This window comes from Sycon ciliatum, chromosome 8 (assembly GCF_964019385.1).
Source record: "Sycon ciliatum chromosome 8, ocSycCili1.1, whole genome shotgun sequence".
Lineage (NCBI taxonomy): Eukaryota > Metazoa > Porifera > Calcarea > Leucosolenida > Sycettidae > Sycon > Sycon ciliatum.
Window position 1 is genome coordinate 27,599,077 of NC_088650.1, and position 71,315 is coordinate 27,670,391.

The 71,315-nt window shown below is 48.1% G+C and overlaps 4 protein-coding genes and 1 non-coding gene across 5 annotated transcripts in view; 3 read left to right on the plus strand and 2 right to left on the minus strand.

Annotated features, from left to right (window-relative positions):
- Positions 1-3,810: 3,810 nt before the first annotated feature.
- On the minus strand, positions 3,811-28,314 carry LOC135822561 (uncharacterized). The gene is made up of 12 exons (XM_065335362.1): positions 27,505-28,314; positions 26,586-26,701; positions 24,963-25,056; positions 21,954-22,081; positions 15,259-15,408; positions 11,931-12,101; positions 11,695-11,764; positions 10,373-10,451; positions 9,869-10,025; positions 8,588-8,634; positions 5,965-6,025; positions 3,811-5,442 (listed from the first exon to the last, which is right to left on the minus strand). The coding sequence occupies exons 1-12, from the start codon at positions 27,929-27,931 to the stop codon at positions 5,401-5,403; spliced, it is 1,542 nt and encodes a 513-aa protein (XP_065191434.1). The 5' UTR covers positions 27,932-28,314; the 3' UTR covers positions 3,811-5,400.
- Positions 12,990-13,062, plus strand: Trnak-cuu (transfer RNA lysine (anticodon CUU)). The gene has a single exon. It is a non-coding gene; the product is annotated as a tRNA-Lys (tRNA).
- Positions 28,315-53,766: 25,452 nt separating the features above from the next.
- Positions 53,767-55,428, minus strand: LOC135823671 (uncharacterized). The gene has a single exon (XM_065336520.1). It carries the CDS (start codon positions 55,426-55,428, stop codon positions 53,767-53,769), a length of 1,662 nt encoding a protein of 553 aa, XP_065192592.1.
- A 4,546-nt stretch (positions 55,429-59,974) lies between these two features.
- On the plus strand, positions 59,975-65,324 carry LOC135822565 (uncharacterized). The gene is made up of 4 exons (XM_065335367.1): positions 59,975-60,571; positions 61,440-61,593; positions 62,245-62,625; positions 63,384-65,324. Exons 2-4 carry the CDS (start codon positions 61,527-61,529, stop codon positions 64,547-64,549), a joined length of 1,614 nt encoding a protein of 537 aa, XP_065191439.1. The 5' UTR covers positions 59,975-60,571; positions 61,440-61,526; the 3' UTR covers positions 64,550-65,324.
- A 603-nt stretch (positions 65,325-65,927) lies between these two features.
- The window catches only part of LOC135822566 (RCC1-like G exchanging factor-like protein), an 8,339-nt gene continuing 2,951 nt past the window's right edge, over positions 65,928-71,315 (plus strand). Inside the window, exons 1-6 of the mRNA XM_065335368.1 lie at positions 65,928-66,315; positions 68,368-68,649; positions 68,855-69,012; positions 69,870-70,028; positions 70,323-70,403; positions 70,817-70,879. Of these exons, the coding sequence (XP_065191440.1) occupies positions 66,129-66,315; positions 68,368-68,649; positions 68,855-69,012; positions 69,870-70,028; positions 70,323-70,403; positions 70,817-70,879 (930 nt within the window). The 5' untranslated portion in view covers positions 65,928-66,128. The remainder of the gene's footprint in view (positions 66,316-68,367; positions 68,650-68,854; positions 69,013-69,869; positions 70,029-70,322; positions 70,404-70,816; positions 70,880-71,315) is intronic.

A 71,315-nucleotide genomic window follows, 5' to 3' on the forward strand; every position in this document is an offset into this window, starting at 1 on the left:
GAGGTTCATGCAGTCGTATGGTCCTAGTATGGACCATGCAGTCGTATGGTCACAACGAACTTATCTCACAAAAATGTAATACCGTAATAGCAAGAGTACATAACCAAGGGTTATGTACTCTTGGTAATAGTGAATACACTTGATTTCCTGACAGCTGTTTCGGCCTTCCTGGGTCTTTCTCATCAGCGGAGGACGGAGTGCCAGTGTCCGAATTCATTGCAATGAGGTGTAGTGAACAATAAGAAGGTTTGCATCAGCATCGGCTCATGCGGCAAAGCATCAAAGTCAGCTACAGCTAGCGTTGCACGAAGGCAGGTCACTTTAACGCAAATCAGAAAGAGCGCTCAGCCAAGGCGAGACGGTGAGAGAGTAATAGTCAAGCTTCGGACGGCTACATTACACCACATTACGTGAAGTATAGACTGCAGGACAGCCCCGGGGCAAATGGCGATCTCTATCTTTATCTCTCAGCCTCGGTAAACAAAAGAATAGTGTTATTATTGGAACGGCCAAGATATGGCCAGGTGTGCTGTAGTGAATGAATGAGGATTTCGGAGATGTTATCGGTAAACGCAACGTTCGCGTAGTACAACTCTCCTCCTCGAAGAACACTGAGAGAATAGAGTGACATGTGGCGTCACGTCAGCGAGCATTTGAAACAACGGATGTCCGGTCAAGGTTTCAGTCATCATGCTGGCTACATGCACACCTGGTCACTGGTGAATGACAGCTAAGATCGTTAGCCCTATCATAACGACATTTCATGCTAGTGGTCAGGGCTGAAATGGTACCATTGGCATTGCTACCATTTGACGTTCTCCGCAAACGTCATTCAGCATACAGTAGTACTACTTTGAAGTAGTAGCAGGACATGGGGATTTCTGTGTGTGTGTGAGGGGGGGGGGGCAGGGCAGTTAGAACTGCATGACTGTACATTTACTGTACATGTATGTACTCAGTACAATCATGGTGACTGTATTAAAGCTTGAAGTATACCCTAAAATCAAATTTTCACCAGTTGTAGTCTTCGGGGTGCTAAGTCGAATGGTCTTGGTCCGAGGAAGCTGAGACGCTCCCTTCCTACTTGAATCCCAATCGAACTCGCGCACTTCCACCGAAACTGGGTGACTGCGCCCTACTAGATGGGGATTTGTATGCAAAATGTCACTAAAAGCGCCATTTCGTTCTTAGAAAAGCACGGATGACCGCGATTGGCCCATATGTTGTAGTCTTTTGGACGCTGAGTCGACTGGTTTTGGTCCGAAAAGGCTGCGATGCAGCGTTCCTCCTTTATTCCCAATCGAACACGGTTGAACAAGCGGTCACGTGCTCCTGCGTACACCAGTCACCTGGTCACCGTGCCTGCAGGGTACAACTTACTAGCCTGTTTGACCTTTTTTGGGTGCAGTCCTGTCACTCGAGTTGAACTCGAGTTGAACCTTGGTGTGAAAGTTGTCGCCTGCTGGCGCGGTGACCAGGTGATTTGGGCACCCAGGAGCACGTGACCGCTTGTTCAACCATGTTCGATTGGGAATAAAGGAGGAACGCTGCATCGCAGCCTTTTCGGACCAAAACCAGTCGACTCAGCGTCCAAAAGACTACAACAGACCAGCAGTCTCTTCCCTATGTACGCGGTAGGTCTGCATTGCCGTGACAACGATAACATGCTGCTCGCTCTTTCTAAATCGATAGACTGGATGCAAGTTGGTTACGAGATTGAAGCATTGACCTTTGATTTAGATATACAGGTATACTATTCTTGCCATCAAGAGGGCGTAACCGTCGGAAGTGGAGGATATGACTTTAGCCAAGAGTATGCCATGATCATCTCTTTCCAGACCATCATGCATTGGTTGGGCTTCCTATTCCTTCGAAAGGTAGCCCTCGTTGATTTGTGCAGTACATCGCCAAGTTTTCATCTTCTAATATACAGATTCGTTTGTACAACAATGACTCCGAGACCAGGCCTTGTGTTGATGCCCCCTACCCCCAGGAGTGCTATTGCGGGTAAACCCCACAAAAACCGAATAGCATTGCTGCCAGGATCTTGATCTCCAGACAGCTAGCTAGCAGGTCCGCCGTGTTTAGATAACACGGTTATCCTCAGTCCAGAGCGACCGGTCAATCAATCTAGCCCAAACGGCGAAAGACGGGCTCGCCACCCCTGTATGGCAATTATTTCCCCATTTCTAATCCCCGAGAGGAAGTGAATACTGTAGAAGTCATACTGGCCACTGAAGTAAAAAAGATCTACTTCAGTAGTCAGTGGTGAAGTGGTTTTCCTACTACTACTACTACTACTACTACTACTACACTGCACTACTACTACTACCATACTTTCTGTGTTTTGTTGAAGGCAAGGTTGAGCCTAAACTTTAGGATAAGGGCATCTGGGCGCAAGCAAACCGGGTTTCATAGCGTTCTAACTGCAAGAAAGTATAGACTATGAGTGGGCGTTATAGAAAGTTTATACCGAGATAGGTGATACTTATGAGGCAAACAACGTGAAAGAGTGCTCTGTATCCAGTGCCATAACTTCATCACTATACCATCCGATCAGAACTGATCCAAAATCAATTCCACTGAATGAACGAGGACATTTCATTAGTGGGATACTGCACCATAGTCGAGGGCGTTTGAACGAACACCACCGAAATCACAGAGATGTTCTACCCAAGAGTAGTCTTAACCGCACTCTTGTCTACACCAGGAGTCCGGGACCCATGCACAACTGCAGTACATGTACAGTGTACTCAACTACATGGAACTGTAGAAGATTGCGTAATCTACACCAGCCGAGACGGCATAAGGAAGCACGGAGCAAGAACACTAAGTGCTCCAGTGGCATAGGGTATGGGCAAAGACATTTCTTTGGGAGGAGAGGCCGCGACTCAATGGCACTCGCTGAAGATATCATAATATCTGTAAGAAGTGTTGAAGCGGACAGCAGGAGAAGAGGACAGACAACACAACCTTGGTGGAGCCAGCCACACTACCTATCACTGCAGGGAGAGGAAATGACTAGCGGACCAGAATACCAGCTAGGGAATGCACTCGCAAGACATGTATATGCTGAAAAGAGGAAATGTGGCCCTCAAATCAATGGGCCAAATTGGGCAATAGCTCACGAGAGCCTTGCATCACTCAATGACATTCATTCCCAAACAAACCTAATCAGTAGAACTTTGCGGTCGAGCAGCAAGAGATCAATGGTGTCCCAATGGCAAGGCGTCAGAGAGCCTAATCAGTAGAACTTTGCGGTCGAGCAGCAAGAGATCAATGGTGTCCCAATGGCAAGGCGTCAGAGAGCAGTGCATGGTGCAGTTCAAGCAGGTGGCATTCTTAGCATGCTGGCAGGACGAGCATCCTGCAATGTAGTCTGTGTGTGGTCTTGTGAAGCAGATCAAGCTCTTAACGTCACTTCTTCCAGCAACTATTCGGCAGGAAAAGCCTGCGGCATGCCACCAGAACTTGTTTACTACAAATTGCAGCGCGATGCGGGACTGGCACAGATGGCATAGAGCAGTACCACCAGCAATCAACACTGTGGACAATGCAGCTAATACAAGCCATGTGCACTAGCTGCAGTAGCAAACTACGGTACCACCTGATCGACATGGACTTATCACTAGTATAGTGCCACTGCGCTTGCAAGTGCAAGTGGACTAGCACCGAAAACAACACGACTGGCGACAGGCGCTGACAGGTGCGGACTGCTACAGTGTCAGATGGTCAGCTGACATTGGCAGCACAGCTGATAGTCCACAAGGACATAGCCACACACACATACACACACACAACGTCTCTCTCTTACAGGAGAAGCAAACAAACTGGAATGTTTCCTCATCACTGGCACATGAAGCTCGAAACGCATACGAATATTATTCCGGTGTGAAACTGCCAGATATATCCAGGGGAATGTGCACACAGAAGCATAAAAAAAAACTAGAGAAAACGCAGTAATAGTGTTACTTGTATATGGTAGTACTGAAGCAGTAGGATTGACATTCGGCGCATCAATCTTGTCAAGTAGATTGACAAAATAGCTTACTTGTCAGCAGGAATACTGCAAGCGACTGGTAGTGCTCAGCAGAAACTATTACATGTAGACAAGCTTGCCGTGTGCTGTGTGCTGTGTGTGTGTGTGTGTGTGTGTGTTAGCTTGTGCTGCAGAGTCGGCCTGGCACACTCCGACACCGGCATGCCACAGACTGGGACAACGCGAGCAGCGGTCGTACAAATCAAATCACAACTCGATTTACAGTGCAGTCTGCGAACGCAAATCATCATCACAGCTATCCAGGAATAGAGAGCTACACGCCGCCACACTAATAGAAACTGTGCAACTAAAATAGCATAAAGATACTAGTAATCGGTGGTCAAGGATGAGTTGAGGACTAGGGTGTGGGAAAAGTCACGTTCTATATCTGAATTTGACATAGCATGGCATGCCAGCATGAGTACCTGCTCACAATGGCAGGGCAACAATACACGATAAAGTAAACATGTCCCAGCACTCTCCACCTACCAGAACACAAGCATGCATCGTCGAGGGCATGCTGCTGGTTGGGTACTGTACTGGGCGAGATGGTACGGGGGGTGGCTGAGCAATGGCCAGGAATGCGGTCAGTGTGTAAGCAATTGCAGACCTCACTCGGTGAGCAGGCCTTGCTTAACTCAGTGACGGCAAGAACAAGATGAGCACTACCTTACTAGAATACCTATTGGTGTGGCTCAAGCATGGCTCATTCTCTGAGATGACCACCGCAGCTAGGATGGGAGTCCTCTACTACTTCAGAGATAAACTAGACCCGAAGCTGATAGTCATGCACAGAGCAGCATCACTGGCAGGTCAAGCTCACCAAATGAATGGGATGTCCTCCTCACAGCTTGGCCATCGTATCTACTAATGCTGCTGTTGCTGCTCGTCAGCCAGCATTGGACTGGAGATTGGCACTGTCTAGTCTCGGCCAAGTCACAGATGGTATTGCCACTAGCGTCAGGCACAGCTCAAGCAGTGAACGAGCTATGGCTAGCCAGTCCATGCTGCCACTGCAACTTGTGTAAGTGCAGGAAATGAGCAGGACATTGTGCATGGCCAGTCTGGGTTCACGTGGACATGCCTTGAAGCCGTCTCTGTGCGTACATGTATACACCAAGTCATAGACTCCTGATAAGCACCACAGCCATGTATTACTGTGTGCAGACCTGCTTACAGCCAGTAGGGAACTGCAGCATACTAGTAAGCAGTAGACACACACAGGCATGGTCTGCAGTGCAATGCAATCCAACCATGGTGTACACACCTGATGTCACAGGTAATGTAGTGGATTGGTACCGGTCCTGACCGGAGTCCACTCATGGGCTCGATAGTAAGAAGTTGTCGTGCCAAGTGTCCGATTACTTCTTGATAGCCTTTGGCTTCACAAGCGGCAGGTACCACTGCAGAGAGAGAGAGAGAGAGAGAGAGAGAGAGAGAGAGAGAGAGAGAGAGAGAGAGAGAGAGAGAGAGAGAGAGAGAGAGAGAGAGAGAGAGAGAGAGAGAGAGAGAGAGAGAGGAGGGAGGGAGGGAGAGAGAGGGAGGGAGTGAGAGACCGACAGAGAGAGAGAGTTAAGCAAACACATGTGCGCACACACCACCATCACCACGCACACACACACCACTTGTCACACTATGCTAACCTCACCACAGTTTACAGCAACAGCAGGTGCAGATACATGCACAATCATGTATTACTAAAGAAAAGCTTTGGTCCGATTTAAAAAAAGCTCTATGATTCACTAAACTTCATTGTGATCGGTCCGGTCAGCCACTCAGAGCTCTGTTGATGAGACCAAACAATGCAAAAACTGCTAGCTGTCCCAGAGATTGAGATGCAGTATTGACGGTTATATTATAGCTTAAAGTGTCATAAAACTTGTACCTGTACTGCAATTAAAAACAACATGATCCGTCAACCATACCTCCTCTGTGAAGCCTGCTAATTCACGTGCTTCCTTGTTGAATGGTGGCTTTAAGTAGCCACTGCAGGATTAGGAGAGACAAGAAGACATCTAGAGTCAGCACAATGGTCACTTTCCAACACCAGGCATTTGCACATCCACTGAGGGCCAGCGAAGTATATGGAAGTACTGTGAAGTATATGGAAGTACTGTGAAGTATATGGAAGTACTGTGTCTACCTGTACAATGAGCATAATTCCCATAGCTATGCAGAAGACGTTACTTCAGTAACGTCTGGCGCTAGCCAGGGTCTACACAGCTTTAATTCCCGTAGCTATGCAGAAGACGTTACTTCAGTAACGTCTGGCGCTAGCCAGGGTCCACACAGCTTTAATTTGGTATTTGTTTGTTTGTGTGTTTGTTTGTTTGTTTGTTTGTGTCACGCCTGGCGCTATCCCTTATCTGTCCCGTATCTGTCCCGTATCTGTGACTACAAAGGCTCTACAGGATTGTACATAACAGCTGTCCACAATATTTGCGGGCTCCTGTATCTGTCCCGTACCGTACCAATATTCGTCGTATTATGTATACGACTCCCTGATGTAGAGGGAGATTTGGAAAGAAATAGGGAGACGAGGAGGAAATTAAATTAGAATAGACGCCGAATAGGTGATAGGATGCGTCAGCATAAACAGCGTCAGCATAAACATACATGTACTTTGGAAGAGAGATCCCGTCGTCTCCAAAATAAGCGTGAACGAGCGATTCAGCGCCGGTCACAGGAAACGTCGGAAGAGAGATCCCGTCGACTCCAGAACCCCCGTGATCGGCAGAGTCCGCCGGTCCCAGGCAACGTCAGGACAGACATCCCGTTGAGTCCAGAACGCCCGTGATCGGCAGAGTCTAAGCCGGTCCCAGGAAACGTCAGGACAGACATCCCGTCGAGTCCAGAACGCCCGTGATCGGCAGAGTCAGCGCCGGTCCCAGTGAACGTCAGGACAGACATCCCGTCGACGCGCAGAAAAACTAAATTTGCAGCCTCTTTTGCCGTCGGACAGGATACGTATTATAGGAGACTGTAAAGTTATGTAATGTCCAAATTTCCACGTGAGCAGCAGGTCACTCGCGTTGATTTTTCGACGTGCGAGCCAAATAACGCGAGCTGAACTTTCGCGTCGCAGACATCCTGTCGACGTGCAGAAAAACTAAATCTGCAGACTCTTTTGCCATCGGACAGGATACGTATTTTAGGAGACTGCTAAGTTATGTAATGTGCTCCACAGGCAACCATGCATTCGGCGTCGTCATTGGCTCAACAGGTCAATGTACATGTATTACTACAAAAAGGCCAGAAAATCCGATTACTGTATTAAAATCAACTAATTTTCGCTGGCGATTTAATTTCGCTGATTTCGCCGCTTGGTACCAACCGGCCAAAGTAAATCACAGGCCAAAGTTTGTCATATAGGCAAATGATGCATGATTGAGCAATGGATGCATGTGAGAGCAAAAATACCTATCGATTTCAAATTTGACGTGAAATTGCGCGTCACGTCGGAAATAACGTGCATCTTAACCTCTCTGATAGAGAGGTTTCTATTTCTAATCGGCCAAAATTTGTTGATTTACAGTATATTAAGAAAGAAGGAGCAAACCAAAAGTAGATGATTATTAGAGAAATAACAATCCGCAATAAATTCTGCAAATACTTTTGCCTCAGTTCTTATAACATGTACGATGAGCTAGGCAAAAAAGCATAAAAGCATAGCGTAGGGCCCTGAGCTTCCAAGCTCTCTCGTTTGGTGTTTGTTTGTTTGTGTCACGCCTGGCGCTATCCCGTATCTGTCCCGTACCGTACCGTACCATCAAACACAGCTGGCCACATACAGCTGGCCGCAATATTCAGATAGGGCTTTCAAACGCAAGATCATAACGTGAAGCAACTTGGAAGAATGAGTATGAATGCGAAGTGTATGGGGGAATGCATGTAGGGCGATAGTGCGGGTTCGAATCCCAGGTAATGCGTGAAAAAAAATAGGAGAATTGAAAAATTTATAACATCCCTATTCTTTTTTTTGCCGTCATCAAGGCGGTAGATGGTGTCGTATTACCCTCGACCGTACCTGTCCCGTACCGTGCCGTACAATCAAAGACGGCTGGCCACAATGCATATTCAAATAGGGCTTTCAAATATAAGATTATAACGCGAAGCAACTTGGAAGAATTAGTATGTATGCGAAGTGTATCGGGGGATGAATGCAGGGCGATAGTGCCGGTTCGAATCCCAGGTTATGTCTAAAATCAAAAAGTAGAAATTTAGAAGAATTTATAACATCCCTATGCTTTTTTTTGTCTAGGTCATCAAGGCAAAAAAGCATAGCGTAGGGCCCTGAGCTTCGAAGCTCTCTCGTTAATTATAGAGCCTAGCTATTCACAGCATTGACTTTGTTCCTGGGTTGTAGGTGGCAATTCGAGAATGGGTTTTTGTACCGGTGGGAAAGGAAACGGAGCATACACACAATGCATGTCTACACCATGCCAGTAATAGCAAGTCTGTAATATGCCATGGAACTGGCTCCTGCATGCATATGGTGTGCGTATGGGGGGGGGGGGGGGGGGGGGGAGCATGCCTGAGATTACTTACGGGAAGAAGTATTTTCGAACCAGCGCCTGGAATGTACTGACACCGTCCTGTCATAACCAACATGCAAACATAAACACAAGCAAATGCAGTCAATACACCCAGTATCAAGACATTCGGAGGGCATTATTATCGGATGGCCGGCATAGAGATGCCGTGATCACTTCTCGACAAAACACCATGATTTCCCCGTCCATACACGCCATATACAAATTATACAAATGTCCAGTTGCTGGAATAGAAGTTCACAGACACTTTACAGGGTACACCCACCAAATACGGGATATGTTTACAAAAGAGAGAGGAGTTGGGGGTAGGTAGAACTCTCACCACCAGGTTCAACATAAACATACTTGGTCCGCGTCAGCAATATTGTCGCTTATCTTTTGACAATTTGAACTTAGACTTTGGACATCAACGCGTGCACTTGAAGTGATAAAACTTGGTACGATGGAAGGTAAGGCATAGAATGACAACTAGCTAGAGGAATGTATTGTCCGAGGAAGGGTTCATACTTTTTTCGGTCCTCCTCGTCGCTGCTCTCGGCGCTGGTGACAAATATTTTTTCTTGGGATTGACTCTCTTGCTTTTGCAAGCTCATCTCTCTTCACCTCCGCTGCCTGCCTATTTTCTAAAGAGAAGTCGATCATGACAGCCGCCTTCTCTCTAGGACTTCGCGAGGGCAGCACGACAGCCTGTATGGTTCAAATCAGACGCCGTTCTTTGCCAGATTTTATTTTGAACGACGACGACGACGCGTACAGTACTTGCAAATCTCCACGACGCACTAGATAGTCGGAGCGTTGAGCTGGAGGTAAGGGAGCTGTGATTTCAGCTTGACGAGCGATTCATGAGGTGAGCGATCTCGGCCGTTCAGCAAAATGGAGCTGATTCCGAGTAGCAGATTACTTTCTTGTGCGTCGCGCTACTCTTGCCTGCACAGCGTAACAAGATAATCTATTTTGATGTGGCCCTGTATCAATCAGAATTACCCACCCGTCGCTCTCGAAATCCATTTGAAATCTAGCTAGACCTCTCAGGTACTAGTAAACTAACTTAATAACCAAAATTGGGATGAAATGGGCTGCCAAGTGAGCATTGGCGAAATATAGACAAAGCTGAAAGATAAGCGACAATATCGCTAACGCGGACCAAGTAGAAAATTTACCAGCGAGCCTCGCACAAGGCCAGGACTACATCACAGAGTGGCATATAACGCTCAGGTTAGCCCACGCACAGAACACCGTATTGACGACTGTGCGACTCTCGCATGCATGTGCTCACCAGTGGCGGCGTGGAGTGCTCACAGATCCAGCGGAACCACTTGATACCGGCACCGACGTGAGTGATCTCCTCCTCGATGATCGTGACCATCATGGGCAAGCTGTCCGGGTCCATTTCTGCCAGCCAATCGCGTGTCACTGGCTGAACATCCAGACCACTGGAGAAGCAAGTAAATGATGACAACAACAACACCAGTGTATGCATGATCAAACCCGTGTTTCTCAATACAATTTTAAGCTGGTGGTAACTCGGATGTGCGAACCGTTTACTTTTACTATAATCGATGGTAGTCCAAGCCAAGCAACAGTTGATAGGTTGAGCGAGTGCTGACTACCTCCCCAAGTCTCACAATGCCAGATTTCGTTGAGCAAAACTGTGCTTGGTTATTTTATTGAATCTTATTTTACTAGGGGACTCTCCCAACAGGCAGGGATGCCTTCTCACAGGGAACCCTAAGGTTGAGCTTCACCAAGCAGCCTCAAGGAGCTGCAGTGTTGTACTCACCGTCCTTCATGTACCATGTGCACGACGGCCAGCCGTCCCAGCAGATCCTCGGCCGTGTCGTGTGCATGATCCCAAAGACCTGGCCGAAAGCAACACGCAAAGAAAATCCCAGCGGTTTAGAGTACAGCGTAGGCCCTACAGTGCAAGCCAAACCAGGGATTCTCTTGTCTCATACATACACACGAATACTTCACCTCTCTATGTTCAGTCCCATCCACCCTTCCAGGAAACCCTCTTGATAAAGCGAGACCAAAATAAAATCGAGATTCCCGGGCAGGACCCATGTGAAATTGGTGCGGGCGGGCGAATTTTATTTTTTATTTTTTTTCCCGTGTATGTACATGTACATGCCATGTTGAACTTTTTTTACAGGATTTTCCGGTAATTTTTATTCAATTTTTTTACAGGCAACAGGTACGCGGTTAACCCGTTCAATTTTTCCATATTTCGGCCAACGATGGCCCTGATCTGTACATCAGGGAGTCGTACAAGCCCGGGTTTGTGTGACTCCACGTCACAGATCTACTCACACGATCAGTACTGTACATGTATGAACTGTTCAAAAAAAAAAAAAAATGGCTTTGGCTCGATTTTGGTGCGGGAGGGCCCGGGAATCTCTATTTTTTTTTGGTCTCGCCTAAGCATCCATTTACTTTTGGAGAATCCTTCAAATAAAGTATGAATGAACGAATTAACCCTTTGAGGGTCGAACTATTTTCGGAGAAAGTGCATATTTCGGAAGATTCACATAGAATGTGTTTTATCTTGAAAACTATAAGTATTTGTAAATACAGATCCAACATTTTCTGAAAGGTTTTGTTGATCTGAATTCAATAACCATGGCCTCAGCTGTGTAGAAGGTGCCAAAATTGGCAACGTGTCCAGCAGAACAACTATAATGCTTTATACGCACATCAGACTCATTTTGCATGGTTATGTGGCAGTTCTCTGACATATGTACAGTTGTACACAGTGTTTGTCACCAAGATGTTACCTGCAGAGAACGCAAGTTGACTGAAGCATCTACGCGAAGTGCTGTTTATTCCAGAGGCAAGAACAAGAGAGTAGCACCATTAAGGCCTGTGTTCGCAATGTGTATAGTCAAACTTCGAGCGCTCCGCACGGCATTTTTTATACGCGCGACCCACACCTTTTTTGACACCCACGTCGAGGTGAGAATCTCCGTGATCTGGCTGCAAAGTTTGGGCCAAGCGCGACCGGGTTTGCCATCTGAAATCAACGTTTCGCTACGACTTGTCAAATGTAGGTCGAATTCGACCTATGAACCCTCAAAGCCTTAATGAATGAATGTCATAGCTCACCATTGTGCACAGGGTTAGCTCCAAAGTGAGATCCGAGTGCCACCAGCCGTGAGTTCAGCAGGTCAAAATGCTGTGAAACGCACGCACACACACACGTACACATAAGCATGCCGAATGCATCTGATATGTGCGCCCCCCCCCCCCCCCCCCCTAGTATTCATAGCCCATGGCTTGCTCTATGCAGGACACTTGATGGGTTTACTGCACAACTAAGGCATGAATTTGGCCTTACATACCTTGGATTCGTCATCAGCAACCTTTGCCCATTCCGCAAAGAACTCCGTAGGCAGTGGCGTCTTGTCGTCGCCAACTGTGAAGTCTGAGAAGCGTGCCACAATATCCCAACTCAGGTCCACCGCCCACAGTTCAATGTTGCACAGGGCGTGCAGCAGGTTGATAACTCCTTGCTATAATACACGCACACACAAGCACATACACACACACGGACACACACACACACAAACACACGCGCGCGCGCGCGTACAGCAGCAGCAAGCGATAGGTAACGGAAGTTAAGTCAGGTAATGGTGTTGCTCTTCATGAAATGGCTGACACAAGATTGAACATTCTACTTCACTCCTCCCCGCATCCAGTTATGTTGTGCAGACACATAGTATGCACAGAGCAAATGTGCTAACACGAGTCGTTCTCTGTGCGGCAGTCAAACTTCAAAGTACGAAAACCTCAAAAACCGTCTGACCAGGGAGTTGTGAAGTCTTTATGAGGTGCCACGATATAATAGAGAGGTCCAGTGACTCCTCACAAACTCATACACAAAATCGACTTGGAGAATTTGTTTCTAAAATGCGCGATACGCTACTGAGGTTCAGTGACCCATCGACATCGTAAACAAAGAGTGCTAACAACGATCGCCACTGTCTCCACAGGTGCTGCACTACAGTACTACAGCAGTGGCCAGAGAAATCCAACCTCATGAATAAAACAGTGCCAGGCGTTACGCAGCCCTAGCACTACACATACTGGTCTGTGCACTCGAACGCGACGCTGCATTGCGCCTCCTTTCTTGACAGGGTCCCATGCTTAATCAGGGCAGTTGGATCTCCGAGCTCCTAACGAGTTAATTAAACAGCAGCCAGCACCCATGTACAGTACATGAGTGCAGTCTACAGCTATGAGATCTCAATGGGACTCTAACCCAGACCCGACCCAGTGCCTCATTTCTGTGTAAAACAAATGAGCCCCTGAACCTCGCCAGATATCGCACAATGCAAATCAACAAACAAACGGGAGGATGTGACGTCACAACACACCACTCCAACCAGTGCTTTCAAGCAGCCCGGCTAGCTCAGTCGGTAGAGCATGAGACTCTTAATCTCAGGGTCGTGGGTTCGAGCCCCACGTTGGGCGCTTTATTTTTTTGTCTCTTGCTTACACGTACCGATATTGCATTTCAACACCATACACGCACGCAGGCAGTTTTTCACAACTTTGGAAAGTCTTTTCTAGTCTTTGGGTATTTCTCAATTCCATTGGGCTTCTCCTTCCTCAGACTTCTTCTCGGATACTAATTTCAGAGATTTTAGGTGATCAATATTTTCGGTGTGAGGGCAAAAGGCCAGGTTAGGTGAACGGAAATTGTAAGTACAGAGAAGCAGTTCCCTATTGGATTATGTGTGTCAGTGTTTGTTCGGTGTATTGATATTTTGGGTATGAAACAGATGCACCGAAAGTACCGAAAATAAAAGTATACCGAGAATTTGTGAAATTACAGTACTTGTTATTCGCTACTTCGAAGCTGCGCTGCATCTGCCACCCTGGTGTAATCAGGCATGGTGGTGGCCTGGCACGAGCGAAACTTCTCTTTTGTAAGCTGGTTGTTTTTCTCAACACAATGGTAAGCCAGTGGTAACGTGTATGTGCGAACTGTACTTACTTACTGCGAAGCCGGAATGAAGGCAGGTTTGTAGGATTCTGAAAGACTTTGGTGGTTGCCAGGTGACACGTTTGGGAATTTCAGATGCCTGTGTCCTGCCCGGGACTGTACAAATGCTGCCCTGAACAGGCCCAGCGGAACCGATCCTCTGATTGGTCAGGCCAGCGCCGGACCAACTTTCAACACAAGCTGTATCACTTTGCTCTTGCCCGTACAACCCGTGAAAAAAACTTTCTGGCCACCAGCGTATGTTCACTGCTGATGAGGTCATGTGCACCCACCATAATATCATACACAACGTATGACCGGCTATGGTACGGCCGGATCAACCAAAAACTGTTAATTTTGTTTTCGTGTTTGTTTCAAATCTTTATTTTCAAGATGGCCTTTGGCCAATAAGAGTTGTTGTTGTTGTCGTTGCTCACTCAGTACATTGCGTTACGTTACCCATAAAAGTCATGTGGTGTACTACTGTAGTACGCATATACAAACCAAGGCAATTCATTGAAGGCAGAACAAGGAAGGAAAAACTATTTAATGCAAACGTGGATTTGACCCACAGTAGCCAGTGCAGGCTAAATTTTATTTTTCAAGGAAACCCTTCGAAAATGGTACCAATCGATTCAGCATGGCATTTTCATTCCTCCTGCAAAGTTTCAGCTGATTTGGAGTCATGACAATGACGCTATGGCGATTTGAAGATCGAAAAACTTCACTTTTGTTTGTCAAGAAGAAAGACCATGATCGCACACAAATCATACAACCCGTGTGGCACAATGATTTTTGAACGAAGTTGATCCGCGGACCCCGTGCTTCGCGCATGCATGCATGCATACTGCATGCACACACGCAGTACAGAGGCTTTTTTGAACGCGGATATGTAGTTCTTCGTCTTCTTCGAAATGTCTTCCAAATGCGTGGTGCTGGTGTTGTTCTCAGCTTCGTCAAGGCAGAATGCAGCTGCATGTGATGCTCCTGTGTGTTCATGCATGTTCTCTTTTCGCGTCTCGACATTGTAGCGTCCAGACTCTGCTCGACTGGAGAAGATTGAGGAGACTATGCTTTGATCCACATGGAAAATCGATGAAATTTGGTAATTATCGTCGGGCGCTAAAAAGCGCTGGGGAGCATGGGGCTAAAACTTCGTAGCAGTCATCCCTACCATGACAGGCATCGACTGGTATATGTTCCATTCTGTTCCCAACTACTACGGGTAGTCTGCGAAGCTTTCTTCTTCGCCGATTCTCGGACAGATCGTACGTCTTCGCACTGTATCTCTCGTCTCCCTCAACGGATCAAAACACGGTTTTCGCCAGGACGAACACAAACCCCCAGATTTCGCGGCGGCAACAACTTCGAGTAGGGAAAAGCTAGCAGCTAACCAGGAATCACCAAAAAACACGTGTAATACTCAGTGTGATTTGCGACAGCTGTCATTGTGCCGTCGCACCATGCATGTACCATGCACGGGAATGGAACACGGATGAGTCGTTTTATTACGACAGCCTGCACTGGCTACCCACAGCCCCCGGGAATAAGTGCATTCACCAGAGATCTACCCCCCCCCCCCTCACTTGAATGACATCAGTCCGCCGGATGTCCTCGGCTCCCAAAGCTAAGCTCAGGGGGGGGGGGGGACAAACACAGTCTGTTGTTTGACACACGCTTACTTTGGATTTTGACTTCTTGTAGCGGAGTTTACTGCTGGGCAAGACTACGATGTCATCGCGACGCGGCGGCTGGTCCGGCGGCTGACACCGGCCCACTTGTGTGACACCACCGCTTTGCCAGTCACTGTACAGTGAGCGGGAGAGACGCACCTGCACGGGACAGGAGCACAAACATACCGTGTTACCCCCGATTGTAAGTCGCATCCCCATTTTCAGGTCCATGTTATATCGTTGCAATTATATTCACTTCAGTGGTACAGCCAGACCTCGCCTATCCGGTCCTCTTTTATCCGGATCCCTCGCCATCCGGATGAAAGTCGTTGGTTGCCGATTTACAGCATGTGTCATGCATACACACAGTACGTGTGTTCGATTATCCGGTTCCCTCGCCTATCCGGACATTTTGTGGAAAACGGATGTGTGCGGTTAATGCTCGATTGTTGGCCCTGAAGTTTAGTGTAAAAAGGTGTAAGACTTATATTCAGGGAAATACGGTGCACATTAACATGAAGAAACACTGTCACGACTGCATGTAGGACTCAAAGCAGGTGCCTTCACTAGCGTAGGTCCGTGATGCTGCAAACACTAAACACTGAGCTCAGCTGGACTGGTAGCCCATGATGGAATGTGTTTGAGAAAGCTATTTTCAAAGTAGCACTATACACAGTTATATACACTAAAGTACACAGTTATATACACTACTAGCAGCACCCGGCCAGCGTTGCCTGGCCGAACGTGGCATGCGGGTGAAGCAAGTACATGAACAGCACACGTGCTCAGCACGTGGTGGTGGCTACACGATTCGCACGCTTCGCGTGCTCAGTGCTTCTGTGGCTGCTTCCGCTAGCTACACGATTCGCACGCTTCGCGTGCTCAGTGCTTCTGCGGCCGCTAGCTACACTGTTCGCACGCTTCGCGTGCTCAGGGCAGCGCTGCTCCGCAGCGAACACACAGACAACCACACAGACAAACACACGTCACAGGTGCCTCTTCTTTATAGTATATATACACAGTTACACTGTACACACAATCCGTCTTCAGCGAACAGCCAAAGTGGCCATTTCAAGACAAGGGCACGTGGAGCACACGCGCTCAAATGCACCGATACGATGTATGTTGAATCAATGTTTGATGCCTGGCATTGGCAGTCTCTAAGACAGGTGGTCTTTAAGACAGGTGGTCCCGTGAACAATCGTGCAGTACTCCAGTGACCTATGTGATCGAATCCATGTGTTCAATGCATTCTAGGTTGCTAACATAACAAACCAGACCAGACACGGTATGGACTCATGATTGTATGTAGGTGTGAACAAGTTAGTTTCTGGCAATGTTGTGGTGTTTGGTTTCCGCCCAACATTGTCGATCTGCATGTTTGCACTAGCGTGCAGCTGAACCAACGCAGCTGAACCAACGCAGCCGAACCAACGTGCCTTGCAATGCTTTGCTAGGCTTTTCTTTCACTGTATCTTTTTGGTCACATATAATACCGTACACTTTTCTTACTCAACAGAATCTTAGAACGAAGAAGGAACGGTCGGTTGTTGTCTTTGGCGGTGTGTCGGATCATAGTGCATGCTACTAGACGCCATTCGGTTACAGCACTTTTTGGTGCCGAAACCCGGGACTCAGGAGTTTGTGTTGTAACTCGGATTAGTCGGGCGAATTGGGTAGCAGTGCGAGATGGCCAAAGTCGAATGCTTCTTGAGACCGTTCCGCGGGGGTCGGGACGACCTGAGCGAATTCTGGGCGAAGTTCTCAGTTGTCGCGGACTTGCAGAAGTGGGACTCGGACGAAAAGAAGATGGCGAATCTACCGCTCTATCTCGAGGGTGAGGCGTTCACCGTGTGGAACGAGATGGCGGCAGCGGATAAGAAGAAGCCGGCCGATGTGAAAGCGAAGCTGACCGCCGCTTTTGGGATGGCACCGGATCAAGCATACTCGATGTTTACGTCCAGGATCTTGCGAGGAGACGAGTCGGTGGACAACTTCGCAGCGGACTTGAAGAGGCTTCTCACCTTGTCTGGTGAGCAGGTTGATGCTGATGGGAAGAATAAAATAGTGATCGGGCAGTTTCTCTCCGGGCTCCCCTCTCAGTTTGCGAAGGAGCTCCGTATGAGTGGAAAAACGGACACCATCGACGATTGCGTGGAGTACGTCAGGCGGCTTAGAAGCGTGGAGCGATCGATGAAGCCCGGTGTGGCAGCAGTGAGCTACGGTGCTCTAGACGATCGGGCTCCATCAGGCTCTTCCAGGATGACCGCTGCAGCAGGTGCAGGTCGCGACTCCGCAAGACGTGTCCTGTGTTACAAGTGTGGTCAAGTTGGCCACTTCAAGCGGAACTGCCCTGCGAGCACGAGTAGTGGCACTGGTAGCCACAAGCAAGCCAAACACAGTCAGCTGACGTGTTTATTCTGCGACGAGGCTGGGCATATGATGAGAGATTGTGCGGAGTTCAAGGCCTTCAAGCAGAAGAAGCAGCGGGGTGGGAGTGCAGCCGCTGCTCCTGTGCACTCTGGTGATCATGGTGACTCCAAGGTGTTATGCCTGAGCAGTGGAGGTGACAGTCTGCCACGGATCCTTGTGGACATCAAACGGTCCGGCGGTCCAAGCAAGCGTGTAGTAGCTGCTGTGGACACCTGTGCATCCCGCTCCCTTGTAGCTAGCGCCCTGGCAACCGACCTAGCTTTGGATATCAGGCCTACGTCATCGACAATTAATGCGATCGATGGCAGTCCGGTGGATGTCCGTGGCGTCGTGGAGTGTACAATCTCACGGCTGGATAGTGCTGTGGTTCGCCTACGTGAGACCGAGACTGACATGCTGGTGGTGGACGACCTGTCTGTCGTTGAGGCTGATGTGCTGATTGGAGTTAACAGCATCGCGACTCTGGGTGGTGTGCATATGCAGTATGACGCAGGAGAACTGGTGGGGGTTGTATTCGGGACCGTCAGTGCTGCATGCCCATTGGTGCTGGCGTCGAGCACCCCAGATGAGCAACCATCACGCCCCGAGTCGGAAGCACGAGCCGTCGCTGAAGACTTTCACCACGCGGACGTGGAGAAGCTCAGCAATGGCGATGTTGTGCTGCGGGCATCAGATATGATCCTCCGGTGGAGTACGGCTGACAAGGCGTGGGAGGTGCAGTGGCAATGGGCGGACAAGACGGAGCCGACTATGTGCATCGGGTCAGGCCTTGGAGAGTACCCACGATCCAAGCTCTCCAAGGAGCAGGAACAGCTATTTGGAGATGAGGTTGAAAAATGGCTCGGCAACGGCTGGCTAGTGAAGCATGACGTCGAGAAGCATGGTGAGCCGAGATGTGTGCTGCCTCTGCTCGCTGCTACGCAGGAGCATAAGGCATCAACGCCAGTTCGGCCCTGCCTCGACTACCGGCTCCTCAACCAGAAGCTGACGTCGCACCCTGGCACCGACGCTCCGGCATGTGGCGAGACGCTACGGAGGTGGCGTCAAGCGGGCGCTCCGCAAGCGTATCAGCTGCTGGATATCAGCAAAGCGTACCTACAGGTACGCATTCATCCCGATTTGTGGCGTTATCAGTGCGTGGTGTGGCGTGGCGAAGTGTACGTCCTGGAGCGGATGGGCTTCGGGCTGTCCGTGGCTCCAAAGGCAATGGACTTGATCGTGAAGTGGGCCACGCGTGATCTCGCTGGCGTAGACAACTACGTGGATGATCTCTACGTCCCAGAGCAGCTCGTCGACCGCACCAAGTCGCGGCTCCTGGAGTATGGCCTGCCAACCAAACCGGCTGAGCGAGCCGTGAGTGCGCGTGTGCTAGGTCTGCAACTTCAGGCTGATGACGAGGGGAGTGTGTCGTGGACGCGTCGCGAAGGTGTGTCTCTACAGCTACCCGACAAACCAACGAAGCGCGAACTGTTTAGTTGGTGTGGCAGAGTGATTGGGCACTACCCTGTGTGTGCCTGGCTGCGCCCATCGTGTTCGTATGTCAAGCGCCTTGCCTGCACGTCAGAGGTGGCATGGGATCAGGCTGTACCGGATGCTGTCTTGAAGTGTTGCCGCGACATTGTTCACCGCCTGTGCAATGATGATCCCGTTAGCGGAGTGTGGTACGCTGACCCAACGATGGGTACGTGGCGAGCGTATTGTGACGCGTCCAACCTGGCAATTGCCACGGTGCTCACGCAGGATGGCAAGGTTGTCGAGGATGGTTCATGGTTGCGAGACAAAGCAGACAAGCGTCATATCAATGTGGCGGAGCTCGAGTCGTCTCTGAAGGCGCTGGATCTGGCCATCCGGTGGGACGTCAAGAACCTGACCATCGTGACCGACTCGAAGACGGTTGCTGGTTGGTTGCGCTCGGTCTCGCAGAATACTCATCGCGTGAAGGTCGGGGGTCTCCACGAGTCTCTCGTCCGTCTCCGCCTGCAGATGTTTCAGGACACTGTGGCTGCTGCTGGCATGACGGTGTCCGTGGAGTGGGTCCCCTCGGAGTCGAACGTTGCAGATCGGCTCACCCGCGTGCCGACCTCATGGCCTCCCTGTCGGGAGGAAGCAGGTGAAATCGCAGCAGCGCTACCAGCAAGCTCTATGAAGGGGCCAACGTCGATGCGGTCTATCCGCGGGTGCCAAGCGGTAGATGCGGATGTGCAGCTGACAGTGACACAGCTACAGGATGGAAAGCAAGTGACGAGCCAGCTGTACAAGAAATCAAAGGGTCAGCTGCGTGTTATTGATGGCGTCCTGTACCTCAGTCGTGTGGACCCCGTCGATGGTGATGTGATTGTACCGGTCCTGCCTACTGCACTGCAGAGTGAAGCCGTCGGTGCTGCTCACCGCAACACCGGACATGGTAACTGGGAGACCATGTGGGGCAGTCTTCGGAAGTGCTGTCATTTCCCACAGATGGCGCAACGCTGCCAGGAAGTCGTCCGAGACTGCGGGACGTGCCGTGCAGCGAACCCGTCGCGAGGAGAGCCCAACCCTCCAGCCGCGAGAAGCGACCTACCAACCAGGCCGTGGGAAGTCATCCAGATTGATACGTTAGAGCTGGGACCCAGCCGCAGTAGTTCCTACCATTGTGTCCTCGTGTGTGTGGACATGTTCACACGGTGGGTGGAAGTCGTACCCCTAGCCCGCCATGATGGTGTCAGTGTCGCGGAGGCGCTTGTTGGTATTTGCACCCGGTTTGGCCCACCAAGCGTAATTCGATGTGACAACGGCACGGAGTTTGTTAACTGTGTGGTGTCGTCTCTGCTATCGATATTCGGCGTACATGTGAGGCATGGAGCTGTGCGCCACCCTCAGAGCCAAGGGGGAGCCGAGCGCTTCAATCGCACGCTGCTGGGTCTTATCCGCAAAGTGGTCGAGTACAGCAGCGATTGGCAGACAGAGCTGAGCATGCTGCTCTACTACTACAGGGTGCGGCCGCACAGTGCTACTGGGATTTCGCCATGCGCCGCAATGATGGGATGGGAACCACGCAACCTCCTGGTCGAGCGCGAGGAAGAAGACCTCAGTTTGTCAAGCTGGGTTGAAAGCTTGGCAGAGAAGACGGCACGTGTGCGAGACCTCGTAAACGAAGAGCTCTCTCGGAACGACACAGAGAGCGTGATCGAAGGAGCAGAGTACAGCGTAGGGGATGCGGTGCTGTTACGTCGGCCTTCCCGGAGCCGCAAATGCCTGGCACCGTACGAGCCTGGGTGGCGCATCGTTCGCGTTGTGTCGCCGTCGACAGTTGTCATCACCCGGGCTGCTGATCCACACTCAGCGGAGAAGATTGTCAACGTGGAGATCATCAAGAGGGATGTCGCCCGTGACATGGCCCAACCAACAGCGCCGATGGACGACAGTGCAGCGGCTACAGATGGTGGTTATCTGTACCAGCCAGCATCAGTGCTGCCAGGCCCTGAGCCCAACATAGGGGATGGCGGCATCCGCATGTCACTGCGAGACAGATCTGCCATTAGGCCACCACAGCGCTATGGCTCCTGAAACTGTATGTGTGCCGTGTTATCAGTCTACCTTGGCGCGTGCTTAGTTAGGAGCAAGCTAGCAAATGCAAGACCCATTACGCATTTTGCTGTTCTCTTGTTTAGCTGTTGGTGGAGTGTTGTTCTTTTCTTTGGAGAACCTTAGTTCTACGTTTTAGTGCAAGTTCCCTGTTTTGTTGTGTTACCAGGGGGGAATGTGTGATCGAATCCATGTGTTCAATGCATTCTAGGTTGCTAACATAACAAACCAGACCAGACACGGTATGGACTCATGATTGTATGTAGGTGTGAACAAGTTAGTTTCTGGCAATGTTGTGGTGTTTGGTTTCCGCCCAACATTGTCGATCTGCATGTTTGCACTAGCGTGCAGCTGAACCAACGCAGCTGAACCAACGCAGCCGAACCAACGTGCCTTGCAATGCTTTGCTAGGCTTTTCTTTCACTGTATCTTTTTGGTCACATATAATACTGTACACTTTTCTTACTCAACAGAATCTTAGAACGAAGAAGGAACGGTCGGTTGTTGTCTTTGGCGGTGTGTCGGATCATAGTGCATGCTACTAGACGCCATTCGGTTACACCTAGGCCACCAGGCCAGTCTAGCCTATATGCCAAATATAGGACGTCATGCATCGCTGGACTGTAGGCACACTATGGTACGAATTGGCACACGCCAGAAACAACTTCTATTAGTAGCATCTGCACGCTCGGAGGATCTCGACTTACTTTCTCGGCCAAGTCCACGGTGTTGAGGACTTGTACGGCACGGTGAGACAGGGTGTTTGTGTCAGCAGAGGGTGTGGTATCGACACTGGCAGTAGCCTCGGCAGCAGACGAAGATGGGCCTCTGCTATCTAGGTATGCAGATATAGCACACAGTGAAAGAAAAAGTGGGTGTATACCCGTAAGCGCTTTGGAGGTATATCTTCAAGAATCAATGAATTTCATAACTGATTAAACGGCTGTGATTAAAGGGGAAGTGCATCGATTTTTCAAGTAGGGCTCAGATGAAAGACAATTGGATATCGGTTCCGATGGTATATCTCTCGCTTGCGTACGGCAAGGGAAACTTGCCATATCGCCGATTTCCTGATCCCGTTTCCATGGCGACTACAGGTGATGACGCACATTCTGCTTAGCTCCGTGAGAGAGAAGGTCGATCACTGCAGAATTGTGTCATTTTCAGTTGTCTTCTTGTATTCACGAAGTGAAAGAAGTACTGTGTTCAAGGCTGTTAGTGCCGTGAACTGTTTATTAGTAGTCCTCTCTCTCCGTTGTGTACTGGGACGTGACACCGACAGGGGAAAGCTGGAGTGCGGAAACGTTAGCTGGCTAGCGAAAATCGTGACGAACCAAGTGCTGAAATCTTGGTTGGGACAAATCAAACGTTCAGCATTTACCTCAACCAAGGACCATGCCGTTTGCTCTTTCCACTTCCTGAAGATGGATGCGCTGCCTGCTGGAGACTCTCCTATCTCTCGTAACATCTTCTGAAGCCAGGTGAGACGACGAGTAGCGGAGATTAGCGAACGAAATAATGTCGTGTGTTTTGAAATTTTGGCTGAACATTTCTCAGGAGAGATGGCGAATACCAAGCATCTTCTCCAAGTCTAGAGAAACCATTTCGTAGGCTACATCCCGCCTAGGGAAATGCAGGAGATGGCCTGGCTGGGGAGGACACACTTGGAGGAGAACGAAGTAAGTGATCTTGTATATGTTGTTCTTTGGTATTGCAATCTTATGTTTGACGAACATACGGCATGGTGCATAGTTGGTCGTTGAGTGCCTGCATGTGCATGTGTAAGTGTGTGCTGATAAACACTTCCTATGCAAGAATCTGACACTCATGCTCTCTTTCTTTCTTGCAGTATGTGCGCACGTGTGTGTGTGTGTGTGAGAGAGAGAGAGTGTGTGTGTGTGCAGGAGCAGCGTGGAGCATGCCAGTGTGATCGCTGTGGCCGTTGCTTTCTTAGCTGTGGCGTTCTTGCCCGTCACAAGTGTGTGGCTCAGCCCACCAACGACAGTGGAGCCGTGTTGTGGTGAATACTGTGTGTCCTGCGACCGCTGCTTCCGTTCGGTCCAGGGCAGGAATAGACACCGCTGCTGAAGCTCTCCCCGGCCGCACGTCAGTCTCGTGGCAGATGACCCAAACTCTCATTTTGTGTGTATGTGTATGTGTGTGTATGTGTGTGTGTGTGTGTGTGTGTGTGTGTGTGTGTGTGTGTGTGTGGTGTATGTATATGTATGTGTGTTGCTCCCTACGTAGACAAACTCTTGTTTTTGTGTCCCGGGCGCCATGGGGCGGCGTTCTCCCATTCTCTCTCCACTGCCCCTCCGGGCCCACGTGGCAGTGACTCGACAGGGCAGGACAAGTGTGTGTATGGTGCATTTTGTGTGCTGGCATGTCTGTATAAATATGTTGGACAGGAATTTGTTCACCCACAACGTTCACGGAAAACCATGCTAGGTGTTGCTGGAACGTATGGAGTCTGCGAGCAATTACAATAACTTACGTCATGTCACAACAAAGAACGGTGCAGTGTTTGACCATCATGTAAACACGATGGTGATGGTACCTCACCTAACTAAGCGGCTACCCATGAAGCTAGAAAGAACATCAGGTCAACAGAATTTTACCAGAGGAAAGCATATATTGCCCGAACTTCTTCATATGAAATAAATAATACCCTTCTCCATGGAGACAACATGCAGATGAAGTGTATGGACAAATAATATATAAATAGGCCATTCATTGAGGGCATGGAATGATCTCTACGTGTAGATTGGATAGACACATGCACGTCTGCAAGGAAAGCATTTGTTCCTGGGTTAGTTCATGGGCTGATTGAGTTCACATGGACTAAGTTCATACATGCCATCTCTCCTGAGATATGTTCAGCCAAAATTTCAAAACATACGACATTATTTCGTTCGGTTATCTCCGCTACTCGTCGTCTCACCTGGCTTCAGAAGATGTTACGAGAGATAGGAGAGTCTCCAGCAGGCAGCGCATCCATCTTCAGGAAGTGGAAAGAGCAAACGGCATGGTCCTTGGTTGAGGTAAATGCTGAACGTTTGATTTGTCCCAACCAAGATTTCAGCACTTGGTTAGTCACGATTTTCGCTTGCCAGCTAACGTCTCCGCACTCCAGCTTTCCCCTGTCGGTGTCACGTCCCAGTACACAACGGAGAGAGAGGACTACTAATAAACAGTTCACGGCACTAACAGCCTTGAACACAGTACTTCTTTCACTTCGTGAATACAAGAAGACAACTGAAAATGACACAATTCTGCAGTGATCGACCTTCTCTCTCACGGAGCTAAGCAGAATGTGCGTCATCACCTGTAGTCGCCATGGAAACGGGATCAGGAAATCGGCGATATGGCAAGTTTCCCTTGCCGTACGCAAGCGAGAGATATACCATCGGAACCGATATCCAATTGTCTTTCATCTGAGCCCTACTTGAAAAATCGATGCACTTCCCCTTTAAAAGTACTCCAATTGAATCAGCCCTGAAGAACACATGAGGACTAGAACACGTGGCAGTAGAGCACACCTTGAGACAGTCCCCTACAGACTAGGCTAGAGGCACAACATTCGCACACGTGTACACCTACAAAGTGAGGGCAGCGGTGGATATTTCCTCGAGCGCTTGCGTTTCTCACTTTCTACCATAAGTGACAATGGACAACCCCTAGAGAGTCAAATACACACATAGCGGCGGTGGTCTAACCTGCAGTACGGGCAGACGGCTTCTCACGTGCATACGGCGTGTCACTTTTCACGTAGACCTCACTGTCCACGACCACAACTTCATACGTGTCTTGCTGTAGTCAGAAAATGAACAAAAAAACAGGGCTGAATCGATTGTGTCTATAACTCGAATATCGATCGTTATGCGCAAAATCAATAATCGTTTGCATTCCGCCACTTGTCAAGCAATGTAAGTTGTCATGAGTTGCATACAGATCATGTTTTTTTCTAATATCACCCGTGGCAGATCTACTCCAGGGATGAATTTATCCTGTATCGCATCGCAGTTTGCGATGCAAAATCGATCTAACTGCTACTCAAAATTCACCGTGACTCGCAGAAAATTGCGATACATACAGACTATCCATGCCTAGCCTCCCCTGTCCAAGTAACACGTATACAGGGCAGTGTAGGTGGTGCAGGTACTCTCAATCTGCATGCGTGCACATGTATGCTTCAGTCTTTTTTTTGCAAATTGGCTTTCAGGCATCACTCTCAAGAAGGACAATGTTGTAAACACCCAACCTTCAAAGAAAAATGCTAATCAAAATCAAAGACGGCTACACAATTGTGATTTCATATAGCAGAAACTGCTATGCAAAAATATGACAATAAATTCATCCCTGTACTCTGAACGGCATCTTGCTGTTTCGGAAGCATTGCACATTCGTAAGCTACCCCCTGAGCTGTGTGTTCAAAAAGAGAATGCGATAGCATTCCATAACGATTTTTTGTTGCTTTTAAAACAAGCGTGTACGCACTACTCGTACAGGATTCATGATCGATCGCGGACAGTCCGAGTCGATCAGCATGTAGCGCGCGTTCACACAATCTACATGAACTTCAGGCTACCAGTCTGTGCACCAGCTCCGGAAAAGTCGTCTAAACGTTGCACTTTTATTTTCCAAAATCGGCCCGCTTGGGAGCTTTTCCTTGGCATGTCTTAATACTTCGCGAAATTAGCGCTGATGGATGACACCATGACCTTCTCCTTTGTTCTCCCTCCCATGAGTCTTCGTGCTCTTGTAGTGCTTGAATTCCATTCTGATACTTATTCTCTGCCCTCAGTAATTTGAAGAAATGACACAGAGCTGAGGTATCGTTCGTCGTTTCCGTTTCCGTCGCCTCGCCCTGATTTTGGTTGAAAGTGGCATAATTTCGTGCCGTTGGATTTATCACCACTTTCGCTATTTCCTGTTTGGATATCAGGAGAGCGTCATTGCTCGGGAGCAAGTCCTCAAATGCAGTAAGGAAGTGTGTAGTGTCGATGGGTGCGATCAGAATGCTGCCACATTCTACGGCTCACAGAAGGCATGCGGGATCGACCAAAGCGTGGTGCCAGCGCGGGTCTGGTGTGGGCATGTCATGTGATCCCAAGTGCTAGTAAGCACCAATCACGTGTGCACACACATCAGGTCCGGCTCCGGTGTATTCCAGAGGACGGAGCAGAGAAAAGTAAAAAAAACAACACCCACACATGCACCCCGATATACACACAGACAGACAGACAGGCATACAGACAGACACACACACACATAGAGACAGACAGACACACACACATAGAGACAGACAGACACACACACACACACACATAGAGACAGACCTGTAAGCCCATGGATGATCGGCCAGTTGCCAGCGAGAAATCAAACTCATGCCAGGGGCACATGACGCAGGACTCTCCGTTGAAATCCTCAATGTCACCCAGCTCCAGTGGTCCACCTGAAAACACACCACACACACACACACACACACACACACACACACACACACACACACACACACACACACACACACACACACACCACACACACACCACACACACACACGCGCGTGCGCGCACACACAGTTAAATGTCTGCTTGGTCGACTGCTGGCGCACAAGATTCATATCGGACAAGGTGGGCATTAGGGGCGGCAGCACATAGCTGAGATTGGGGAGGGCCGTTGGGTGTGTTACCGGTGATGCGCGGGGATGGCTGGCAATAGAGAAATTAGAAATGTGTTTGGCGATACCAGACTGCAAGTCCTGAACTCTGTGCAGTTCAGGCCTTCCCTACTGAGTACCGTTAGCACAGCGCATGCACACATGATACAGATCTTGTACTCGATTGCACAGAGGAGCAGGGCCTCTGTGATAATAACACACTGGGTGGGATGCCTCTCTGGAAGGAATAGCCACGCCGTGTCCAGGGGTGTCGGAGGGTATGTTATGGTGGTACGGTCAGCCACCTGAAGTACAACTTACTCGTGGGGTTGCGGTGGCTCCTCTGAAATTTTTCGAAATTTAGACCCCAGATCAGTGCAGCTTATTAATTCAGAGGGTATCCAGGATGAAGAGTGATACGGTCAATACCGTAGTGATCGTGACCGTAGTGTGTCTGTCTGACGCCTCTGCTTGTTCCAACACCTGCCCTCCCACTGATGTATGTGTGCGGATGGCAATACGCCGTCCACTGAGCAGTGTATATAAGCGGGTACCCATGAGCGTTTGCTTTGATAGCCAAAACTTCCAAGTTATCTCACCTTCGTGTGGACACGTGGCATCCATAGAGTAGAATTTCCCGTCATGATAGAACAGAGCCATGTCATCCTGTCCACTCTGCTTTGAGTAGAACTTGGTACACTTGGATGCTGTCAGCTCTGACTCAGTGCCCAGTAGCTGCCAGCACGTGGCTTTGACGGCTGCGCGCAAACTTTCCAGCAGGCGAATGTGCTCCTCTTCGCTGCCAGGACTAGCACGTAATTGCGAAGCCCCCTCCATTCTCGGAGAAGCACCAGTGCACGAAGTAGACGTTGACGCACTACTCGAATGAAATTGAGCAAAGGGAGCACTGGTAGGAGAGACGGTGCCAAGTGACGACCCACGTAATGGTATTGAGAGAAATGGATGTGCTTTGCCCGTCCACTGCCTCACAAGATTGCTGGCAAGCCGCGACACAACGTACACCATCACTTGAATGACTGTTACAGTGTATTACTAGCAGATGACTGTAGTCAAGTTACTGAGTTCACAGGGAAAGACAGCTCACGTACTTCATTGGCAGAATGAATGAAAACTACAGGAGCGCCTCAGACAACGACAGACTGAATATTAACATACCAGAGAATTCTGCCTCAACACAATCCTATACGGGAAGATAGAAAACTGCTCCAGACACTTCTCCGATCAGAAGCACAAAATAAAACTCTGTGCTGCACAAAAACAGCAAAGAAAGACATAACATTTTCAAAGCTGCTGCAGGATCTAGGATGGACGCTTCGATGACGCCATATTCGCAACCATGGATACAAGCAGGGAGTCGTAAAAGCCCGGGAGAGGACACGGCACACATTCCCAGAAAACATCTTTGCCTCGCGCTGCCGGGGAACGCTGCCAGGGAACGGTGTTGCGAGGCAAGGAAATTATTATTTTCGAAAATTGTGATGTCTTCTTGAAATACTAATTGGAACATTCTCCGATTTCTCTTAGAGCACGGAGACGATTGCTCCGTCGAGTCTTCTGATCTCTATTTTCATCCTCAATTCTTCCAGCTGCCTCACTCATTCTCTCTCAGTTTATCAAAGTTAATTTATTCTGAGGCGATGGAAATGCAAGATAAATCCCTAATTGTACTTCACTTTTATTTGAGTTGGGGTGAACGAAATGAGATTTGTGGGAAATGACGCCACTTCCCGTGTTAGCCGCTGGTCGTATCATACAGCTCATATTCCATTGCAGGTGATGGGCGAACGTTCGTGTTGAGATCCGCTGAGCTTCCTCGTACTCGTGGAGTTGAATTTGTTGCAGAAATAAATTGCACTGAATTGCAGTCAAATGGTTGTGAATGAAACGAGATTTGTGGAAAATGACGCCACTTCCCGTGTTAGCCATTCATACAGCCCATATTCCATTGCAGGTGATGGGCGAACGTTCGTGTTGAGATCCGCTGAGCTTCCTCGTACTCGTGGAGTTGAATTTGTGGCAGAAATTGCACTGAATTGCAGTCAAATGGTTGTGAATGAAACGAGATTTGTGGAAAATGACGCCACTTCCCGTGTTAGCCGCTGGTCGTATCATACAGCCCATATTCCATTGCAGGTGATGGGCGAAAGTTCTTGTGGAGATCCGCTGAGCTTCCTCGGCGTACTCGTGGATTTATGAATTTGTGTCAGAAATTGCACTGAAATTGCAGTCGAGTGGACTTCTGTGCGTGTATTGTGAGTGAATCGCAACGGCTCCCTTCCTTCAGCATCGTCAAAACGCAACATAGAGCATTATTACGCACTCGTTCCATGATTCATGATAATGCCTGGATTCTTTTAGAAACAATCAATGTGTGTTCCCTATCTATCTACATTGTACATGGTTGCAGGTCGTTATTTATAAATCTTGATAATTTCACAACACTTTTCTACTCGTATACTGAGTACGCGGTGACTTGAGCGTTTAGGAAACGGAAGTCTTGGCGAGTGTACAAAAGGTAAACCTATCATTTGTACTTCATAACGGAATTGTGCACAAAAATGCACACGCACGTGCGCGCGCACACACACAAACACTGTACAAACACACACAAAAGTACAAGCACATGTGCACATACACACGCCTCGGCCCCCCCCCCCACACACACACACACTCAACTCCCCACCCCTGTACCATGTGTACTGAGTCTGACAGACATACAATCATGTTTATCCTTCCTTCGCCACCAGTTTCGGATAAGGCCACCCTTTCTTTTTTCGTTGTTTAACGTCCGCGCCCGCGTACCTTTTTGCCTCCGACCGGAAAAAAAACAAGAAAGTAGTAGTACCAATAATATGCGAAGTTGTAAATACATGATTGTGTAGTTTCACAGTGTGCCGATCATGACCCTAAACTTATAATCTTGCCTCCCGGGCATGCCTTTGTCTTGTGTTCTTTTTCTTTTTTTGTTGGCTTTTAAATATCGTACGGTGTGTGTCCTAGTAAAAATCCAGATGTAATGAATTCATGACATGCTAACTCCATGCTATGTACCTGTTTTGTTGGATTCATCAGGCATGTGCTCCAATGTACCATCAAATAGTGTTGTTCTATGCCTGCAAGTGCCGTTAGACCCAGAAATATTGTATATATCACATGCTTTACTGGTCAAAATGTTTGATTGGGGTTTCCAGTTTTTGGAATGGGCTTTTGTTTTTTTTCCGCCCTCCCGCGTACTTTTTCGCGAAAAAAAGGACGTTAAACAATGAATTAACAAAGGGTGGCCTAATGGTGTCAACAACGAGTTGTAAAATATTGGTATTTTAGGACTCCCTGCCCTGAAGACGAGCGCAGCGCCGTGGATCGAGCAGATCCGGCCGCGCCGGCCTAGCGTGCTTCACTTTCTGGCCGAGGCAAACATCGTCCGCGTGCGCGCATCCCGTGTCCTCTCCCGGGCTTTTACGACTCCCTGGATACAAGTAACATTATAGCAATAAAACTGCTTTATGGCAGTTTTCTAAAAAAAGTTATTGTGTTCTAGTCCATGGACCCCGTCTAAAAAGTAAGAAATTAACGAAATGTGATAGCTGAAAATTAAAATTTCACACAAAACCTCACAATAATCACAACACTTGAAATGCTGCTTTCAACCAGGGAGTAGTACAATACTACTCCCTGCTTTCAACACTAAACTTGTACTGCACCAACAATTGGCAACATGCATGCATAGGAAAGAGGATCGCGAGGGGAAGAGGTCTTCTGCATGTAGCTTTTCATTCTGTGTGTGATTATTGTGAGGTTTTGTGTGAAATTTTAATTTTCAGCTATCACATTTCGTTAATTTCTTACTTTTTAGACGGGGTCCATGGACTAGAACACAATAACTTTTTTTAGAAAACTGCCATAAAGCAGTTTTTATTGCTATAATTTCTTTTGTTTTTTCTGTCACCAATCAATGGAATGCCCTATATCAATATGTAAATGATGGCCTTCACATCATATCAATACCATATTATACGCATTGATGTGCAAGCCTTTTCTTGCAGAAAATGGCACTAGCATAATGCATGTTCTTCTGCGGGTAAACATGTGAGCATGCAGTGGTGGTTATACTTTTTTTATACGGAGGTCATTCTGTGCATGTTGCTGTTGCAGAATTTCATGACTCTGTCATAAAATTGTCTTGCCTTTCAGATATTTCAGATTTCTCCACCCTCAATCAGATTTATTTGAGAAATGTAGCCATGCGGCAGGTGCGTGTCGCAAATGTTTTTTGTTGATTCTGTGTTTATAATGGTTTATAGTCATGGGTTATCGTGATAAGGTCATCCAGCATCATGTTGAAACTGAAATCGTAATCCTGTTGATGTCGATACAACTTTTGGAAGTAGTTCAATGACTTCAAACTGTTAGTCCACGATTGTCTAAAACAACACAGCAAAGGAGGAACAATAAACATGTATTAAAATGTAAACGAATACATTGCTGAGTCCAAAACCTCGTTCCAACAACTACACTGTTCCTGAGGAGAAAAGGTACAAGGCTATGGTTGGAGGTACTGAGAGATAAACAAGGCACTCCACAATAATAAAATCTTACACATCTTTTGGTGAGTATGAATGATATCCAGTCGAACCTCTTTAGGACGAACACCAAGGGACCGATGGTATTTATTCTGTGAGCTTAACCTATTTTATAACCGGAGAATACAATTATATCTCCAATAGACATACGAATAGATTTCTTCTACGGCGAAAGATTCTAAGCCACACCAACTCATTGCCTCGTCTCGTATGAAACAATTGAGTCACTAGGGAGATTCTGCAAAACGAAAATGCGTACAAACTTTCGCTCTACATCATGAAGTGCGAAACTTCGCACCTTTGGACGCGAAACTTGCAGGGAACGCGAAATGAACTGTCGTAGGAAATTTCGTGAGGTCGGGTCATGGCGTAAGTGCACTTGGCCCGCGCAAACTACGAAAATGTGCAGAACGCAAAGTTCGTGCAAAAATTCGCACACACTTTCGCAAGGACTGTCGCGAAACTTCGTTCGAATTTTCGTTTTGCAGAACCTCTCTACTGAACCTTTCTTTAGCAACATGACGGCAACTCAAACAGCAACAGAGAAAGTACGATACATGTACTCCACATTCTTACAGGTACTACAAACAGATTGCAGATCGTAATTCTTGCTTTGGCGGCACGAAACTTTATTTGAGGCAGTGCAATCTCGGCGGTACTCACAAATCAAACAGCCCAGACTTGAGTAAACAAATCCAATCATACAAGTACGAGATTTTCACGAGACGAGACTGCACCCATTGGCTTGTTTCGTATGAAACAAACAAGTTACTGAACCTCTCCACAATAGAGATTTCCCCTGATATGCGAATTTATTTTGCAAACTCGGTCAATTGGTACTTGAACCTTTCCCTCCAGATTGGGAACTGCCAACGATAGTATGCCACTGACCAGTGCCTTACTTGTAACGTACCAATGTACAATGAATATGAGTATTTCGACAACACATCTAACATAAGCCTTACCGTCAAGAAGTTGAACTCGCGTTCTTCGCACACTGCAGACAAGGGCAAAGAGATAAAAATGGATCTAAATCCGAATAAAATCAGCACACGTTTCCGTAAATGAAAGGTGAACATAAGCAAATGAATTGAAGGAAACCGGTCAACTTAGAGATCACCTGTCATCGAGTATTCCGTAAAAGGAGGCCTCGCAGCTCGGCAGCAGAAAAGCAAAATTTAGAAAAGAGATCCTGTCAACTTTTCCATTATTTATTGCATTCCGCCCCAAAATCAGCACACTTTTCCTGAATGAAAGAGTCAACACAAGCAAATGAATCAAAGGCAACTGGTCAACTCACCTGTCATTGAGTAATATTCCGCGAAAGGAGGTCTCAGCAGCGCCGAAACGAAATAAGCCAGGCCATGAGACGAAATATCCGAAACAGCTCATGCATGCAAGAAGCAGTTCCAAAGAAGGAAGTTCCTCGCGCATGCACATCCGAACACGGATCCGCGGACTGCATGCACTGAACACAATGTCTGCCGTGCACGTGCACAGCACACGGCTACCACGCGTTGGTAGATCTAATACCGAGCACCTTACGTAGAGACTTACGTAGCCTAAGTGAAATACCGAGCACCTTACGTAGAAACTTACGTAGCATAGCGGTGTCGTTTTTTCTGCCATGTGAACACAATAATAGAAAAGCTGACAGGATCGCTTTTCTAAATACATATATATATGTACATGTAGTTGACTGGATCCCGGGACTGGGGAGTCCGTAGCCGGCCCTCTCTCCCGAATCCCGGCTTTCGCGACTCCCCGGCCCTGACAGCTGGCCCTCGGAGTCATGGGAAGCCAGCTCTGTAGCGGCTAGGACGTAGGAGGAGTCCGTGTGACTGTGAGGTTGCAGCATGTCATTCCATGTCCAAGCTTATACATGATCGTATTGTAATTATTATTATTATTATTATCAAATTTTTGATAGGGCAATCCCCACAGGCCTAAGGCCTTCTTACAGGGTACCCTAGAAATGAAAGTACTGAATTACGGAATAGATGCAGGGAAGAGCATAAGCGGACTGCAGCAGGGAGGGCATTCCAACGGTCGGAACCGATGAAAGAAACTGAAAAGAGACCGAAACGAGTTTTAGCCTTGGGTAGAGTCACAGACGAAGATACCTGGGAGCGAGTGCAGGAATTGGTACGAGTAGAAGTAGAAAGAAGGCAAAAGCAATCAGTAAGGAGAGTAGTAGTTACCTGATTCAGGACACGAAACACTAAGATATAGAGTTTGAACTGATAGCGCACAGACAAAGGGAGAATGTGATGGCGTGCATTAATAAGGGATACGTCAGAAAAACGAGGCATACTGAACACAATGCGTAGAGCTCTATTACTAAGACGGACTAGACGGTCATGCAGAGTTACTGACAAGCAGTGAGCAAATGAGTTGCTCCCATACTCGAGTACTGTCTGAATGGAACAAATGTAAAATGCACGCTTTGCAGTTACCGTCATGTGATCTCGGACCTTTCTGAACATGGCTAACTTACTTCCAACTTTCCGCTCTAGTTGCCTAACGTGCTCTCCAAAGGAGAGATGTTCGTCGAGTATAATGCCAAGGTATCGAATGTGTGCACTAGGGTTGATTGTGACCTCACCCAGCTGTAGAGCCACGCTAGGGTCAAGGGGCTTGCACTTTGACCTGAACACGACAAACTGCGTCTTGGAAGGATTCAGCAGTAAGCCTCTGGCCGCCAAGAACTCTTTCACTTTCACAATGTCTTCTGTCAACTCCTTGCACAATTGTTTGACGTTCTTGCCAGCTTTGTACAGGGAGACGTCGTCCGCGTACTGTCGAGCCTTGCAGTGCTGGGGTACAGATGGGAGCTTTCTGACTGACAGATTGAAGAGAGAGGGCCCCAAGACGGAGCCTTGCGGAACCCCCCTGTTGCTGCGATATGTAAGGCCTTGCTGTGTCTTGGTGACCACACGTTGCTTCCTGTGGGTAAGGTAGCTACAGAACCACTGCAAGGCAGTACCACCGACACCGATCTCCAGAAGTTCACTCAGTAGAACTTCATGACTAACTGTGTCGAATGCCTTAGACATGTCTAGAAAGGCAGCTACGACATAATCACCATTGTCCAAGGAGAGCATCCAGTCGTTGATCACGGGAGTGAGCAAGTCCTCGCAGGAGTGGCCTCTGCGGTAGGCAAATTGCTCAGCAGGTAGGGGTAATAGTGGTGGTGGTGCATTATAGATATAGTACATTAGTTGGTCGTGTACAATATGTTCCAGTAGCTTAGACATGTGGGACAGGAGTGATATTGGTCTATAGTTGGATGGGACTGACTTATCTCCACGCTTGTAGATAGGCCGCACGTTTGCTAGTTTGTATGTCGATGGAAAATCGCCAGACGTAAGAGACTTGGTAAATAGGTTGGCTAAAGATGGGGCGATCTCATCTTTGATGAGCTTGTAGGCCTGGGCGGGGATGTTATCAGGTCCTGTGGCTTTACGACTGTTCATTCTCTGGATATGGAGTTGGACTTGTGGAACAGTGACTGGTGTGAACTGTGTCAGGGAGTATTCCGATACAGGGCCATTAGGAGTGCGTAGTGTACTGCCAGAAAGTGATGTATCGTTGACAACGTCTGTAAATGTCTTTGTGATGTCGGCTACTTCGGCAGCAGGTTCCTGGTTGATTTTAATTCTACCCAGTAGATTGTTCATGACACTCCATTGCTCTCTTGGGTGGTTTCGATGATTGATTAGTTGTTGCTGGAAGTATGTAGACCGTTTCTTCCTAGTTAAAAGTTTACATTGTCTTCGTAGAGTTCGGAATTGTTGCAGCAGGTCTGAGCGATCAGGACGTTTTATCATTGCACGGTGTGCTCGTTTACGCTTGAATAAAGTCTGCCGGAGCTCATCGTCTACCCAAGGCGATGGAGTATAGCTCTTCTTGGCGTTAACAGTCTTTAGTGGGCAGTACTCATTCAATGCATCACTGACTGCATCCTGCCAGTGTTCAGTATAACTATCTAGAGACATCTGTGATGAACTGCATGTGATCTGCTGGTGGAGAGTAGACATATGTTTAGCAGCTGTCTCTTGGAATTGCTTAATCTTCAACGTACGCAGCGGTGGCTTTCGTACTTGTACCTGTCTGTTTGTCTTGAGCGTGCTGGTGGTAGCATGGATATTGTAGTTCACACAAACAAGTTGGTGATCGGAAATATCACATGGAATAACATTGCAGTCTTTGTAAATCAGTTCATCCCTGCCTGGTCTTGAAGTAGACGTGGTGGAGGAAGAGCTTGAGATCAGTGCTAGGACATCGCCATTGCAAGTCATATAGGTCTTTAGTTTAGTCTAGGGGTTGCGACCTCATCTTTCAACGCCTTCATTGGCCCCATCCCTCGCAGTGCAGTCTGTTCCGTTACATCTACGGAGACAGCCCGGGGAGTTGACGGTGGGTAGCACACGTTTGCTAGTAAGCCCCGTCACCAATGCATACACATGACATATCGGTAAGTCTACATGTCTGTCCCTCCAGGAACTTGCGATTCCGCGGCCGCGTTGTTTTCTGCGATTTGAACAAAAGTCCGTGATATCCGCGATATTTGAAAAATCATCCGCGTTATTGTAGAAAACTGTCCTTGATACTTGAAAAGCACCGCGATATTTCGAAAAGCAACCGCGATATTGGGGTCTTTCTTCGATGTTCTTTAGTTCTTCAAGCTCGTCAGTAGTTTACTTGTGAGATCGACACCAGAATGTCGAAGTTTCTGGGCAAATCAGCGGCTGACAAGTCACGAAATAAGGCTCGCGTCGAGTGTTGTCCGAGGATGGAGGAAAGCTGTCTTGCATTTGAACACAGTCAGCGCAGCACACGTACGTTCTGCTTTGTCATGCATGATTTATGCTGTACGACTCGTACATCGTACACCACTACAGTACAAGTACCAAAATCGGCCGCAATTTCCGCAATTTTACCACAATAATCCCGCAATATTTGACAAAATCCGCAATATTCCCCGCAATTTGTGGCATTTTACCTCGCAACTTTTTCCGCGATATTTCCGAAATGTCTCCGCAAGTTTCTGGAGGGACAGACATGTATTCCGATTCGGGTCACGAAATCATTACTCCACAATTCTGGCACAAGACCGTCACAGTATGCACGGCATGCAATGCCCAAAATGAAAATGAGGGTAGATCAGAGAGTCGTAAAATACCGTATTTTACGACTCCCTGGGGACTGGGGTAGATCTACTCACTGACATGACACTGGACTGCATTGTATGTGAAGTGCACTCTGCACTCTCTGAAGCCTGTAAACATGGTAAAGGCTGTCTTCCAGATGATGCCACGAACTGAATTTTGAATGACATTCTGTGATTTTGCGGCGATCGCTATCTTCTCCGCGAGAGCTCATCGATGCACTTCTTACCGGTTACTCTCGAATAGTTCGTTCTAGCGCATAAACCGCATCGTATCTTTGACTGGCGAGGGACAGGGAACTGGTCAAATATCTCTGCTATGATAATGACCCTGTATTATGGCGTTTACCGAGCGCCAGCGGTACCTGTAAGCTTCTGGTCGATCCTCACTGACTTGATCGACGACTCGCTGAGACGTGCACCAGCCTCCACCTGCTCTATTGTTCTAGGAGATTTCAATGTGAATGTACAAGATCCTAATCATACACACTACTCTCATCTACAAACACTCTGTAGTGATTTCGACCTCCGAAATGTTGTCACCTCGCCAACCAGATATCCAAGCGGAACAACGATAGATCTAGTATTAGTACCCAACTCCACTTTCACCACACCACCTGCAGTACTCAGCGGGACTGATATTGTCTTCAGTAGCTCGACTGTAATTGCGTGTGATATTTCAGACCATAATCTGGTTCATGTTCATTTCACCGTCCATTCTGATGCTCAGCCACACCAGACGAGTAGACAAATACAGATACGTAAGCCACCAGTTCGGTCTCTGAATATCATAGATTTCCAAGAAACAGCCACTGAGAAAATGTTCAACCTGTCCCACCACGCTAGTGCCTCATCGCCAGAGTCTCTAAACACACGCATTGTACATTGGCAGACTGCAGTTCAGGGTGCACTAGACGAGCATTGCCCTGTTAAACATGTGAATATCAAGAAAGCATACGCTCCAGCCCCATGGATGGATGATGAACTCCGCCTTCTATTGTTTAAGCGCAAACGGGCGCACCGTCAGACACCCAGACCAGTCAGATCTCGTACAACAGTTTAGAGCACTTCGCAGGCAATGCAAATACCTAACTAGAAAGAAACGGTCGACATACTTCCAAGAACAACTTGTCTGCCACAGAGGCCACCCAAGAGAACAGTGGGGTATTATAAACAATCTACTTGGCAGAGCTAAAGCAAATCAGGAACCTGCTGCTAATGTCTCCGACATCACAAAGACATTTGCGAAAGTCGTGAACGATCCCTCGATTTCTGATAGTGCACCTTGCATGCCCCACGGCCCTCTACCTGAATACTCATTAGCTCAGTTTTCATCAGTCAGTGTTCCGGAAGTGCAATACTACATCCAACGCATGAAAAGCCGTAAAGCCACCGGACCAGACAATGTTCCAGTTGCTGCTTACAAGTTAATCAACGATGAGCTCGCTCCCTCACTATCCAAGTTGTTATCTGAATCTCTGACGTCTGGTGAATTCCCAGCTCCGTACAAGTCAGCCCATGTTCGCCCCATCCACAAGCGCGGTGATAGGTCGGTCTCCTCCAACTACAGACCAATATCACTGCTCCCCCATATGTCAAAGTTACTTGAGCACATAGTGCATGATCAACTCATACGCTACATCCAGAATGCACCACCCGCACTGCAACATCTCCCTGCAGAGCAATTCGCCTACCGCAGAGGCCACTCCTGCGAAGACTTGCTGACTTGTGTTACCAACGATTGGATGCTTGCCTTGGACAAGGGTGACTACGTAGTGGCTGCCTTCCTTGATATGTCAAAGGCCTTTGACACTGTCAACCACAACATGTTACTTCAAGAACTACTTGAGATTGGTATTGGCGGAGTCGCTCTGCAATGGTTTCACAGCTACCTTACAAACAGACAACAGTGCGTGGTCACTAAGACTCAACAAGGGCAACCATACACAAGCAACAGAGGCGTTCCACAAGGCTCTGTTTTAGGGCCGTTTCTATTTAACTTGTCCGTGAGGAAACTCCCCGCTGTGCCCAAACACTGCAAAGCCCGTCAATACGCAGATGATGTGTCTTTATACAGGGCGGGGAAGAATGTCCAGAACTTATGCAAAGACCTCACAGAGGACATCATCAAAGTAAAGGAATTCTTGGCAACGAGAGGTCTTATGTTGAACTCCTCGAAAACCCAGCTTGTTGTGTTCAGGCCAAAGTCGAAACCTCTTGACCCCGATGTCAACGTTCAGATTGAAGATGTCACCATCACCCCTAGTGCACACGTGAAATACCTCGGTATAGTTCTTGACGAACATCTCTCCTTTGGAGTTCACATTGCACAATTAGAACGTAAAATAGGCTGTAAGTTAGGAATGTTTAGAAAGGTCCGAGACCATTTAACGATCGATGCTAAGAGGGCTTTCTACATCTGTTCCATTCAGTCCATACTTGAGTATGGGTCTAATTCCTTTGCTCACTGCCTTTCTGCCTCCCTCCATGACCGTGTTGTCCGACTTAGTGACTTTTTAGTATACGGAATGCATATGGCACGGGAGATATAACACACCGCGTTACCTGTTGATATCATGTATATACAAGTTTTGTTTTTCCGAAAGCTATAAGAACACTGCATCAGATAAAAAAAACTGCACTGAAAAAGAGCGATTATGTATGGAATGCCAATCAAATGAATTTTGATGATAGCAAAAAATGCGGTATTCTGAACATCTCAGTCAACTACTGGTTAGCCTGATGGGGATAATCCGTTTGTTCTACTCTCTGATGCACTCTGCACAATCTACAGGTCGTCCAGGTGGGCCTGGAAGCAATTCTGCTTCTTCTTGATGCAGTAGTGCTTCGGATTGCCTTTCCGATTTGTGCAGACGGAACAGGCATAAACACTCTTCACGCTTTTCCTTCCAGCATCTCGGCAGTATGAGCAATCCCGCCTTTTACCAGTGCTGACAATGCCATGGTGCTTCTTCGGAGACTTGGCCGTGCTGGTCGATGGTCCAGGCTTTCGAAGGGGCACCTTGGTCTTGTCAGTGATGTTCACAAGCTGCCGGATAACTGCAAGACGATAGTCAAGCTGACTGTAATCCTTCGGCATTTTGATGACGCCTGGGTTTTTAGCCACCCACTGCTGAAAGAGAACCCATGAATTCACCACAGCTACATCCACAAAGTCAAAAAACAGAGTCTTCCAGTACTTGCGTGTTTTCCGCAGCACCCTGTACGTCGCTACGTGCTGGTCGAACAGGTCCACTCCACCCATAGCAAAATTGTAGTCATGTATCAATTTTGGCTTCTTCAATTCCAGGTCACGCAAGATGTTATTTTCTTTCACCTTCCTTGTAACATTGACATAGTCAGCAGCGCTGTGCATAGTGGATATGACTGTCACCGGACGTTTGTCCATCCATTGTAGGTGAAGGAGGTCTCCACCGCGTACAAACCGCATTTTCCCTCTTTCAGCTCTACGCTGAAACGTTTTCGTATTTTTGAGGACAGCAGGGAAGCCCCGTCGATTGACCTGACAGGTTCCAGCAGCAGCAGTTTTGTGATTTTCAAAGAGGTCAGAGAACAGGTGAGGAGAAGTGTAGAAATTGTCAGTGTATAACTTATATCCCTGGCCGGACAGAGGTTGAAGGAGTTCTGTAACAATATTATGTGCCAAGCCATGCTCCACTTGGCCGGCATGTTCACGGCCAGTGTAGATTTTGAAGTTATAAAGATAGTGCAGGGCACTGTCGCAAAGGGCAAACACTTTGAATCCAAAGCGAACAGGCTTGTTTGAGATGTACTGCTTGAATGCGAAGCGTGCTTTTGACTTGACCATCCGTTCATCGATCGCAATACTTTGGAAAGGCTGAAAAAGTTCCCGGCACTTCTGCTGGAAATGATCATTCACCAAGCGGACTTTCCGTAGCTTGTCAGCCGCATCCTCAGTAGTGGGGTCGACAATGTGGAGGAAACACAGCAGAGCTTTGTAGCGAATAAAGGTCGGGATCATATGCCGTGCCCACAGCCCATGAAAGAGAGTAGATGTGCTCCAGTAGTGAGATAGATGTGGCAGTCGAGCAATACCCATGTAAATTGTCAGGCCAAGTAGAGCATAAATTTCCGCTGTGTCCGTGGGCTTCCAAGCGCCATGGTCATCTTGATAGGATGGTTTTTCCAGGATGTGGATACCAGCATTATCATTAGTAAACTCCACAATAGCTTGAACGATGCCAAGTGTGAAAAAAAGTTGAAAGAAATCCAACTCCTTCACAGGCGCAAAATCAGCTGGGAAATGGCAGCCAGGTTCACGGGCAGGACGAAACTCAGGCTGGTCAGGACACTCATCATCACTATCCCAGTCGCCGACATTGTCTTCGCCCTGCACAGGAGCGGTTGCGGCACCTCCGCGCACAACTCTTCCACGTCCGCCGCCTGCAGCGCGAACTCCGCGAACTCCGCCAACTCCGCCACGAGGAGCACGCGGAGCTCGAGTTTGTCCTCTCTGCCGTGTGGGAGCTCTGCTCTCGCGTCGCGGGCGCGCCTCGTCCTCTTCACTGGAATCAGCTGATGTGTCACTCGAGTCAGCTGAGGAGCGTGACAAGCCAGCTGAAAGCGGTTCTTCTGAAGCTTCTTCTTCGCCATCATCAGCGCTGCCGTCAGAGACCAAATCTTCAACTGGATGGTCGTAGATGAGAGCATCGTCTAGCTCTGACTCTTCGCTTGATGGCAGGCCACCTGACGACTCGCCATCAGAGTCTTCATCGTGCGCGGCGGATCCAGAATGAGAAAACACAGCGGCAAGCGCTTCGTCAACAGATAAATTCTTGTGCGCCATGGCGGAAGCTTTCGAACACTTCCTGTGGCCCAGTACAAAAAAAAATCAAATGTAAACCCATGCCATGTGTGCACTCAAGCGGAACGCGGAGGTGTCAGGCAGACTTGGCCATAGCGGCAGCTTCGTAGCACCAGCGAGTACGCATCCCGCATAGTTCTAAGTACGTCAGTCGAACCGGTCGTTTTCGACCGGTTCATGTATGTGTGAAACTCTAAAGGGTTAACGATCGATGCTAAGAGGGCTTTCTACATCTGTTCCATTCAGTCCATACTTGAGTATGGGTCTAATTCCTTTGCTCACTGCCTTTCTGCCTCCCTCCATGACCGTGTTGTCCGACTTAGTAATAGAGCGCTGCGTATTGTATTTTGCATGCCCCGCCTATCTGATGTCTCCCTTGTTCTTGCCCGCTACCATATCATTCCCTTGTCTGTCAGGTACCAATTCAAGCTGTACGTTCTAACGTACCGTGCGCTTCATGATCTGGCTAGTGTCTTTGTTGCTAACTGTTTCTGTCTCCGCTCTAATTCTACCTGCACTAGTTCTCGCACCCGCTCTCAAGTGTCCTCTTCCCTTGCTCTTCCGACAGCCAAACGTCGCTATGGTTTATTTTCTGTCACTTTCCTTGGCTCTGACCGCTGGAATGCCCTCCCAGCGGAGGTCCGCTCAAGTTCTTCCTTGCATACCTTCCGTAATTCTGTTCTTCATTTTTTAGGGTACCCTGTCAAAAGGCCTTAGGCCTGTGGGGATTGCCCTATCAAAAATTTAATAATAATAATAATAATAATAAATAATATTATACTTTGTAGTTCCATTCGCCTTCGTGAGATAGATACCCCGTATTATCTCTAATATAAGCACAGTCTCCAATATTATTACACGCCAGGTGACCGTTTCCAGGTCTACAACCAATCAGCGACCAGATAGAGCGGGCAATATTTCTCCATACCGTTGAAGCCCGCTCATGCGGTCCAATATTACACGATATTGCCCGGCATTTTACCCCATACACACTGTGCACATACACATACAAATCGTACACGCGTACACTTCCGCACCCACCACCCCCCCCCCCCCCCCCCCCGCACCCCGGGTCCTTTCACTTCTGCACCACTGCACATACCAACAAAGCAAACCACACCACCAAAAAGGTTTCATTGTTACTTGTGGTGTGAAGGAGCGCTGACGATGGCTGAGGAAGAAGGACTTCTGTCTGACCTTCCTGACGATGTGTCTCAAATATTGGACGTACACCCGGATGTCCTGACCGAGATGCTAGCTGACTTGGACGGTGAACCAATCAACCAAGTTCAAGCTACCAGCGTCGTTCGAGTTGAGACAGAACATGGTGTCTGTGAACGAGCTGTCAACTCACGATTTGTGCGAGTGAGCGAGCAAGATGTTGAGAAGATGCTGTGGGAACAGGAAAACAAAAACACAAAGAATTCAACGAAGAATTGGCTGAAAGTGTTTAGTGACTATCTTGTGGCAGAGAAGAAACAGTGTGATCTGAAGTCAGTTTCCGCTTCACATCTAGCTAGCATTTTGAAGTTTGCGTATGTTTCGCTCAAAACACAGAAAGGCGCCCCTTATGCGAAGTCAAGCTTAGTGTCGTTTAGAAACGTTATCCAACGAGAGCTAAACAATCACAAGCGTAACATCATAACCGGCATCGAGTTCGTAGAGTGCAACAAAGTGTTTGCTGCCTACATCAAGAAGCTGAAATCTGACGGTGACCTGAAAGCGGTCAGTCACAAGCCCCCCATCAGTGAAGAAGACAATACAAGATTGGACAAGTACTTCACAGACTGCACCAATGATCCGCTCAGGCTTTCGAGATTCATTTTATTTGTTGTGACCAAGCATTTCTGTATGAGAGGTCGGGAAAGCCAATCAAGTCTGTGCATAGAGCCTTAGAGGACTTCGAAACTGTCAAGTCTGACTGCACAACAACCTACATCCGGATGACCACTGCCCACAAAGAAAAAGATCACCAGGGTTCCCATACCTCCGCTGACGAAGTGTCCGATGGTAGGATCGTGGACAGCTTTCAAGTGAGTGCGTTCAACTTGTATACCTCCAAGCTAACGAAGGGCACAGGAGAGAAAACAAGATTGTTCCAGCAAGTGTCAGCAGCAACCCGTCAGAGAGATACGTGGTACAATGGCAAGCCCCTGGGCAAGAACACCCTCGGGTCCATGATGACACAAATATCAGAAGCCGCTGGACTAACCGTAAAGTACACGAACCACTCGGTGAGAGCCAGCTGCATCACTGAGCTTCTTCGACAGGGTCTAGCACCGTCCACTGTTATGGGCATTTCGAAGCACAGATCCAGCGCCAGTCTTGCGTCTTATGACCAGCCATCATCATCGGACAAGCTACACGCAGCAGCACTACTGGATCAACGTTCATGTGCAAAGCGAGCATCATCATCGGCATCCATTGCATCTTCAACGCCTCCGGCTAAGCGAGCACGCCAAGCCACTCCTTTCATCCAGGATGATGACGGGGATGATGATCTTGATCTGATCCTGTCTCAGGCGTCCCAGACTTGAAGAGCTGGCTTATTATGTTGGCTTTATTTCACTCACGTTGTCATGACATGAGGTAAGAACCCCATCACCGGGCCAAAAGAGACCAAGGGTAATGAGAAAAAAAATAGATAAATGGCCAACGCAATGGAGACCGAAGCAAAAAGGATTGTAAAAACCAAAGCAAAAATATTGAAAGCCGACGCAGAAGCTGAGAGACGGACAGAAATAAGCAGAACGATGGAGGAGGCCAGGACATATTCGAATACAAAAAGAGTAATCACAAAAATGGACTACCAGTACAGGAATAGACCTGTAGAAATAGAGGAAGAGATGAATGCCGGACATACTCAAATGGCAAGAGAAAAATCAGGCTGTGAGGACCGTCATACTGCACATTCATGGATGTCAAAGCAAATGCAGTATTGGAGGTTTATACGGACTAGCTCTACCCGTAACATGAGGAGCCTAATGCCGAATGCCAAGAACCGACTTGACGATGTTCAGCGTGCCCAGGATAGCACATTGCTGAGCCCTTTCAATGCGCAGAGTGCCTGCCAATGCCAACACAAAGTGTGAGAGGGACACACCAGTCAGTCCACCAAGCGCCCCAACCACCAGGGGCACAACGCGGACATCATCCACATGCCAGATGCGCCGCAGCTCTTGGCAAAGGGGAGCGTACTTTGTTATTTTTTCGGCGATTTTTGTGGGCACATTCTGGTCCAATGGAACACTAACATCCATCAGCAGCACCTGTGTGCTGGACCGCAACACCAGGTCTGGACGGTTGTGGCGCACTTGCGTATCCGTTGGGATATTGAACTCCCACAGGAGCTTCATGTCAGGATTTTCCGTGACAGGCACAAGATGATGCTTCAGCGGGTTGCTTCCCGGCCGACCCAGACCATGCCGCTTGCATAGTGCCCAATGCACCAACTTGACGAGCGTGTCATGCCGTTCGATATACAGTGTTTTGGCTAGAGCTGGGCAACAGGCCACAATGTGATCAACTGTTTCTCCGCGAGTGCCGCAAACTCGACAAATGTCCACAACGTCTCCCCGTCCAATGACCGTGACCTGATAGTGCCTGGTCGCAATGGCCTGATCCTGTACAGCCAGCAAGAGTCCCTCTGTCGCAGGCCTGATCGTTGGCGATTTCAGCCAGCGAAAACTCAAGCCCAGGTCCAAGCCAGCATCAGAAGCTCGTCTCCAGAACTGGCCATGGAGAGGCTTACCTTGGATAACGGCCAGGCACCGGAGAGCAACGGCCTTCTTGACAATGACTTTTGTGGCAGTCTCCAAGTCGGGTAGGTCAAGTTCACCCAGAAGTCTGGAGGCTTGACGTGTAACTGATTTTGACGGTGCCACATCATTGTCGTGATGGCGCTTAACAGCAGCCAACAGTGGCACGTCTGGGTGGGCTTGTAGGTACCGCGCCACCCGGACACGGGTTCTATCCAGGAGATCCCGGAATGATAGAATTCCTCGACCGCCCATGTCACGAGGCAGGTGGACCCTGGCGGCAGAGTCCTTGGGGTGGCGGGCGTGTTCTTTAAACAGTGCTTGGCGGGTCTGTCGGTCGAGTTCCTCTATCTCTGCCTTTGTCCACTCAACGATGCACAGAGAGTAGAGGATGACTGGAATGGCAAAGGTGTTGATGGCTTTGACCAAGTTCCTGGCGTTCAATTGAGACGAGCATATCAATTGAAGGCGGCGGCTGAACTCAGACTTTGCTGTGGTCTTCAATTCGGTGGCGTGAAAATGTGCTGATTCTGGGACACCAAGGTACCTGTAGGACTCCTCCGCCTGCAGCTTAGCAATAGCGTGACCCTGGAGTGTCTGGAGAGCAGACTGCTGATCGCTCTGGGCTCTCCCCCGTTTCAAAGTGAGCCAGCTAGACTTTGACGGGTTGAAATGCATACCAATGCAGTCGCCCATTGACTCCACAACATTGGTCATGGAGAGCAGATTATTGTCGTTTCGGGCGAAGAGCTTCATGTCGTCCATGTACCACAGGTGCGATACAGGGCACACCTGGGCCGGTGGGCCACAGCGGTAGCCAATACCCGTCCTGGTCAACTCGCCACTGATCGGATTTAGAGACAGGCAAAATAGCAGTGGAGAAAGGGAATCGCCCTGGAAAATGCCACGGTGGATAGATATTGGGCGACTGAATGCACGGGGTGTTTGACCAGGCAGTACCATTTGCGTTCTCCAATGATCCATCATGCTTGAGATGCATGAGACAAGATTGTCTGCAAAGCGGTAGATCAACAGGCATCTCCGGATCCACTGGTGAGACAGGCTATCGAAGGCTTTGCGGAAGTCCACCCAGCAAGTCGAAAGATTCCGACAACGGGATGCTGCATCCTCTAGAACCATCTTGTCGATCATTAGTTGGTCAAGGCATCCACCACGCCCTGGAGTACAGCCAACTTGCTCATCTGCAAAGATATCCTCTGAAGATAAATGGCGCCAAGAGTCCATAACCCCCCAGAGTGTGCAACTCGTGATCCTTCTCAGCACAAATCAGTGCCGCAACGAAATCCAAACTTCATACGTCATGTAGTGAGTAGCTATGACGAAATGGGAAGTTTGGCCCGGACCTACTTCGCCCGTTTGCCCAATTTGGGGTCTTTCTTTACGAATCCACGGTCAGGTATTGTACGTAACACGCCTGGAAAGGCTCAAGTACACAAAGAATTATAGCAATAAAAACTGCTTTATGGCAGTTTTCAAAAAAAAGTTATTGTGTTCTAGTCCATGGACCCCGTCTAAAAAGTAAGAAATTAACGAAATGTGATAGCCGAAAATTAAAATTTCACACAAAACCTCACAATAATCACAACACTTGAAATGCTGTTTTCAGCACTAAACCTGTACTGCACCAACAATGGGCAACATGCATGTCATGCATGCATAGGAAAGAGGATCACGAGGGGAAAAGGTCTTCTACATGTAGCTTTTCATTCTGTGACTGTGTGTGATTATTGTGAGGTTTTGTGTGAAATTTTAATTTTCGGCTATCACATTTCGTTAATTTCTTACTTTTTAGACGGGGTCCATGGACTAGAACACAATAACTTTTTTTTGAAAACTGCCATAAAGCAGTTTTTATTGCTATAATTTCTTTTGTTTTTTCTGTCACCATGTACCAATCAATGGAGTGTCCTATATCAGTACGTAAATGATGGGCTTCACATCATATCAATACCGTATTATACGCATTGATGTGCAAGCCTTTTCTTGCAGAAAATGGCACTAGCATGTTCTTCTGCGGGGAAACATGTGAGTAGTGGTGGACCGTGGTGATACTTTTTTTTATACGGAGGTCATTCTTTGCATGTTGCTGTTGCAGAATTTCATGACTCTGTCATAAAATTGTCTTGCCTTTCAGATATCCCCACCCTCGATCAGATTTATTTGAGAAATGTAACCAGGTGCGTGTCACAGATGTTTTTGTTGATTCTGTGTATATAATGGTTTATAATCATGGGTTATCGTGATAAGGTCATCCTGCATCATATTGCACTGAAGTCGTAATCCTGTTGATGTCGATACAACTTTTGGAAGTAGTTCAATGACTTCAAACTGTTAGTCCACGATTTTCTAAAACAACACAGCAAAGGAGGAACAATAAACATGTATTAAAATGTAAACAAATACATTGCTGAGTCCGACACCTCGTTCCAACAACTACACTGATCCTGAGGATAAAAGGGGCAAGGCTATGGTTGGAGGTACTGAGAGATAAACAAGGCACTCCATAATAATAAAATATTACACATCTTTTGGTGAGTATGAATGATATCCAGTCTAACCTCTTTAGGACGAACACCAAGGAACCGATGGTATTTATTCTGTGAGATTGTCTTAACCTATTTTATAACCAGTGAATACAATTATTTGTCCAATAGACATACAAATAGATTTCTTCTACAGCGAAAGATTCTAAGCCACACCAACTCATTGACTCGTCTCGTATGAAAGAAATGAGTCACTAGAGAGGTTCTGCGAAACGAAAATGCGTACAAACTTTCGTTCTACGTCATGAAGTGCGAAATTTCGCACGAACTTTCGCAACTTTGGACGCAGGGAACGCGAAATGAACTGTCGTACACACTTTCGTGAGATAGGGTCATGGCGTACGTGCGCTTCGCCCGCGCAAACTACGAAAATGTGCAGAACGCAAAGTTCGTGCAAAAAGTCGTACACACTTTCGCAAGGACTGTCGCGAAACTTCGTTCGAATTTTCGTTTTGCAGAACCTCTCTACTGAACGTTTCTTTAGCAACATGACGGCAACTGAAACAGCAACAGAGAAAGTACCATCCATGTACAGCACATTCTTGCAGGTACTACAAACAGATTGCAGATCGTAATTCTTGCTTTGGCGGCACGAAACTTTATTTGGGGCAGTGCAATCTCGGTGGTACATGTACTCACAAATAATAAATCAAACAGCCCAGACTCGAGTAAACAAATCCAATCACACAAATACGAGATCTTCACGAGACGAGACTGCACCCATTGGCTTGTTTCGTATGAAGCAAACAAGTTTACTGAACCTCTCCACAATGGAGATTTTGCTGATATGCGGAATTTATTTTGCAAACTCGGTCAATGGATCCTTGAACCTTTCCCTCCAGATTGGGAACTGCCAACGATAGTATGCCACTGACCAGTGCCCTACTTGTAATGTACCAACTTACAATGAATAATTATGAGTATTTCGACAACACATCTAACATAAGCCTTACCGTCAAGAAGGTGAACTCGCGTTCTTCGCACACTGTAGACAAGGGCAAAGAGATAAAAATGGATCTAAATCCGAATAAAATCAGCACACGTTTCCGTAAATGAAAGGGTGAGCATAAGCAAATGAATCGAAGGAAACCGGTCAACTCAGAGATCACCTGTCATCGAGTATTCCGTAAAAGGAGGCCTCGGCAGCGGAAAAGCTAAATTTAGAAAAGAGATCCTGTCAGCTTGTCCATTATTTATTGCATTCCGCCCAAAATCAGCACACTTTTCGTAAATGAAAGAGTCAACACAAGCAAATGAATCAAAGGGAACTGGTCAACTCACCTGTCGACATGTCATTGAGTAATATTCCGCGAAAGGAGGTCTCAGCAGCGCCGAAACGAAATAAGCCATGCCAGGAGACGAAATATCCGAAACAGCTCATACAAGAAGCAGTTCCAAAGGAGAAAGTTCCTCGCGCATGCACATCCAAACACGGACTGCACTGCAACACAATGTCTGCCGTGCACGTGCAGAGCACGCGGCTACCACCCGTTGGTAGATCTAATACCGAGCACCTTACGTAGAGACTTACGTAGCCTAAGTGAAATACCGAGCACCTTACGTAGAAACTTACGTAGCATAGCGGTGTCGTTTTTCTTGCCATGTGAACACAATAATAGAAAAGCTGACAGGATCGCTTTTCTAAATTATTTTATTTTTAGAGTTGTCGAACAGTTTTCTCTTTTGAGTGTCTCTCCGATAAGAGAAGAACAATGGCCACTGTTGAACCTAAAGCAAAGCGCTCCCCATTGTCGCCGGAGTGCAGTGTCTCTGTGGACGATATTCGTCAGTTTTTGTTCGATCTGGGCTCCTCATTTTCTTCTCTCGATTGTCGAGTGTTGGAAATTGTTAATTCTTCCAGCACCTGGATAGAGATTTATTGCTCGAAGTCTGTGCTTCTCACATGCAATGGAACACCCGTCAATTTGAACCGTCTGGTTGTGAACCCAGCAGGAACATTCACTGCAGGTTGAAGCACATCTACTTCGAAATCGATCGGGTCTTCATGCCGAAGAGCTATTTCCATCAAATCTTGTAAATCTATATCCATGCCTATTCTTGCTATCCCGGAGTCACGAACTCTCCCAATACAAGCTTTTCAGACAACGAGCAGAGAAACTCTCTTCAAATAAAAAAATTCTGTGACTGTGAAATCAAAGCCGTTCTGCTAACACTGCATAGCCCGTGCAGCAAACGTTTTACGTGACACTTCCGTGGCTTGCTTCAAAGCAACCTTCAACTTGAAACCCCCGCCGGATGTACCAGATATGCACATGGGGATATGGCCCCATCCGCCCATGCTTGCCCGGGGACCGGATGACGCAATGTTTATTATTATTATTATTATTTAAATTTTGAATAGGGCAATCCCCACAGGCCTAAGGCCTTTTTACAGGGTACCCTATGTGGTCACGTATAGATTTGCGGAATAGTGAAAGCGAGGAGCAAGAGCGAATGTCAGCTGGAAGAGAATTCCAGCGGTCAGAAGCCAGAAAGCTCAAAGCGAATAAGCCATAACGAGTGCGTGCTTTAGGCAGAGCAAGTGAATCTATGGACTGGGAACGTGTATGGGCAGCTGTGCGTGTTGTGGCAGAACGAAGGCAGAAGCAATCAGAGAGCAGAGTGCTACACATGCCACGTATGGCCCGAAAGACAAGAATATACAGTTTAAGCTGATAGCGCAGTGCAATAGGAGCAAGGCCATATCTGGTGTGTAAGACTGAAACATCATAGTGCCAAGGGAAACCAAAAACAATCCTAACAGCGCGGTTAGCAATACGAGTTAGTCTATCATGTTGTGTGGTGTGAAGGCAGTGTACAAACGCATTAGAACCATATTCGAGGTGTGCTTGAATAAATGAGCAGTAGAAGGTCTTTCTCGCAGCCGGTGTCAGATTGTCCCTGATCTTCCGGAACATGGCAAGTTTTGTTCCGACCTTTTTCTCAACTTCAGTGACATATGAGGAGAATGATAGATGTTCGTCAATGGTGAGGCCAAGATACTTCACCGTTGGTGTTGGGGATATGAGGACATCGCCGAGCCGAAGGCAGATGTTAGGAGGAACACATTTTGTTTTTTGTCTTATGATGATAAATTGAGTCTTGGAGTTATTAAGATTGAGACCTCGGTCACGTAGGTACTCTCTGATGACAGATATGTCAGCAGAGAGATCATCAGTGAGTTTCTGCAAGTTCGTGCCTGCCTTATACATAGACACGTCGTCTGCAAATTGCCGAACCTTGCTCGTGATGGTACATGATGGCAGAGCTCGGACAGATAGGTTAAAGAGGGCAGGACCCAATGTTGACCCTTGAGGTACACCTCTTGTAGGTGTGTACTGTTCACCTTCCTGATGCTTCGTGACTACTCGTTGGCGACGGTCACATAGGAAACTAGCTATCCATTGCAGTGCAGTACCACCGACACCAATAGAGAAGAGTTCTTGAAGAAGGGAGGCGTGATTGACTGTGTCAAATGCTTTGCTGAGATCGAGAAAAGCAGCGACAACAAATTGGCCCTTGTCTAGACATGCTTGCCAGTCGTTTGTTGTCGTGGCTAAAAGATCTTCGCAGGAATGCTGCTTGCGGTAGGCGAACTGTTCATTCGGCAACGCGTTCGGAAATGATTCACCTTGTATGTGCGACATGATCTGCTCATACGCGCACCTCTCCAGCAGCTTGGAAGCGATCGGGAGGAGGGAAATAGGTCGATAATTACTGGGATCAGATGAACTCCCGCGCTTGTGAATTGGACGAACGTTGGCAATCTTGTATAAAGAGGGAAAAATACCTGATCTGAAAGAGATGGTGAAGAGCTGGGCAAGAGAGGGAGCGATTTGTTTCTGGAGGAGTTTGTAGATGGACGGAGGTATTTTATCTGGACCACTTGCTTTGTGGCTGTCAAGGCGTTTCAAATGGGACACTATGGTTGCTGCTGACACCGGTTCAAACTCAGTGAGGGACGGCTCTGGCATTGGTCCGATCGGTAGTTCGATACCTGTGCCTGATCGTGAGGGTGCACTCGAAGCGCGCTGTGGAGCGGTCGGTGATACGTTGAGGTGTCCAAAGGTCACGGTGCCAGCTGCACCTGCAGGTGTTGCTGGGGCAGGGGCTCGAGGTGAGACTATCCTGGCGAACGTTGCTGAAATGTCTTTGACTGAGGCATGGGGCTCATGGTACACAGTTGTTCTCCCAAGCAAAGAGTTGATTGTTTTCCACTGTAGCCTTGGGTTGCGATTGTTTCGAGTCAGTTCGTTTTGGAAATACGCAGCTTTCTTTCTTCGCATGAGGAGTTTACTTTCGCGCCTTAGAGCACGGAAAGCCTGAGTTAGACGTTGATCATCCGGTCTCTGTATCATTTTCCTATGTGCTCTTTTCCGGCGATAGAGTAATTGCCTTAGTTCACCGTCCACCCAAAGAGAAGGTTTGTATCGTGGTGACGTGGTGATGGTCGTGGTCGGACAATGCTTGTCAAGGGTGTCAGCTATTGAGGTTTGGAATAGGGCAATGTGCTCGTTTAGAGTGATCTCAGATGGCGAAGTGTTGTTATTATGGAGAGCAGTCAAACTGGAGCTAATGTCGTCTTGGAATTGTTGAATGTTTATCGCTCGAACTGGAGGCTTACGAATAGTAATGCGTTCTTCTTTGAATGTTCGTAGCATGGTTCACCTTCCTGATGCTTCGTGACTACTCGTTGGCGACGGTCACATAGGAAACTAGCTATCCATTGCAGTGCAGTACCACCGACACCAATAGAGAAGAGTTCTTGAAGAAGGGAGGCGTGATTGACTGTGTCAAATGCTTTGCTGAGATCGAGAAAAGCAGCGACAACAAATTGGCCCTTGTCTAGACATGCTTGCCAGTCGTTTGTTGTCGTGGCTAAAAGATCTTCGCAGGAATGCTGCTTGCGGTAGGCGAACTGTTCATTCGGCAACGCGTTCGGAAATGATTCACCTTGTATGTGCGACATGATCTGCTCATACGCGCACCTCTCCAGCAGCTTGGAAGCGATCGGGAGGAGGGAAATAGGTCGATAATTACTGGGATCAGATGAACTCCCGCGCTTGTGAATTGGACGAACGTTGGCAATCTTGTATAAAGAGGGAAAAATACCTGATCTGAAAGAGATGGTGAAGAGCTGGGCAAGAGAGGGAGCGATTTGTTTCTGGAGGAGTTTGTAGATGGACGGAGGTATTTTATCTGGACCACTTGCTTTGTGGCTGTCAAGGCGTTTCAAATGGGACACTATGGTTGCTGCTGACACCGGTTCAAACTCAGTGAGGGACGGCTCTGGCATTGGTCCGATCGGTAGTTCGATACCTGTGCCTGATCGTGAGGGTGCACTCGAAGCGCGCTGTGGAGCGGTCGGTGATACGTTGAGGTGTCCAAAGGTCACGGTGCCAGCTGCACCTGCAGGTGTTGCTGGGGCAGGGGCTCGAGGTGAGACTATCCTGGCGAACGTTGCTGAAATGTCTTTGACTGAGGCATGGGGCTCATGGTACACAGTTGTTCTCCCAAGCAAAGAGTTGATTGTTTTCCACTGTAGCCTTGGGTTGCGATTGTTTCGAGTCAGTTCGTTTTGGAAATACGCAGCTTTCTTTCTTCGCATGAGGAGTTTACTTTCGCGCCTTAGAGCACGGAAAGCCTGAGTTAGACGTTGATCATCCGGTCTCTGTATCATTTTCCTATGTGCTCTTTTCCGGCGATAGAGTAATTGCCTTAGTTCACCGTCCACCCAAAGAGAAGGTTTGTATCGTGGTGACGTGGTGATGGTCGTGGTCGGACAATGCTTGTCAAGGGTGTCAGCTATTGAGGTTTGGAATAGGGCAATGTGCTCGTTTAGAGTGATCTCAGATGGCGAAGTGTTGTTATTATGGAGAGCAGTCAAACTGGAGCTAATGTCGTCTTGGAATTGTTGAATGTTTATCGCTCGAACTGGAGGCTTACGAATAGTAATGCGTTCTTCTTTGAATGTTCGTAGCATGGTAGATAGCTCGAGAATGTTTGGATTTCGTTGCGCCAGACCCCAACCTGGAGTTGCACACTCTGGGGGGTTATGGACTCTTGATGGCGCCACATGGCAGCAGCGAGTAAGGATGTGAATATCTTGCTAATCGTTGGCAGGCATGTTATTGGGCGATAATTCTCGGGCCTAGAAAGGTCTCCTTTCTTAGGCAGTAGAGTGGTGATACCAAACGAGAACCAGGCCGGCGACTCTGTCTCTGCATCCAGGATTGATTGAAAGGAGACCACAAGCCGCTCGTGGATAGACGAAAACTTCTTCCACCAAAATGCATGGATCTTGTCCCGTCCTGGGGCTTTCCAGTTGTTTGATTTCTTCAAGATGTCCCTGAGGTCCTCCAGTTCAAGAATGACACGGTCTTGTTGTTGAATCTCCTCACAGTCCCTCTCCAAATTATCAAGCCAAGCACCGCCACGCAGCTCCACGGGTTGTTCCAGTATAGATGACCAGAACTCAGTAACAGCCTCAGCCGATGGATGCGCAGCAGCCTGGTCGACAGGTGGCTGCCCAGGCATTTCCGTAGACTTGGTCATATTGCGGTAGAACTGACGCTCATTCGTGACGAAAACACGATTCTCCGACCTGCGTGTTGCCTCTAGCTTATAGCGCCGGATCCGTGCGGCTGTTGCTTCTAGCTGCATTTTCGTATGCTCCAGTAGCTGGCGGGCCTGATCCAAAGTCTGGACTTTATATTGCCGGTGGATCCTGTGCTGCTTGATGTTGGTGTCAGAGAGGGATCCATCACGCAGGAAGCTGGTCAGCCGGGAGACGTCAGCCCTCAGTGCACAAACACGTTTTTCAAGGCGTTGTCGCCAGGCAGGCAAGGAACGTTCTCCTCTAGTTGTGTCAGGGGTGCCATCTGTATTGATATCCAGCAGTGAGAGTACAAGCTTGGCCCCAGCATAGACCATGTCACTGATCTGGCCAAGCGAGGTGGTGTCATTTCGCACCTCACGGTCACACTCCAGGAGTCTAGGGAGTATCTTGTTCACACGGGCAGTGGCAGAGGCCAGAGACTTCCTGGCCACGTGCCTAGGTACTGGTAGGCTCGACCTGGACTCTGGAGTAGTTGCACCGCACTGTTCGTAGATTTCAACAAGTTTGGCGTAGAGTGGTGTACTATCTGGCTCGAACGCACCCAGGGTGTCACTAGCGTTGGTGCCAGTTTGCATTGCTGCGCCAGTGCCATCACCCGAACCACCTGATGTAACTGAGGTGTCAGGACTAGCTCCACGCAAACCATCAACAGAAGCGTCCAGCAACTCACTGTGCATGTGGGTGGCCTCAGCAACGTCTGGGCTAGTCACCATGCCGTCACACGAACCAGGCACCAGGATCGACGCACCAGACTCACCCAAAGCATTCGCCTCCGGCAGCTCCGCAGGCACAGCGTTGTCAGTGCCAGCCGTCACGAGCAATCCGTCCCTTCCGAGCCGAGCCTTTATCTCATCAAATTCGATGTCGGTAATCTTTTTTGTTCTTTTCACAAACCTTAGCTGGTCCATGAGGTGCTGCTTAGACAACGGTCGGTCGGGGCGCAGCTGAGTCCATTCCATCAGCATCCGGTCTCCGTACACACGTAACGTACCGCCGACTGAGGCTATAAGATAACATCTTGCAACATCTTCGTTGTCCTGTCGGCTCCATTTCAACCTCCTGTTGGCTGGCTCGGACATACACTAACGGCAAATACTACACAAAATGATGGACAAGGGCTACTTGACACGAGGAATGCAACTGTGGGAAAAGCGAAAAGGAATAGGAGCGGGCAGTATGTGGAGAAGCCCACTCTGCCAGAGCTCCTATTTTTCAAACTTGCTTCTACATCGCGGTTATTATTATTATTATTATTATTATTATTATTATTATTATTATTGTGGAAGAGAAAAAGACATATGGATACGAGTTAAGAGTAACTCTCCATCACTGTAACATGATACTATATACAGTCAGAAAGTGCAATAACTAGGCACAAAACTGACAGAGTACTGAAACATTCGACGTCCTGACACCTAGCTTCAACACATCTCCGTAGCGCTAACCGACAGCCTTCCAACTTGGAAGGTTCAAGGTTATGGAAAAGACCAAAGAGGGGAAGGCAAGCGCAACGACAACGAGCAAAAGCTACAGTCCCAACGGAACAAAGAATGTCGATTGTTACTGGACGATGACGAGACCAGTACGATATTTGACAAAGCGGTCTAACTACAATTCGAAGCAGCAAAGCAGCACACCACCCAACTTGGGTGGGTCATAAATATCAAAGATAAGTAAAGAAAGGGAAGCTTTGCGAAAACGAATTGTACAAGCCGAAAGCCAAACTCCTACAGTACTCCTCATGCATGACATTGTGATGGACTAGTTGACTACAAAACAAGTTGTTTCACACGACGTACGTTTCGCCGTATGGTTCGTGACGGCTCATCAGGTGTGCAATTTGAAACTCGGATGTTGAGCCATAAATAAATGTGGAAGAGAAAAAGACATATGGATACGAGTTAAGAGTAACTCTCCATCACTGTAACATGATACTATATACAGTCAGAAAGTGCAATAACTAGGCACAAAACTGACAGAGTACTGAAACATTCGACGTCCTGACACCTAGCTTCAACACATCTCCGTAGCGCTAACCGACAGCCTTCCAACTTGGAAGGTTCAAGGTTATGGAAAAGACCAAAGAGGGGAAGGCAAGCGCAACGAAAACGAGCAAAAGCTACAGTCCCAACGGAACAAAGAATGTCGACTTGTTTTGTAGTCAACTAGTCCATCACAATGTCATGCATGAGGAGTACTGTAGGAGTTTGGCTTTCGGCTTGTACAATTCGTTTTCGCAAAGCTTCCCTTTCTTCACTTATCTTTGATATTTATGACCCACCCAAGTTGGGTGGTGTGCTGCTTTGCTGCTTCGAATTGTAGTTAGACCGCTTTGTCAAATATCGTACTGGTCTCGTCATCGTCCAGTAACAATCGACATTCTTTGTTCCGTTGGGACTGTAGCTTTTGCTCGTTTTCGTTGCGCTTGCCTTCCCCTCTTTGGTCTTTTCCATAACCTTGAACCTTCCAAGTTGGAAGGCTGTCGGTTAGCGCTACGGAGATGTGTTGAAGCTAGGTGTCAGGACGTCGAATGTTTCAGTACTCTGTCAGTTTTGTACCTAGTTATTGCACTTTCTGACTGTATATAGTATCATGTTACAGTGATGGAGAGTTACTCTTAACTCGTATCCATATGTCTTTTTCTCTTCCACATTTATTTATGGCTCAACATCCGAGTTTCAAATTATTATTATTATTATTATTATTTGAAACTCGGGTATTGAGCCAATAATAAAAGTAGAAAGGAAAAGGACATATGGAAACGAGTTAGGAGTAACTTATCTTAACTTATCTTATCGATATTTTTGACCCACCCAAGTTGGGTGGTGTGCTGCTTTGCTGCTTCGAATTGTAGTTAGACCGCTTTGTCAAATCGCCTACTGGTCTCGTCATCGTCCAGTGACAATCGACATTCTTTGTTCCGTTGGGACTGTAGCTTGTGCTCGTTTTCGTTGCGCTTGCCTTCCCCTCTTTGGTCTTTCCATAGCCTTGAACCTTCCAAGTTGGAAGGCTGTCGGTTAGCGCTACGGAGATGTGTTGAAGCTAGGTGTCAGGACGTCGAATGTCTCAGTACTCTGTCAGTTTTGTGCCTAGTTGTTGCACTTTCTGACTGTATATAGTATCTAGTTACAGTGGTGGAGAGTTACTCCTAACTCGTTTCCATATGTCCTTTTCCTTTCTACTTTTATTATTATTATTAACTGGTTTGAGGGAAAGAGACAAACGGTAAAAGTCTGAAGAAAAAATTGACTGTCACCACCAGGACTCGAACCAGGGACCCTCGCTTGTAGCCAGCGATGCTCTAACCACTGAGCTATGGTGTAGTCGTCATTCCAGCAGAGACCGTTCAACGTTTTCTTCAGACTTCGTAACTCACACTTCCTGTGAATCCACACAGGCGGGTGGGACGCAGCCCTCACTGTAACCCACACACTTCACGTACAAACTAGCACGCGGGGAGCCCCAAGTCATAAAATATTAACTGGTTTGAGGGAAAGAGACAAACGGGAAAAGTCTGAAGAAAAAATTGACTGTCACCACCAGGACACGAACCAGGGACCCTCGCTTGTAGCCAGCGATGCTCTAACCACTGAGCTATGGTGTAGTCGTCATTCCAGCAGAGACCGTTCAACGTTTTCTTCAGACTTCGTAACTCACACTTCCTGTGAATCCACACAGGCGGGTGGGACGCAGCCCTCACTGTAACCCACACACTTCACGTACAAACTAGCACGCGGGGAGCCCCAAGTCATAAAATATTAACTGGTTTGAGGGAAAGAGACAAACGGGAAAAGTCTGAAGAAAAAATTGACTGTCACCACCAGGATTATTATTATTATTATTATTTCAGAACTAAATATTCTGTATGGTTCGGCTGAAGAGCGCGTGGTTGTGATGAGTTGGGAATGCAATTATTATTATTATTATTATTATCAAATTTTTGATGGATGAACTCGAATGCCACCATGTACCAGGAAATGCCTGCAGCAATGCCTTCAGCTTTCAAAACGTGCACTTTCAACAACTGCACAATCAACTTTGTGAAGAAATAAAAAGCTTCGATGTGTTTGTTGAACTACAAGTAGAAGTGTGAGCTGAGCTGAGGCAAGCGAGTGAGTACACATGGCCAGTCTCATGTTTGTGGTGCATGCATGGTGTTTGGCCTACGGTGCCGGTGATGAATGTCGCAATACGGATACATGTACATGTATCACCAAGGGAGGGTGGGGGGGGGGGGGGGGGGGAGGGGGCATGTACTCTTGATATCACAGGGGGTACTCTTGGGAGGTTATGTACTCTTGCCAATATGAATGACAGTGTACCATGGTGTACGGTGATTGGATCGGACATGGGAAGTACATAGGTACTAGGTGCGCATGTACGGTAATACCAGTTTTTTTTTTTTTTTTTTAGCAATCCTGGTGATCGCGCCCGGTTGGACACATGTGCCTCGTAGTTTTTCGTAGTACCAAGAGTAGTGTTTATCTACTCTTGGTAGTACTGATCCCGAATTTTACGTGTGAAGGCAGTGTACGTTGATGAGTACATCAAATTAGGGAAGTATGCACGTAATAAATGTGTTATAGCCTCGTAGTACGGGCCGGCTACGATATCTGCCCTCACGTCTCCAAGATAAGAACACCTTGGGGCGGCATTCAAAAAATAGAGTGCTTATTCGAGTCTCCATTATAAGCACACTGTGTAAATTCATTATCTGTACGAGGTGAATTGCTATTTCTGGACATTGTACATTTCTGGACATTTCGAGTAAAATAATTTTTCGTCGCGTGTAGAATCAAGTCAGTTAGGTTGATGAACTTTTTTCTTGTTGTAGTTGACAGCTGGGCTGTTGTAGTTTCTCCTCGTGTCGGTGGCTTGTTGATAGATAGCCTTTTCTTGGGAGGCATTTCAACGAGTTTTGTGGTACTATGTCGCAAGAGAATTTTGAATTTTGAGTAAAATAAGAAGTAATGCCACTAATGGACGAATCGTTGGCTTCCCCATGTGCACTCCACTTCAGACGCTGTATAGTCTTGGACCTGCTGGCTGGAAGTGTGGAGAGGCCAACTGCAGTCCACCAATAGAAAAAATAACAAAAATGGTGCAGTATAGGATGCCTATTGACGCTATTTTACTTTCATGTCCAGAATTCCATACACTGAAATTTAGGCCAAAAAATTGGCCTGTCGAAAACATCCTGCTATAAAGTCTCTGGGATCACAGCATGAGCAATTGTCACATATTTGGAAAGATGAAGGATTAGGCCATACAATAGATACAAAAAGATATGAAAAATGAAAAACACACAGCCAGCTAGCTAGTACAGTATAGTGGGCCTCTATTTTATTTTCATGTCCAGAAATTGCGTACCGGCGAAAAAAAACCCTGAAATGTGTGTGTACGTGTCTGACATGAATTTGGCATGGCAACATGCCTCTGAAATGAGGTTGAAATAATAATGGAACAGTCTCCAATACTGGCAATAGGCAATAATAAAGGAACGTCTCTAGCACGCGTACGCGTGCACGGGGCGGAGGTACATTGAAAAAATAAAGGACCGTGCTTATAATTATTAGAGATAATACGGTACACAGGTGGCCTCCAGGCGCAGGGATCGCCTTTCTTACAGAGCCGTCGGTGTCTCTTCTGGGCTGTCCTGGTGTACTGTGCTGAGCATGAGGTAGTTTTTCTCACGAGCATAATCCCGAGTGCTCTCTTTGTTAGCTACCATAGTCCATAGTACTGCTGACAACTGCTTCCCGTGGTCTGTGGAGAGACACCAGACAACTAGCCCAGGCCAAAGCCGACTTGCGGACCAGCTTGCAGCCGCAAACTCCCAGCGAGTTTTGGACTGCCGAATATGTTGGTGCCGCGTATCCATAACTGATCGAGTTGCTGATGTCAAGAAGGGTGGGTGTTCGCTTTGGCTGGCCCGATCCGCACGTACCTGGTGTCAGGATAGCAGTGGTGTGGTTAGTGCAGCAGGAGGAACACAGCCAACACGCACTGGTCTGGGCCTCAGTGACAGTGGCTGGGATACTGTGAAGCTCTACTCCGACTCCCACTATCGGACAGAAGTGCAGAGGTTTCGCGTCAGCTCCTGGCAGTGTGAGTATTTCTGGACCAGGCGTTGTTTCACAGTGATATGAAGCCTGTTGGCCCAATGGGAGCCGGCACACGAGGCGCTAACTGGTAATTGGCATGATGTTAGAGTAAGTTAGATCTTGAAAATTCACGTCAAAGGAGCCAAGATCAAACTGAAAGGAGCCAAGATCACTGGCCAAACCTAGGTTGAGATTGTCGCATCCACTGCACCTAACGCAGGGGAGTAGCTGTTCCCCCTAACGGAACCTAGGTCGAAATAGTTAGGGGAGGGGGGGGGGGGTACGTGCCCCATGCGGGCTACGCGCCTGTAATGTTATAATTATGCAGGCGCGTGCCCCGTATGGGTTCCTGGGTGCCCAGAACCCCCTTTTTTTTTTCGCTCAAACTGCAGGATTTTGCTTCATTTTTTGAAATTTTCCCCGGGGAGGGCCCCCGGACTCTCCCCCCCCCCCCCCTTGAAGGGCGCAGGCGCCTGTTATGCATATTTGATGTGGGGAACCGGTGAACGAGGCGCTAGGTGGTCTTTAGATCTATCAACGTTGGCTGCAAAATTCAGCCAGCCTGCGTAGGCTTTCTGGGGAAATGCTGACATTCTAGAGCCATGCAGGACTTGCCCTCCTCTAGTTAGCAGCTGGCGAGCTGAACCCAAACATGCAGGTGGCAGCGCAACATGATACTTGTGGAGTAGTTCAGCCCTATGCAGTGAATGTATGCCTGCATTACTCCCAAGCCCAGCACCCGGCATGATACGCAAGCTTCATCCGCGCAGTACCCCACTCCCAGGGAGAATACTACCAAACGGCCATGGTGGCAGCTTTATCTGTGCCTTTATGCATCTCTGCCTCTGTGCCTATGTCTTGTGCAATCACAGTTGGACAACCTCATGTAAAGGCTGACATTCAAAGCAACAACTGCACCGGGGAATTGATGGTGGTTGCCGCGTGCGCATGCATCCAGGATGGCTTCACTTGTTCAGGTCACATGCCTTGTTGCTGCCACTCTAGCCTGCTTGGCTGCTGCTCAAGGTACGTACATGCCAGCCTGAGAGCAGGACATTAGCTGAAGATGAACCCAACGGTAGCTGTGCCCCTCCCAACCTTCTCTCTCCTCAGTCTACCTCCCACTTTCTCCTTCCCTGTGCTCTCCTCCCCTCCCCTTCTCTCTCTGAGTCTCCTTCTCTCCTGCCCTCCCTCCCCCCCCCCTTCCCTTCATTCCTCCCTCCCCCCCTTCCCTTCGTTCCTCCCTCCCCCCTTCCCTTTGTTCCTCCCTCCCTCCCACCTCTCTCTCTCTCTCTCTCTCTCTCTCTCTCTCTCTCTCTCTCTCTCTCTCTCTCTCTCTCTCTCTCTCTTTCTCTCTCTCTATCTCTCTTCTCTCTCTCTCTCTCTCTCTTCTCTCTCTCTCTCTCTCTCTCTCTCTCTCTCTCTCTCTCTCTCTCTCTCTCTCTCTCTCTCTCTCTCTCTCTCTCTCTCTCTCTCTCTCTCTCTCTCTCTTTCTCTCTCTCTTCTCTCTCTCTCTCTCTCTCTCTCTCTCTCTCTCTCTCTCTCTCTCTCTCTCTCTCTCTCTCTCTCTCTCTCTCTCACACACACACCCACCCGTACTCTCGCTCTCATTTTCTCTGTGTGTCTTGACGATTGCTTTTTCTTACCTGCTTCTCCATGCATTGTGTATCACTACAGTTGTGCATTCAGTTCCTACCCTGGACGCAACTATCTCGACACCTGATGGACCTGTATCAGTTACCCTCGGATCTCAAACCTTTCTCGCATGCAGTTTCCGCTCGTCAAATGGAACCTTCACAATCACGATAACACACGCCGGATCACCCGTCGAGTATCCCGTAATAATTTCAACCAATGCTTCTGGGCCTTCACAGCAGCAGCAAACGGCCATTATGCTGGTTGCCATGGTTTCTCCGGACACCGCCGGTCAGTTTGTGTGCACGGCACGTAACTATGCCGGTTCTAGCTCGGCTGCGTGGAACGTGCTTGTCGTGCCCAGCGGAATGGCTAGTGCGGGAACCACGGTCATGACAGCTTCTGCAATGCCACTATCAACAGGTATGTCCAGTCCATTGGTCACTAGATCTACGTGCTACTGTGAACTAGCGGCAAGCAAAACTCGGGGAGAAATCACAATTAGCAACTTTGCAGGCTCCTCTGCAGCTGAATACAGTGTATGTATATGGTTGAGAGCTTGTGCAGGTAGGCCAGGCGCGTAGCTGGCAGTGTTTCCAGGTTGCCCGGAAACCCCCTCCGCGGTTGCAGTGCAGACGACGAAACCTTTGACAACTACAGTGAAACTCCCCTGAGTGCAGGCATATGCAGTCACCGGAAGTACAAAGCGACAGTGCGGTGCACGCTGCACGCATGCACTTGAGTGAGGTGTGAAACTACATGCATGTTACTATCATGAGTGCTTCGTCCGCACCAACTAGCTGAACAACTACTGTCATTGTAAACGTTCTCTTTCATGTTGCCTTTTATATAAATACAAATTTCTTTGGATGATGTGAATGAACCCCGACACATTGACAATATGTCAGTAGTAACTTGTAGTCCCAGATGGGGCCTCTCAGGAGCTTGAAATATGAAGATACCCTAAAGCTTTTGAAGGAGGCTCTGCCCCAGCCCGCCCGCATGTGGCTCCACCCCCTTGACCCCGCCGGGGGACACCCCGGACCGATGTGATCTATCCTTAAAAAGGATAGATCACATCGTCTTAGCACACAATAGGCTATTTTTAGTCTTGTGCCATGCATTCCAATCCTGTTTTTTTTATACATGTATGGACTTTCTGTGTTCAATCTCCTGCACAGGCAACATCACCAATGGAACATCCACGTCCACACAGCCTGGAGACGAGACACCGGGCTTGGGATCGTCGTTTCAACTGGAGAACAGCGCCGTGGTGATCACTGGCCTCGGAGTGTTCGACGGCGTCCTTTTGCTGATGGTCATCTACTTACTGTGCTGCGGCCGACGGCCAGTGTACACACAGAGTGACGATAGCAAATTGCAATCAGTTGGCAAGGAAGTAGAATCACCACTAGTCAGTGAGTGCTCACCTGCCAACCTAGCTTCACCGAGCCATGCCGCTCGGCTGCGTGATGATGAGAAGCCGTCAGCGACTAAGAGCTCCGGTGCACCGAAAGCCTTGGCCGTACGCCGATCTGTATCCATGCCACTTACTCGAGGCACGGTTGGTCAGGTGTTTGATACAGCTGCACCAAACCACCAACCCTCGCCCAGTGGCCTGCGCAAGATATCGCAGAAGCTGAGCAAAGCTTCAAACTTTTACGAACAACTACAGGAGTCTGATGATGCACAGCTAGAGCAAACCGAAGGGCGTCAACAACCAAGGTCCCGAGAAGTCTATGTGAATGTAATGGCCGGCAGTGACAGTGCCATATCAGATTCCGCTGGTGGCCTCGGTGCAACACTTCAAGCCACTGACAGTTTACAAACTGGTGTTGTCAAGTCCAACCCACTGTACCAGTACAGGGACGAAGTCGAAGTGGGTGACGACCAGTTGGGACAAGGCTATGTGTCGACGTCGTCACACAGGAAGATCTCTGAGAGAGTACCAGATTCCAGTGTATCGAATATCACCAATGCGGGCTACGGCGCTCAGGCTACCAGCATATCTACCATCCAGGTGACTCCGTTCAGAACTAACGCATCGTCGCAAGTCAGCCTCTCGCCAGCTGGAAACGACGTGTTTTTCACGGCGGCTAAGCTCGGCACGTACCCGAGCACTCCGTCCTATACGTCCTTCCCAAGTGGCGGCATGGACTTCTCGGCAATGGAGATGCAAGATGTCGACCAGTGGGCTCAGTCTCGGCATATGACAGATTCTGGTCCCAGGCTGCCACCGCCCGGTCAAGAGCAGCGACAACACTATGCATCGCTGCCTGCTGCCAGGTCAGGTCAAGATGAAGACGGCAAGGGACGCACGGCCAGGAACACGCACACCGAACGGTGAATGTCGCACACACTGCAAAGCATACCGCAGCAATAATTCTCATACAACACGCACTACACGTACTAAGCAACGCGCATCCCCCTGGCCGTCAGGTCAGTGTCACACTGAGTTTGCCGCTAGGATATCATCAAGAGTACGTAACCCCCGGGGGGTTATGTACTCTTGATATCATGTAACCTGAGGCCCAGTGGTAACAGTCCGTCTTGAGCAATGGCTAAGGTTTCATAAACCTGTTGCCAATGCGGATAGGCGAATACATGTATTGTTATAACGTTAATGCACACACATGCCAAATGCATCTTGAAACGTACACTCCAGATGACTGTATTGCATGCCATGCTCTGTGTTTTGAAGTTGACATAGTCACATTCGCTTGTCCCTGGCTAACGTGCTGGCCGTATGCACTGTATAGTTCACAATTCTTTTCTGTTGTGTCAAAACCACGGCTCAAACGCACACACACACGCCGTCTTATGGATACTGTATGACCTAACGTTAGTGTACTGCCGCATTTCTTTCAATTAATTATCATCCAATCCGTTCTAGAACATGTCACAAGTAAAGCCAGTTAGTTCCACTCACTTGACTCCTCTTGAAAGTATTGCATAACTAAGTTACTTGTAGGCATACAAGCACCGTGGCAACATGGCACGAGCTTTGAGTTTGAGCTGCAGACGGACTCATAACAATCATTATGCGATGAATTTGTTATCCTTTGGCTCCAACTGATCGCCTTGATTTTATGTGTTTTAAATGTTGGTCATTTTCAATCAAAGCAGGCGCAGGCCCTGTTGCGGCCCCTTTCCCCCGGAGCTGCAGGATAGTACCTCAAAGCACATGTATGGTATTGCTGGATACTGGCTGGGCCGCTGTAGCCACGTTTCTGTGCCTTCTTGCGGATGGGTTCACGGGTTGTTTGTTGCGGTTTGTTTGTATTCTTTGTGTAGAGTGGGAAGTCCAAAACAGGCCCTAGCCTAATAACAATAGTCCCACTAGTGAGGGACCATTTGGACCATTAAAGAAATTTGGCTCACGGGTTCAACAGCATGGGGATTAATACGTACAGACCGTTTATAGGGACTGGAGCCCCTATGGAGACCATGGGAACTACAGTCACCGTAATTACGATTGTGATCAATACAACTGGAACCAGGATTCATATTTAATATGGAGAAAGATCAAAGCCGTTTTAAAAGGCACTGGCAAATACAACATATCCAGAACAGAAAGAGAAAGAAAGAAGGCAGAAGAAACCGATACAATCACGGTAGCGCAGGATTGTCGGAACCAGGGAGTACCCTGGTCGGAACACACCTTCGCTCGCCCTGTACGGTGACAGTGTACCATGTACTGTAGCTTTTCACAAAACCGGGGCCGGGCTGTTTGCAAGTGCAGCCAAATACCATGGAAACGATCCATGGCGTCAGATTTCTCGGGGGCCGGGGGTTCCCCTGACGCGGTACGAATCCAAAAAGACCAAAAATCAGAGCCAATTTCTTTAGCTCCAAAGTAGATTGTGTTGTTTCCCTACGTCTGGCACATGAAGAAAGCAGTTTCGTAGTGATATTCGGCCTGCTCCATGGCTTGCTTGTCGGCTCTATCTCGCCGGCTGAACGGCTCGTGCTGCCCGAGGTTGTGCTCGCTCGGAGTACGATTGGAGCACGATTTGACCACTGATGTGCCAACGACAGTTGGTAATGTTCCTTGGGTGCCTCCTCCTGTTCCACCAGCCACATCCCTGTATGTCTGGGGTTGCAACTTAGGCGGTACGTCCATCTCGTGGGGATCGCATACAATGTTGTGACTTTGCTAATTTATAATTTCATTACGAAATTTTGCATAGCATCTGGAAAAAAACTGGTTCATACTCCGACATTTACAAATTGCTTGCACTTTGCACACTCCAACTTCGAGAGGGGAAAGAAATGAAATCTGAGACGAGTGTAAACAAAATCCTTGATTGATATACATGTAGTAAGCGCAAGGAGCCTTCTGTAAATTTCACGCCTGCGATAGGGCCGTCGCCAGACTGCACGGCGAGTTACAAGGCGAGCACACAGTGTGCATGTACAGTGGCGCTCACTGAAACCCGTGCCAAACTGGCACCCTTCGGGTCGGATTTCAGGTTACATCACTGTCCTTGTACATATGTACGTCCAGCTAGCTGCATTCGCACCACTTGCAAGGTGCCGAGGGCCGTGAAGTTGAGGGCGCCGAATATGTACTCTGGGTCGGATTTCACAGAGCGCGACTATGCATGGTGTGCGATGTACACCAGAGAAAGCTGTATGCATGACGCATGTACCACTGTACAGCATTGCCTCCAGGTGATGTTTTTCTGCTTGTCGCCTCTCATTTGCGGCTTTACTGTCAAGTACCAGTAATGTAAATAAACAAAAAAACAAAAACAAATGTAGACAACAGTAGTGGCAGATTATTCCTGTGACCAGACGAGATCACACGACGCTTGCAGACACCGGCAACCACAGTGACTCCACTGTCACTTGCCTTTCTACTTTGCAACCAACTTCGGTCACCACTCCAGTATCCTCTGTGACGTGTTAGTTGTAGCGCAAAACTATTTTGTGCACCTATCTTTCTCCTTTTTTTTCTTCTTTTTTTTTAAAGCTGTCAATAAAGCCTCTTTTAAGGGCAAAAATTAACACAATGGATAAAAATGCAATACAACACACACTGGAGAAGAAATCAGAAAAGTGCATGTGTAAAATAAAGATTTTCATTTTTTCATACCCAAACCAAAAAAATTCAAATCTAATTTTTTTATCCCATCCTTCTCCTTGTGATTGTCTTAGGGTGCGTTCTTAAATCCTCTCGGAAAAGTTGGAGACTCTCCGAAAAGTTCGAGAGCTGTTCTTATATCCTCTCCGACTTTTAGGAGGCTCTCCAAAGCTCTCCAAGCTCTCCAAGCTTCAGAGGTGGTTGAAACTTGGAGATTCCCGCGGTTTGGGATCAGCGCATGCGAACTACGACTAAAAGGCACGTGTTCATCATTAGTGTACGCATTTCCCTTTTCGCATACGCACACGTGCATTACTACATTCATCACTCAAGATCGCGGCCCCTTTGGCGCTTCATTTTGCTTGACATGTGCAAAATATCTCCGAATTCTTCGAGACCCGTTCTTGAGTAATCCCAGTTTCTTCGACTTCTCTTTTCTTCTTCTTCTAGAAGCTAGAGAATATAAGAACGCACCCTTAGCATTAAATTTTGTGATAGTTGTGTCTGGTAGAATCCATAACACCTCCATTCTGCACTGCTCTTTTCGTGTTGGCTTGTGACATGTGCGAGTTAGCTGAGTATACACGCCTTGCGCCACTATCTTCTATAAAACAGTATTTTTAGTTCAACCCCTTTCATTCAATATCTGCTTCTCCTCTGATGAGTTCCCATCATCCCATTTTGGAACGAAACGAGGCTTGTCAGGGATAACTACAAACTGTCGTGGAGTGTGGCTGGTGAACTGTTTGTGCGGGTGTCTGCAAGCGTCGTGCGATCTCGTCTTGTCACAAGAAGAAGCTCTGAACCTATCACTACTCTGAATGGAGCGACCGAATGAAGATGGCATCAACTAGTAAAATAAAAGACATTGCTTTCTAGCATGCTCACAAGCCAGTCTCCCATCTCCTGTATGGATGCACCTGGGTGTGTCACTGTGTGTGTGTGTGTGCGCGCGCGTGGATCTGTGTTTTTTTTCTTTTCTTTTTTTCTTCATTTTTCTACAAAACCACTTATCTCCAGACACTGAAGTGAACAATGGAGTGTTTGTGTGTTTGTGTGTCTGTGCATGCACGGCGCAGGCATGCTGGCCGCTAGGGAGCACACGACGGCACGCATCTCCACACCGGAGGTGTTCCCCATGGCGCCAGTCAACCTGCGCCGCCCATACCAGCACGTCGCGTGCGGCGTGGACTTCACGCTCGTCTCAACGCCGCGCGGCAAAGACTACGTGTACATGGGCAGCAATGCCTACATGGCACAAGCACTCAACCTAGCCGGTGCTGTCTGGGCTAACGAAGATGTCAAGGATCGCAATCTACCCATGTATGATCCGGAGCAATCCGACGAGTACTTTCATACCGGTGAGCCATGCATGGGTAGTACCTACTCGAAGTACAGTTGTAGCATGTGAAATACTGACCGATGGCTGTTGTTGATGCACGTACTTGGTTTTTGAGGTGGCTTGCTGAGCGCGCGCGTGTGTGTGTGTGTGTACGCGTGTGTGTGTGTGTGTTTGTACATGGTGTGTGTGTGTACATGTGTGTATGTGTATGTTGGTAATTGCAGGTTGCGGTGCCTATCAGCTTCACTGTCAGTTCTGGCGATACACGGGAATATCGAAAATGGCTGCCGGTCGTGCTCATGCCATATTCCTGTCAGAGAATGGAGACCTGTACTTTGCAGGTCGGCACGACGAACTGTCGTATCCGATCCCGAAAGATCTGGTGAGTTGCTGATATCCTGTTAGTATCTTCAAGTAGCTTTGCCATAACCCCATTGTGCATTGCCAAACATAGAAGGTGTGAGTAATGCATGTGAGTACGATCATGTAACGTTATGCTGGGATCAGGGGTGCACTGTTCAACACCCGACACGAGGGAGTAGTAAAATACCTACTCCTTGCCCCCCCCCCATACACACACACTGCACACAGCCATGCCCAGGTGCAGATTGCTGCGCTGGGTGTTGGTGGTAGTCATGGTAATGACATCCCAGGTATGTCATTGGCACATTGGGCTCACCAGTGTACACACAGCAGTACAGTTTGTCTGCTTTGGGTAGAGTTGTACCAAGAGTACATAACCCCCCAGAGTGTGCAACGCCTGATCCAGGTCTGCATAGGGTCTTGGTCGAGCGTAATCGGATCTTTGCGTCATAATACCGTACACATCTCAGGGGAACCTGGGGAGTCGCGGGTACTCTCGGATCAAAAACCATGGTGCCCTGCCTCGAGACCGGCCTTGCGCTGGTGTGGAGTGTACGCATGACATCAGAAGATCCGATTCCGCTCGACCAAGACCCTATGCAGAGCTGGATCGGCGTTGCACACTCTGGGGGGGGGGGGGGGGGTTATGTACTCTTGGTAGTACTTTGGAAGCTGCCCATGCCTCTGTTTGGGGTTTGTAACTGTCTGGTGAGGTAGACTTTGTGATAGAAGTGTTCAATCCGCAAATCTGTATTTTTGGAACTCCCCCCCCCCCGTCCGAATTTTGGAAGTGACGTTCTATGAGAGCTACATGTATGTCACGTATAACGACGTGGTATGTGTACGTGTTTGTGTGTTCACATGGTGATGTGACAGGTGGAGACCAAGGAGGGACAGCTGGACTATCGCTTGCTGGCACCGTACACAGTCGGCGCCGATGACGCGGAGTTGCGAGAAAGCAAATCCGTCACCGCGTATGCCGTCACCCAGGGCTTGCAGCGCCTAATGCACAGCAAGGACGTGGCATTCAGAGACGTGGGTACACACAGTGTGCTATGTATGGTTCATCCTGCAATGTTTGAATTCGAGCTGGCGACTGCATCCGACATTGTTTCTTGTGTTTCCTGTGCTTGAATAATATCAGTTGTCAGTAACACGTCTCTGTCTTGGTCTCTCGCTATGTATTTAGTGTACTTGTATGCGTATGCGTATGTGCATACATGCACTCACTCATGAGCACGCCTGCATACACGTCCGCGCGCGCACGCACACACACACACACGCACGCCACTTCACCTGTCCTCTTTCGCGCTCTACGTCTCTCTGCAGGTTGCTTGCGGCCTAGAACATACATTAGTTACAGACTATTACGGATTCCTGTACTCCTGGGGGCTGAACACTGATGGCCAGGTATGTAGTGTGAGTGCGTTGTCACAACATGCCAATCACGGAATTCCAGCTATAAGTACACCTACTTGTCTGTACTACTGGCACGCTGTATCTCAAGCCTGTGGCCGTTGTGTCAAGTTGCACTGTGGGCACTGCAACTTAAATTAGACTGTGAATCACCTCAGGGTGGTCTTGTAGTTTTCACTTTAGTTTTAGAAAGCCAGTACCGTAGTCATATTGGGTATCCAAGCGTGTCTCTGCACGTTTGCAGGCATTGCGCAGTTTGTTGGAGTACGGTGTTCATTTGTACCATGATGTCTTATTTTGCCGAGTGCACAGCTACAGCGGTGGTGGTGGCGGTGGTGGTGGTATCATTCTGTGTTGGTGTTGTGTTTGTTCTCCCGTTTTCTTCGTCTTTGTCTCGACGGTGGCAGTGTGGGCGCGGTACAGATGAATTGAACTGTGGGTTTGGTCTGGTGGAGGGCCCCATGAGCAAGGTAAGATTTAGGAGCTCTTCTTGCACATTCCTTGCTTGCTGCATTTCAGTATCGTGTGTGTATTAACTATTTGTGCGTGTGTGCGTGTTCTTTATGACTGTCACTGAAGTCAATCATAGCCAGAGGGGCTGGTGCCTGATGCTAATGCTATGAGTTGTGTTTCAGTACAGTACTGTCGGGCGCCGAAGAACAGACCAGCGAAGAACGGCCGGGCTAGAATTTCACCAATTTTTAAGAACGGTGTAGGCTGGATTTTTTTGCAGATAAGAACGGAAACCGTAATATACACTATAATGTACACTCGACGTATAAGTCTGCATAAATGTACATGTCAGACTGTACCATCGAATAAGAGCGAAACTGCTGTGTTCGCTAAAAATAAGAACGGGCTAGGCTAGAACCCTGACCCCGTTCTTCGGCGCCCGGCAGTACTGTA

Coding starts and splice junctions, on each gene's coding strand:
- LOC135822561 (XM_065335362.1), bottom strand. CDS start 27,931: ATGGTGTACGTTGTGTCGCGGCTTGCCAGCAATCTTGTGAGGCAGTGG. Junction 25,057..26,585: donor GATCATCCATGGGCTTACAG/GTCTGTCTCTAT, acceptor TTCTGACTACAG/CAAGACACGTATGAAGTTGT. Junction 11,765..11,930: donor TTGCTGATGACGAATCCAAG/GTATGTAAGGCC, acceptor TGCGTTTCACAG/CATTTTGACCTGCTGAACTC.
- LOC135822565 (XM_065335367.1), top strand. CDS start 61,527: ATGGCTTCACTTGTTCAGGTCACATGCCTTGTTGCTGCCACTCTAGCC. Junction 61,594..62,244: donor CTGCTTGGCTGCTGCTCAAG/GTACGTACATGC, acceptor GTATCACTACAG/TTGTGCATTCAGTTCCTACC. Junction 62,626..63,383: donor TGCAATGCCACTATCAACAG/GTATGTCCAGTC, acceptor TCTCCTGCACAG/GCAACATCACCAATGGAACA.
- LOC135823671 (XM_065336520.1), bottom strand. CDS start 55,428: ATGCTGATGGAATGGACTCAGCTGCGCCCCGACCGACCGTTGTCTAAG.